Genomic DNA, 72,089 nt, shown 5'->3' on the forward strand with positions numbered 1-72,089 from the left:
TCACAATAAATCACATTTTCACGCTCGAGACAAGGCATCAGCAAACTGGTTGTCAGTCCCTTTCTTATGGGATATCTTTAGCTGTTACTCTTGTACTATGAGCGCCCACCTCATGAGTCGCTGGTTGCTGTTGTACATCCGAGCAAGGAATGTCAGCGGGTTATGATCTGTATACACCTGTATGGGCACCGGTGAGAACCCCACGTACGCGTCAAAGTGTTGTAGTGCCAACAGAAGGGACAGCGTCTCCTTTTCAATCGTGGAATAGTGCAGCTGGTGCCGGCCAAACTTCCGGGAGTAGTAGCAGACGGGGTGATCAGTTCCATCGTCGCCAGTGTAGAAGTACAGCGCCAACCCCTACCGCGCTGGCATCAACCTCCAATTTAAAAGGTTTAGCCATCTCTGGGCCAGCTAATACGGGTGAGTTTTTAAGAAGCGCTTTCGCACTATCGAATGCGTGTTGACAGGCCGTGGTCCACGAGAATTCCTTCTTGGGACTCATGAGCGAGGTTAACGGTTCTACCACGGTGGCGTAGTTTCTACAAAAGTTGCGGTAATAACCAGCCATACCTAGGAAGCGTCTTAGGGATTTTCTGTTGTCTGGAGCCGGGTATTCAGTGATGGCTGTCACCTTAGCTTCGATCGGGCGCACCACCCCTTGTCCTACCTGTCGACCTAGGTATGTGACCGTCGCACGACCAAATTCACATTTCGCTAGGTTCAGGGTTAGTGAAGCTTCAGCCAGTCGCGAAAATACCATCTCCAAGACAGAGGTGTGTTCCTCCCAGGTAGCCGTGTACACAACCACGTCGTCCAGATACGCTGTGCAGTGAGGCAGATCCGAAAACAGTTCATTCACCAAACGCTGAAAAGTAGCCAGGGCATTACACAGCCCAAATGGCATTACATTGTACTGCAAAAACCGGTCCGGTGCCACGAATGCAGATATAACCGAAGCGCAGTCAGTCAATGGAACCTGCCAGTAACCTTTCTTTTTTTTTTTTTTTTTTTTTTTTTTTTACCTGTCTTGTCCAGCATCGTTGCAAACAGAATGATTGTCTGGCTGCCGTCTGGTGCTGGGCAATTTTACTCTATCAAGCAGGGATTTATACTACATGTATAAAGTCCCTCTTGATGACATGAAAAACTTTATTAAATCAGACTCTTAATGCTGGACTCGACCGGAGGGGACAGAGAGAGAGAGAGAGACAAGAAAGTAGAGAGAAGAGGGAGGGGAGAGAGAGGGACAGAAAGGGTGTGGGGAGTGCGGGTGGGGACTTGAAACATCATACAGAAGACCATGTAATCCATACTACTTACAACATATATAGCTAAGATCATCCTAGCCAGTAGGTCATTACACAGCTAGTTGGTAATAGTAACAATAATAATAATAAGAGTAAGAGTAATAATAATAATAAGAACAGAAATAATTAAAAAAAGAAACAAAATATGATAATAGATATAAGTGAAACTGCTGTATTCAAGAACACGCGCAGAGAAACCTGTGTGGATGTGTTGGAGAACTCGGCCACACGGCGACGCAAAGACTGTGTGGAGACGTTCAGGAAGGAGTGACCATGCAGAGTGATCATGCAGATGCCACCTCACTTGAACAGAGGCCAGAGTCAGGCCAGCGGTCCCGAGACCCAGGCCACCAGCCCCCCCGCAGGCAACAGATCCCGACCGGTCCACAGAGACGACCACTCGCCCGCCCAGGAAGGCAGCAGCAGGAGACCCCAGCAGGAGCCGCCCCGCGGACACAGGGCACCGGCCCCGGCGGGCCGAGGCCAGCAGTCCCCGACCCCCCCGGGCACCGGCCGCCCGGGACAGACGGGGCAGAGGGCCCGGGCCCAGGAGCGCAGGGACACCCCCCCCCACAGGCCGAGTGCCAGCACGCCACCCGGGGGGACCCGGCCCGCCCAGACGGCCACCACCAGAGGCCAGCCCCACACCCCAGCGCCCAGCCGCACACCCCGAGAACCAGTCCTGCCCCCCCCCCAGACCAACACACACACACACAAACACACACACTCTCCTTCCACTCCTCCATTCATCCTCCCACGCATACACCATTCAACCCTCACATACTCTGTTCTCCCACACACACACACCATCCTTCCACCATCCATCCTTCCACACACACACCATCCTTCCTCCCACACACTCACCATCCTTCCACCATACACTCTCCCACACCTACCCCATCCTCCCACACACACATCATCCCTCCACCACTCATCCTCCCACACATACACCATCCTCCCTCTCATACACCATTCATCTACCTTCACACCTCCCACACACACACACACACACCATCCTTCCACTACCCATCCTCCCACACATGCATCATTCTCCTACACATACACCGTCCTCCCTCTCCTACACCAAACATCCACCTTCACGTACCCCATCCTCCCACACACACACACCACCCCTCCATCACCCACTCTCCCAAACATACACCACTCCCCCACACACACACCATCCTCCCTCCCATACACCATCCATCCTCCCGCACACACACCATCCTTCCACCATCCATCCTCCCACACACTCCCCCATCCCTGCACCATACATTCTCCCACACATACCCCATCCTCCCACACATACATCATCCCTCCACCATTCATCCTCCCACACCCACACCACCCCCCCTCCCACACACCACGCATCCACCTCCACACACCCCACCCTCCCACACACCATCCCTCCACCACCCATCCCCCCACACCCACACCACTCTCCCACCCACACACCATCCCCCCCCCAACACACACACACACAAACACCATCCCCCCACCACCATCCTCCCGCCACCCCACGCCGCGGGGGGACAGCCCCAGCCAGGAGGCGAGGAGACACGAGCCAGGCCCCCACCCCCCCACCCCGCCCCCGCCCCCCACTCCCCACCCCCAAAACAGCACCTTCCCCCCCAGGGCCAGCAGCCAAAACCCCCCGGGACAGCCCGCCTACGCCCCGGGCCAACGCGACAGGCCACCCGGCCCGTCCCGCCCCCGGGCCATCCATGGAGACAGGGGCGCTTGAAGACCCCCTCCCCCCTCCCTCCCTCACTAGTGATGGAATATATTATGTGCTGTTTGCAATTAAAAAAAGAGGGTTAAAATTGGGGGGCAGTAACTGCATTGAGGAGGGGGCGGGGCCACCTGAGCAGTCCCACCCACCTGACCTTGCATGTTCCACCCCCCAAAACGTGTTTGTATGTTGCAAATGTTATTTGTGCTCAGTGACTAAGTGGAATCAAAAGCTGGGAGGCATGCTGCCGCTCGGCGAAGCAACGGGGCCACTATGATGACCCCCCTGCCCCGCCCAGCGCAACAAGCACACCTCCCACAGCCCTACCTGTGTATGTAGTGAAGAGTGGGGAGGGGAGGGGTCAGGAGATGTAGGTCCAGAGGGGGGTAAGCCTCCCCCCTGGAAGACGACCCGCCAGTGGCTTAGGGCGCCCCCGTCCCCCGCCGGCCCCGAAGGGCGTCACAGGCCCAGAGCAGGCACCCCAACCCAGGCACGCCACGAACCCCCCCAGGGGCCAGCCACCAGCCCAAGGGGCCACTTTGCTCTTTCTGAGTGGGAGGGGGGCGAGGCAAAGGAAGGGAACCCCAGGCCCACGCCCCCAACACCCGGCCAGGGCGCCCCCCAGAGGACACGTCCTAACCCCCTGCAAACGCACACATACTCTTTTTTTTTTTTTTTTTTTTTTTTTTTTCCCCCCAGCCACTCACACACCCTCTCACACACCTCTATACACCAACACCTCAATACGTGCACATACCTCCACACACACACTTCACGCACATACCTATAAACACACACACCGGTGCCCACATACACACACACTCTCATACCCCTCCATACACATACACCACTACATACGCACTCACATTCATACCTGCATATACACACAAGCACCTCCATACATACTCACGCCTCCACCCACTCCTTCACTCCTCCACACACTCCTCGACCTCCACGTGCACACACTCATCTATACACACCTTCACACACACCCACACACACCTCCCACATAGGCCTCCACACACACACCCGCACACCACTCACACACACATACACGCACACACCTAGACCTTCATACACACCCACACACACATACAGCACACACATCCCTCTACACCCACCCACACACCAGCATACCTACAGACACACACACACACACACACACCCACCTATATACAAACACACCCCCACCCAGGTTTCGGGGCTGCGACCAAGCACCAGGGCACGGACCAACCCCCGGCACGGCACATCCGGACGGGCCCAGCCCCCCCCAGCAGCGGCAGACCCCCCACCCCCAGGAGCGGGGGGAGACCCGACACCCCAGAGCCCGGGGCCCCCACCCGGCCCACCCCGGGCCCGACCGGCCACCCGGCCAGGGGCCGACGGACACCGACCCAGGCACCCCGGCAGCCACCCCCCACCGCCACGAGGCAGCCCCACCCCGGGGCTCACCCAATGCCGCCCGCCCAGACCGGAACCCCCAGCCGACCCAGCAGCGGAGCGGCCGAGATCCCCACCCAGGAAACAACTGGAGACCCGAAGCCACCAGGGACCCCCCACCCATATCCACCCCCATCCCAGCGAAGCCGCAATCCTCCACCTACATTAGGTGATGTAGCCAGTCACAGGGGACCAGAGGGAATGAAAGTCATCTGATTGGTTCCTGGAGGAGGCAGACATTGTCTCAATGCTGATGTGATCTAACAGGAGATTTCTAAACTGCTGGATAGACAAATTATTCTTATCTTTCCAGTTCACAAGAATAGTTTTCTTTGCGATGCATAAGACTGCGAGGACCAAGTTTATGGAGTGTATTCCTATGTTAGTGTCACCCAGGTCGCCCAGTAGGCAAAGTGTGGGGTTTGCAGAAAAACTGGTTTTAAACCATTTTGAGAGATCTTCACACACTTTAATCCAGAACCTTTGGACAGGTGTGCAGGACCACAGCGCATGGATGTAGCTATCAGAGGTGTTCTCAGAGCAGTGTGGGCAGATATCTGATGGTGAAAGGCCCATCCTGAACATCCTGTGTCCTGTATAATGAGTTCTATGGAGAATTTTGAATTGTATTAGTTGTATATTTGAATTCTGAGTCATTTTAAACGTGTTTAAACATATTTGTGACCATCTTTTCTGATCAAAGTTATTAGATAAATCATCTTCCCATTTTGAAGTTGGGAGAGATATCCTGTCTTCTAGCTTTGCAAATAATCTATATATTTTTGATAATAATTTTGGAGTATTAAGATTCAAGAATTCTGCTATTCTGACAGGAAGCTGCAAGTCTAACTGTACAGGGGTATACTTCTTACATATAATTGATTTTAGTTGGTGGTACTCTAAGAATTTATTGCTGTTGATTCCATACTGTGAGACAATTGTGTTGAAAGATACAAAGTTTCCATTTTCTATTATCTGTCCTAACTGTTGTATTCCTTTAGTCTTCCATTGAGTGAAGTTTATCATCTTTTTGTTCTGCAGGATGTCAGGGTTGTTCCAGATGGGTGTAAGTCTACATGGAAAGAGGGAAGATCTGGTTATCTTACAGAATTCCCACCAAGCCATTAAGGAAAAACGGATGTTAAGGCTTTTAAAGCACTTATATGGTTTAATGGTTGAGCTGATGAACGGCAGGTCAGAGATGACTAAGTCCTCACACAAAGCCTGCTCCACATCTAGCCACGGCTCATCCAGATAACTGGGTTTGAGCCACTTTGAGATGTACTGCAGTCTGTTAGCTATAAAGTAGTGATTAAAGTTTGGTAGATCCAGTCCTCCTCTATCTTTAGTCTGCTGTAAGGTTTTAAGACTGATACGTGACGGCTTGTTTTTCCAAAGAAACTTGGATATGAAAGAGTCCAGAGATTTAAACCAACTGGTGGAGGGTTTAGTGGGTATCATTGAAAATAAATAATTAACTTTAGGTAGAATCATCATCTTAATGGTGGCAACTCTCCCCATTAGTGAGATGGGTAAGCGCCTCCACCGTAAGAGATCATCTTCTATTGTTTTTAGTAGCTGAACATAGTTTAATTTTGTTAAATCTGATAATCTGGGGGAAATATTTATACCTAAATATCTAATGTTTCCTGTCTGTATTTTGATATTAGGGATGTTTTGTAGGTCACAGTTGATGGACATGGCTGTAGTCTTAGACCAGTTAATAGAATAATCAGATATTGATGAGAGCTTATTAATAACTGTGATTGTCTCAGAGAGTGATGTTTGTGAGTTCTGAAGGAAGAGTAATACATCATCTGCATAAAGACTTATTTTATGTTCTATATTTTTGCCCTGGATTCCTTTAATTTCTATATTTTTTCTAATAGCAGCCGCTAACGGCTCTATGAATATGGCAAAAAGTGAGGGGGAGAGTGGACAGCCCTGTCTGGTGCCTCTCTGTAAGCGGAAGCTTGGAGAAGTTTGATCGTTGGTTTTCACACATGCATTTGGGTTATTATATAATATTTGAATCCACTCTATGAAAGCAGGTCCAAACCCAAATTTGTCTAGTGTTGCAAATAGAAACTTCCAGTTTACCCTGTCGAAGGCTTTTTCTGCATCTAGAGAGATGATTGTGGATTCTAGATTATGTAAAGTAATCTATGAGGTTAATTAGTCTACGCGTGTTAGTAGATGAATGTCGGCCTTTTATAAAACCTGTCTGGTCCGGATGTATTATAAGAGGGGTTATTTTTTCTATCCTTCTGGCAAGAGCTTTACTAATTATTTTCAGGTCTACATTTATTAAAGATATGGGACGGTAACTGGATGGAAGTGTGGGGTCTTTGCCTGGTTTTAGCAATAGTGTTATTTAGCTAAGTTCATATTTTGCGGTATTTTTTGTTTTTCCTGTATTTCTAACAACATATTATAAAATGTAGGAGCTAGCGTTGTCCAGAATTCCTTGTAAAATTCTGCTGAGTAACCATCTGGACCCGGGGCTTTATTGTTGGGCATATGTTGGAGAGCTTTGTGGAGTTCATCTACAGTAATAGGTGCATCTAAATTTATTTTATTTTCATTTTTTAGTTTTGGTAGATTAATGTTGTTTAAAAATTGTTCAATATGTTCATCTGCCAGTAACCTTTCAGTAAATCGAGTTTTGTCACGAATCGAGCCGATCCGATCATGTCCACACAGTCTTCTACTCGAGGTAGTGGAAAATCGTCTGGCACAGTAACGGAATTCACTTTTCTGTAATCGGTAACGAAACGTGGTGTCCCGTCTGGCTTGGTCTCTACCAGACAAGGCGAACTCCACGGGCTATTGCTAACTCTGGCAAAATTGTTCTCCAACAGGTAGTTAGTTTCACGTCTCATTACTTCTCTCTTCGTCGGATTACAGCGATACGGGTGTTGCTTAATAGGACGAGTGTTAATGAGTTCAATATCATGACTGACAACATGCGTGCGGGTTGGGACGTCATTGAACAGAACACGATACTTCTCGATCAACAAGATGAGTTCTATAAGCTGGGTGGCGGAGAGATAGTGTAGGGTAGACGGGAGCGCAGCTAGCATCTCACAGCTAGTTAAGCGTGGTGTGAGTCTGGACGCAACCGAGAGAGAGGTCCTTCTCCTCCATCGGTTGTTCATCCCTAACAATCCCCTTCTGCAGGACTATCACCCCCACCGGCGTAGGGTTTAATGAGGCAGGGGTCGCGGCCTCTTCCTGGTCTGTTTTAGTGTTAGGCGACACATAAGCCTTTAGCATGTTAACATGACATATGCGCGTCTTTCGCCGGTGGTCGGTAATAGCGATTACATAATTTGTTTCACTAACGCGCTGTGTAATCGTGTATGGTCCCGCAAACTTCGCATGTAAAGTTGTCCCGGAAATGGGGAGCAAAGCCACTACTTTTTCTCCTACCTTGAACTCTCGTCTTATCGCCTTTTTATCGTACCGTCTTTTCATTTTAGTCTGGGCTACTTTTAATGAGGCCGCCGCAAATTCTCGTGAGCATTTCAAACGGTCTCAGAACGAAGACACAGACCCAGAAACGTCAACACTGGGAGACAGTGGTGTCTCCAGTAACTTCTCTGTTAACACCATCAGCGGTCCCCTCCACTCATAACCGAAGATGAGTTCGTCCGGACTGAATCCCAGAGATTCCTGAGGAGCCTCCCTAGTAGCAAATAAAAGGAAGGGCACTCCTTCATCCCACGTATTTCCTTCTACTTGACACTATTTGCGCAACATCGCCTTCACGGTTTGATGCCACCTCTCCAACACACCCTGGCTTTCTGGATGGTACGCAGTCGACGTTACATGCTTGATGTCTAATTCGGCGAACACCTGCTTGAATATTTTAGACATGAAGTTACTCCCTTGGTCTGTCTGAATGATTTGAGGTAAGCCGTAGGTTGAAAAGAATGTCAGCAAAGCTGCCGTCACTGCGCGAGCGGTAATCCGGCGCAACGGAATTGCTTCCGGGTACCGAGTCGAGGAACACATCAGTGTCAGGAGGAACACGTTTCCTTTCTTAGAACGGGGAAGAGGGCCTACACAGTCTATTATTAACCGTTCAAAGGGTTCGGATATGGCAGGGACAGGATGTAGCGGAGCACGGGGCACTGTCTGATTCGGTTTGCCCACGATTTGGCAAAGGTGGCAGCCGTTGACATGTTTAACCGCATCAACTTTCAAACCCGGCCAGTAAAAGTGCTTTAGTATCCGCTGATATGTTTTATTTATCCCTAGATGGCCCGACCAATGATCGTCATGCGCTAATTTTAGAACCTGCTCACGGTAGGGTTTTGGCACTACTATTTGCTTTTCGACATTCCAATCTACTTCCGGGATCACGACCGAACACCAACGTCGCATCAATACCCCATCCTGCAAGAAAAACGCTCTTTCTCCAGTCTCCAATATGTCAGCACTCACCACTTCGTTAAAGTACTTGCGCAGTGTAGGGTCCCCCCTCTGCGCCTCACACAGTTGCTTGCGGGTCATCGACAGCCGGGAGGTAGCCGGGGACGAGGGGGCCGGTCAAGCTTTTATGTCTGCCTTCACCCCTCTCCCAGCCACTCTCCCGGGTGGCGATTCCCCATCTCCACCTGAAAAGGGTGTACACAGAAAGCTGTCAGATAAGTCAATCTCATCATCCAATGATCGTTTCTGACGAGCCTGAGCTCGAGTTACCCCACATGTTTCTCCCGTGACATCCCTCACCGGATGATCCAACACCTCCAATGCGGGAATTACTCAGCCCCCTGCAATGTCGTTCCCTAGGAGGACAGAAACATGATTAATGGGCAGCTCAGTACATACTGCCATTGGAAATATTCCCGTCACTAGATCCGTTTTTAAGTGTAACATGTGCACAGGCCGGGGCGCATACCCCATCTCCACTCCTCGCAGGATTACGCTGTAGCCAGCGTACGTTTCCTGCGAAAAGGGAAGGGTGCTCGCCAGAATAAGGGACTGGGAAGCTCCCGTGTCCCGAAGCACGTCGACCTGCTTACCTCCCGTGGTACAACCTGGGACTGACACGGCCCCTTTCATCAAAAATGGAGTAAAACATGGATCTATTGAGGAACCTTCAAGGGTACTGACAACTTTATCTGCCCCGCCTGCATCTCGAACAAAACCCACAGGCTTTTGTTTTGACGGGAAGGAAGGGCTGTCCTGTTGGTACTTCCTGCACTGAGCAATTAAATGACCCGTCTTGCGGCAGTAAAAGCATGCCCTTCCCTCCTTGGATCGGCCTTTTACTGATCTATTTTCAGATACAGGTTGTGCAGCAGATTCATACACCGTTTTATGTGTTAACACATATTCGTCAGCAACAACCGCAGCTGACGCCAACACCTTTACTCGCTGTTCATTTAAATGAACAACGAGGCGCTCAGGGAGCTGCTTCTTAAATTCCTCCATTAAGATTAGCTCCCTTAATGCCTCGAGAGAATGACCCCACATGATGAACACCACCGGTCAAAGGGGTTGCACTTCTCCCGAGCAAACTCCACATAGGTTTGGGAAACCTCTTTCTTATAGGCACGGAATCGCTGTCGGTAGGCTTCCGGTAGGCTTCCGGTACCAGCTCATATGCTTTCAACACCGTTGCCTTTACAATGTCATAGCGTTGACTCTCCAACAGAGGGAGTGCTGCCACCACCTCTTGAGCTTTCCCTGACAGCCTGCATTGCACCAGGAGGGACCAGCAATCCTGTGGCCACCTTAAAGCCAGCGCGATGCGTTCGAACGCTGGAAAATTACTGTCTATGTCTGACTCTCAAAACACCGGCACAAACGGAATAAACTTAGATACATCAAAGGGGCCAGAAGACACGGCTGTGCTGTGGGATCCCAGCGGGGTCTCAGCGCTTGGCCTGGCACTGGTCGCTGCCTGGGCTTCCAGCTCCAGGCGGCGCAGGTGGACAACCTTGTCAGCTTCTATTTCCATCCTCCGGGATGTCAAGCAGCATTTGCCTCTGGTGGGCCTTTTCCTGGGCTTCCAGCTGTAGCCTGGCCAACCTGACCTGTAGCCGGGCGTCCCCTCGAGAGGGACTCGAGCCATTCACAGAGAAGTGGGGGGGATCAAACCGGGGCAGGGTGACAGGGGTCACGGGCCTGTCATCCCCCTCAGCCGTCCCCTCTCCAGGACTCCAAGGATCACTCTGATCCTCACTCTCAGGTTTGCATGGCCCCGTCTCACCAGACGGACCTGCCACCTCAGGCACAGTCGGATCACCCTCAGCACCACCCCCTTCCAGGGTCAGCACCTGCCGCTCCACCAATCCAGCCATAACCAGTCCGGAAGCCGGGTCCGGAACGATGGTCGACCAATCCCGGTGGAGGCGAGGCGGCAGCTCCTGCCGGCGACTGATGAGGCACGGCTGTCCCCAATAATAAGGCCTCAGGCTGGCAAGCCAGGGCCGTAACATACCTTCACACCGCGGTTTGGATGATCTGTTGAGAGCTTCATTTGAGTCCAAAGGACTAATTTCAAGAATAAACAACCGCTTAACCTCTTTTAAAGACACAAACCTCGTAAAGATTAAGATAGACTGGGTGGCCGAGTTAGGGGGAGAACTGGAACTGGAGGATTTTTGGGACAATGTTCTATTAAGAGTAAACGGCAGCACCTCCTGTGCTAGGTTAAGCGCAATTCAATTTAAAATCCCGCATCGCATCCACTACTCAAAAGCAAGACTGGCTACAATTTAGTCTTACATAGACGCTGGCTGTGACAAGTGTCAAAACACCCCTGCCGACTTATCCCATATGTTTTGGATTTCCAGCCATGATAACTTACTGGTCTATGATCTTCAGAATGTTGTCAGAAGCTCTTAACATTGACCTCCAACCTAATGCAGCAATGGCCATATTCGGTACCACAGATAGAAGATACTCTACAATAAGGAAAAGTTATAAAAATATAATTGCTTTTACAACATTGATTGCGCGTCGAAGGATACTATTGCACTGGAAGTCAAAAAATCCGCCTAGTGTGTCACTGTGGTGTAGTGACCTAATGCACTTCTTATAGTTGGAGAAGATAAAATACACACTTAAGAAGTCACGGGACAAACTTTTCTCCATCTGGGGCCCTATACTATCACACCGTGGTAAACTTAAAACCGTGCCCATCTACCTAACAGCTCCTCTTGCATCAACATTTTATGATTCAGTCACACATGTAAAGTGAAGGTATCGCACAGGTCCCGTACACCAACTGTAATGAGCCTGGATTTTTTTTTAATGATTTTTACCCCCCTTTTTGTTTTTTTGTTTTTTTGTTTTTTTTTTTGTTTGTTTGCTTGTTTTTTTTCTTCTTGTTCATTATTGTCACTGCTGTTGTTGAATTATTATTAATGTCTTCATTTCTATTGCCCCTTTTTTCTTGCTCTCTCTGAGTGGATGTTCCAGGGTGGGGGGGTAGTTATTACTTGAAAATTCTGATATGAGCACTTACCTTCAGACTCTTGTCCTGTGCATTTGTTTCTATGTACATATCCTGTACCACCAGTGCTCAATAAAAAATGCATTAAAAAACAAACACAAAGAAAAAAATTTCATGTCAGAACACAAATATAGCTCTCCTTCATGCATATCCAGTCATTGACCACTACATTAGGTTCAATTCTGCAATCTATTTAAAACCAATGCTATAAATTCTATATTCTATATAAATTCTATATTTATAAAGTTTATACATTTTCCGTGTTTATTGATAGTCAGGTAGGTGATAACTTGCTTTATGTTTATTATTGTGGGTGATGATGTACATGACTTCATTATCTTGAAAAGTGCCTAATATGTTGTCCACTCCCTTAAAAAACTTGAGGACAAAATATTTTAACACTGATAAATATATCATCCTAATACACCCCCACTATTTAATGATCATTTTCCTGACAAAATCAACAAAAATGTCTACCTTTTTACAAAAGCAATATAAATGAAACGACTTTTTCATTGGATTTAATTAAATTGAATAGGTAAACCTACTGGAGTGGTGGGTGACTATATTTACTTATGACGAGCTTCAGTATTGAGAAGAATTTAAAATGATTGAATTGTACCTTACTGCCTGCATACTGCTTTTGAAGCTCTGGAGGGCGCGTTTGATGAAGACTTCATCAATGTACTTCTTCTGCAGCTGCTGGTACAGCATGTCCACATGAGGCATTATCTGATGAAACAGCTGCAGGAAAAACTGGAAGTCCTCATCCTGCAGTATTCTCAGGAAACCAGATGCCTCCCTCACTGTGGTGCTGTCAAATCAACCCGATGTCATGATGAATTTAAAACACTGCATCAGGTCATCTAGGTTCTCATAGACAGTGTTGACGATGTTGCTGTTGAAGTTCCATCTTGTGAGTGACAGTTTTGGAATTCTTTGTTCAACAAAGGCGGCAGTGGCTCAGGCGGTAGAGCAGGTCGTCCAATGATCGGAAGGTCGGCGGTTCGATTCCCGCTCCCGCAGTCATCTGTCGTTGTGTCCTTAGGCAAGACACTTAACCCTCCTTGCCTCCAGTGTTGGCATCGCTGGTGTATGAATGTGTGGATGAATGTTTGGTGATGGTCGGAGAGGCCGTAGGCGCGGACTGGCAGCCACGTTTCCGTCAGCTTGCCCCAGGGCAGCTGTGGCTACGCACGTAGCTTACCATCACCAGGTATGAGTGAGGAGTGGATGAATAATGGATTCACAATGTAAAGCGCTTTGGGTGCCTTGAAAAGCGCTATATAAATCTAATCCATCATTATTATTATTAACAATCTTGTCCATCTGGACAAGTATGCTGGTGCATTTGGGTGACCGGGTAAAAAAAACTGGCAATGCCTCCCAGACCAGAAAAGAAAACTCTCACTGCTGAGATGTGAGAAGTAGCCTGCTGCATAATCAGATTCAGCTAATGTGCACATCAATGCATGTAATGGGCATTTCTGAAATGCTCACGCACCTTTTGCTGCACACCAGCCCGCACTCCCCTCATCACTCTGGCACCATCGTATGTTTGTGCAACGAGTGTCTCTCTGCCATCGTCCAAAAAAAAACATCACTCAATCTGTCCAAAAACAGTGCAGCAATGGAATCGAACGTTGCATTCATAAGAGTGAGAAACCCAAAGAAACACTCCTTCACCTTATGATGAACATAAGTGTACCGCATTACAAGCACCAGCTGAGTCTGTGGTGACACGTCGGTCGTCTCATCTGCTTGGATGGTCACAAACAGCAGACTTGACCTCCTCTGTTATACGGGCTCTGATGACAGCTAGCATGCTCTCCGGGAGCTCGTTCTGCACGGTCTTTCATGTGGCCTTAAAAAGTGTGGTCGAATTGTTTCACTGCCAATTTTTCCTCAACATGACAGCAACTGAAAGGATTTTCTTTTAAGGAAATGATGGAGTTTCTCCGTACATTTGCCATGCTACCAAACTTCACGGTGACCCACTCGTAACACGATGCTAGATTTTTTTTACATTAGTATGACGAAAGCTTGTTAAGGATATCCCTCCTGGAACTCATAGAGATTGCATTGTAGTATCTGAAAAAAAAAAAAAAAAAAATCACTTTACATTAAAGTCTATGAGAGTAAGCTGGCTGATTTTCAATTGGACTGAAATCGCCCAAAGTGGGCGATACCTCCTGGAGCACGGCCTTACACTGATTGGACAATGCAATGTACAGGCAGATTAAAGTCTCAGAGAGTTACAAACTACATTAATGTTGTGTAAGAATGCGAATAAAAAAAAAAAAAGTCCCTCTTTTTTCCCCCTTTGGTGGTACGTCGCTCGATCGTCCTCATGAATAAACCATCCATGCAGCTCAGCAGAATTTCATAACAAAACCATCTCAAGGCACTTTACAAACGTAATCAATTCAAGCCAGTTCATTATGATCCCATGAAAACTAATCCACATTAGTCCATTAAGGTTCATAAAATTACCAAATATATCTGACTCAGTACTGTTTCAATAAAAGCATAATAAAATGTATATATATTATTATTGTATTATTATAGATGAATTAACATTATTGCATGCTCTCCCCATGTATGTGTGGCTTCTCTCTGGGTTCTCCGGCTTCTACACACAGTCCACAGACATGAATGTTAGGTTGATTGGTCACTCTAAATTTTCTCAGGCATGAGTGTGAGTGGTTGTTTACCTTTCTGTCTTGGACTGGTGACCTGTCCAGGTGTACCCTGCCTCTCACCTAGTAAATGCCTCCCCCGTGACCCAAACTGGTAAAACCGGTATAGAAAATGGATGGATGGATGGCTGGATAGAAATAAGACATATGTCTGTGCATATGAACTAGCAAAGTTACAAACACAATGTAAAATGAGATGAAGTTGATTTTTCTGTCCATGTCCTAACTGTTTCACACTATGTTGCATGTGCAATCATGCAAACATAGCACTGGTGGACACTGTGTAGAAAAACAACCGGTCCACACCGGTAATTCTAGGGGTTAAAAGTTTCAGAACATGTGTTCATTCATTAGCAGAAGGTCAGTGACACTGAGCTCTGTGAGGCTGTGGACTGCTCTCATATCATTTTACATAACTCAGCTTATTAAAATGTTTGATAATAGTTATGCATTAAATTAGACTCAGACCAATCCAAAAATGTCTCAGCAATAATATGTTCCGGTTCTCTGAATGTGATTTTACAGAAACATTAGTTGATCCAGTTAAATCTTGCTTGTTGCTCAGCTGGCTGTGTGATGTAGACTACGTGTTTATTTGCATACACAGCAGGTAACTCAAGTGGGCACTGATGACTCATTTGGGGGCATACTATCAGGCCGCGGGTAAACACACATACTGTAGTGCTGTAAATATGCAATTGAATTCCCCTGCAGGATGCATATTAACACCAGATGGGAACAGACCAAAATACATATAAGATTCCACCTCAGATTTGTATTGAGCTAACTTTTGCAGATTTTCTCAGTGATGTGCCCCAAATCGATGGCCAATCCAATGTCTATCCTACATACTGCCTGTTTGGTGAGAGCTTTCCAGCCAGTACAGTCTTGACTCTTGTCTTATCTCTTGTTCTGTCCTTTTCTCTCTTTCTTTCCCTCTCTTCTTCTGAAAATATCCTTTTGCATTTCTTTGCTGAATCAGCCTCGGTGCATGTTCAGAATGGTTAATGTGTTTATATCCGCTGGTTAGCATGTGACGTGGTGCGTCAGGTGAAACTCAGCTGCAGCATCCTGGAAGAAAAGTTATGAAGTTCAGTTTCTCAGCGTCGGGAAGCTGCTGGACAGCAAAGGCTACAAAAACATGCATAACAGATGTCACTGTGCCATCAAATTAGACAGGGACACAGAGTTTTATGCTTGTAAAGTTACAGTGTGTCTGCAAGGGTCGAAGGGTTTTCATTTTGTTCTCTATGCAGATGGTGTGGTTTTGTTGGCTTTATCGAGTTAAGGAGCAGCACCAGGCACTGGCACTGAATTAGCAACTGATGTAGTTTGTCACAGTGGGCCAAAAGGTGAAGTTGCCATACCATTTAATCTATGTTCCAACCATAACTTATAACACACTCTGTGTGTCTCTAAAGTTAAATCATCTGTATTTCACTTGATGTCCGTAATAACAACTGAGAAATTCGATTGTTTGGATCAAGTGTCGTATACGGATTCAGTTTGAACAGGTTCAAACTGAAGTCCCATAATAAATAACACATTTTCAAAAATAATTAAATATTCAGGCCCTTGATGTTTAATAATCTAATGTTGTCATCTGTTGTTATGAACATTAATTCAGATAGCAATACATAAAATGTTCTCCTTTTCATGTGATTTTGGGACGTGATAGGTGGCTGTGCCAACCTCCAATGCCTGCATTTTAATGGGTAAAAATATTATTCCAAGGATTTTATTTATTTTAAAATGTGTTTAATTATGCGTCTTTTATCTATTTCACATGAATGTAAAATATTAAAGTGATGTCTTTTTTTATTAATTCCAGAAATATATGTAAAAATATAAAAATGCAGTTCCTGTTACAAGTTTTTTCTGTTTTCAGCCACATATGCCAAATTTCCAACCGATTTCCAAACCAAACATAATAACAGACTTCCTTTTTCTAATGACCATGTCGTGAGAAGTACTGATGTTTTTAACTATTGCAAAATCTGAACATGTTTTTTAGGACCTTCACTACCAATACATCATTTCTACAACTAAATAAATGTTTTACTTTTATTGATAAATGTTACTGCTTACTTATTAGCCTATGTAATGGAAAATTTACACATAACCTAATATTGCTAAGTTTTGTTAAGAATTAGCTAAAACTATCTTTACTATAGTAATTACGGTTGTAACCTTATTGTTTCAGGTATGACTAAATAGATTAGAGTAAATTGTAATGGTGTCTCCCTGAGGACCCGGAAATTCAGCCACACACACAGTGATAGATTACAAGAAAGTAATTTATTCAGTCTGGGTAATGGAGGAGATGAGCAGGGTTTGGTCCAGGAAGCGGTGGCGCCTTCCTCAGGTAAAGCAGGGAATAATATCCTGAAAGGACTCCAGAAACAGTCAGGATGATCCACATTCCAAACAAGCAGAGATTTAAGAAGCCAAGAGTCATAAACTCGCGGTAGGAGGCAGACTACTTAGCTGGGGCAGGCGAATATCCGTGGTCGTTCCAAAACAGGTCAAAATCCAGGAGAGCACAAGGCAGGAGCAGTCCGACAGGGGATGAGGCAAGAGAAGTCCAAGGGCCGTAACTGGGTCAAACACAGGAATCAGGCAACAAGAGTAAACGCTGGACATCAACAAGGGAAAACAATGCTGACCATCTGGCAAGGAAGCAAGGACTGGAGTGAGCTTAAGTAGGGAGGAGAGCAGGTGAACAGAGTGAGTAATCAGGGCTGCACCAGGTGGAGCAGATGAGTGTGATGAGGAGCTGTAGGCTCAGCAGAGCAGCAACCATGACAGTAAATAATTTTAGACCAAATTATACGTTTTGCATTTCAAACATATACATAATTCTTTTTCTTTTATTTTGCCATGTATTATCCCAGGGAGCAATGATACATAAATAATTACTACCAAAAACAGATAAAAGCTGGGCAGAGCGATTGATGGAGTACAAGGAACAACTAGACTACCAAGACTATTTAAAAAAGAAGGAAATAGAATTTGTGAAAACACAGAAAGAAATTTTTAATTGGCTTCAATACCACTTAGCACCTCCAGCAAAGGGGACCATACATTAGGGCTGATACCTGACCTAAAACCACGGCCAACACCAAGACCTAGGACTCCAGGACAAAAATAGGGTGAGAATAAGAACTTCCAAGTTCTTGTTTTTTATTACACACTTATGCAGCATATTCAGAAAAAATACAAGAAAACTATTTGTTTTCTCAAGGTAAATTATCCCATTATCACAAAAAAAAAAGCTTGAAAAAAACATGCGAGCCTGGCCGCTCTCAGCTTCCATACCTATTAAATTTATTTTAGAAAAATAGTCTGTACAGGTAAGAATGAAAAGAAAGATGCAATATTATTGGTCAATATTGTGATTTTTACTCTGAATGTTTTGAAAGTGACTAATTTTTGGAAAGCAAAATTTATTAAGAGTTGGTTTGAAAATACAAAATGAGCACTGACGGACCTTAACTGTCCCATAGATATAGTGCAACAGAATGGGCCACACACTGACGTTCAGAACAACCAAAATATTTACACAAATAAAATTTCCTTAAAGTTTTTTTTAATGAAAATGCCACAAAAAAAGTAAAGAAATTGTAAATTTTACATTTATAATAAGCATTAAATATCAAAACTGCAGCAAATGTTTTTACTGTTGATTGATGGACAGAAATAAAAAAACAGGAGAATGTGTCCATTTCCCTGAGTAGGACTCAGTAGTTGGCCACCAGTTCTGTTCCTGCTGTTAGCAGAAAGGCTGAGCTGCTCTGCATCAACAAAAGCTTTCTAAGCTGTTGTCAAGACTAAATGGCTTTAAAAGGTTTTGGGAAACATTATACAGAAAATGGATGGTGGCATTTGGGTAGAAATATCACAGCCAAACCTCAAAGCTCTGCCTCCAGAAGACCTGGTCGAACTGACCCCACTGGGCAGGAATAAATGAATGCAATTCCAGTGCATTTCATTTGCTTTTTATTCAGGCAGGTGGTTTGTATGTGAAGAATGGATAGAAAAATAAATGCTTATATAAAAACATCTAAGGAAACATTGGAAATTAAATGTGTTGTCATTCAGAATAATAATAAAAACTAATGCTGCCAGCAAACTTAATAATACACTTCCCATAGCTTTCTGACTTTGAAGCACCATATGATAATACTGCAATTTAGAAACCGTAAAAAACTATTTCTCTCTATTTCTTTATCTTTCCCACTCCCTCTTTCATTTCCTCTCTCTGTCTTGCCATCAGACTGATGAGCAGCTGACACAACATGGACTACAAGGGGTTTGTGATCTGTCTATGTGATGAATGGCTTTTCACTTTTTAGGTTGAACACCTGTAATTGCACATACGACAAATTTTGCCCACTTATTTCCATAATACATATGTAGTTTATTTGTCTCAGTAACTTGGATATTGTCTGGAAGAGAGCAAGGATGGACTAGTCATCTGGCATATTGTTTTTTTTTTTTTTTTTTTGGTTGGTTGGTTGGTTGGTTGTTTTGTTTTGTTTGTTTTTGTTTGTTTCTTTGGTGAGCTTATGTGGTTTTGGGGTCAATATAGTTCATATTGGTCTTACTGGTCCATAAAACTCAGTAGATCAGTGGCATTACTAACACTGGGCCACCCCAAGTTTTTAAACACCTCCCCCTCTCACTTTGGTCTCAGTAAGTCCCAGTATCTTAGTAATTTCTTCATCCGGACAGGACAGAACTTTCTTTCCTTATCATGAAACATGTTGATCTGCAGCCCATGGGTTCTGTTCTTAACTGACACCAGGATGAACCAGTCAGATGCTTTAAACCCCATCTGGTTCTGTACTAGTGGATGCATCTAAGAAAAGAAAAGAAAAAAGACCCTGCCAAATGGTCTGTATTTATATAGCACATTTCTGTACCTGGAATGATACCCAAAACGCTTTACAACATACATCACATTCACCCATTCACACACTGATGGTGGAAGCTGCCATGCAAGGTGCTAACCACGACCCATCAGGAGCAAGGAGGGTTTGGTGTCTTGTTTAGGTACACCTTGACATGAGCTTGACAGGCCGAGGATTGAACCGGCAACCCTCAGATTACAAGATGACCACTCTACCCATTGAGCTATGCCACCCCACATGTCCCAATTGTCCAAAGATGATTGACATGTTCACCACGGCAGGATCTTTATGGTGGCTGGTTAGATCAGTTGAGACCAGGGTTCAAATCCCCCAGGATTAACACCTTCCAGTTGGGTTCAAGACCCTTAATGCTACTGCCTGTCAGTCACTTTGGATAAAAAAAAAAGTGTCAGCTAAATGACTGTAATGTGATGGATGATGATGGTAGAAGCTGCACTGCTTTCACATCAATGAGGTTCTGTAAAGAGATCCATTAAACCCAGTGAACATGCTAACAGTTACAATGAACACAATGGTTAGTGGCACGCACGCTAACAGTTAGCGCTGGACATGCTAGTAATTGCAATGAACACATTAATGGTTTGTGGTGAACATGGTAAACATGCTAGCTGTTTACAAGGTTATGATGAAGAGATGAAAACAACAAGCTAGCTGTTTTATCACCACCTTAGTTTGTCTCCTTACAAACATAATACTAGCTGATGAAGTCAGTTTCCACTAGAACAGCTGGTTCTTCACTGGTTAACAGGCTGTTCACTGGTTGACTGGTTAAAACAACAGTCCTGAAATATAGTTAGTTTTTATCTTCCTGTAGGAGCTAAACTGTGATATGGAAAGTTAAGATGTTGGCGTAGGTTAGTGTACTTTGGTTATTTTTCTTGTACTGTGGTATTCATTGTGTTACACTATTTTTTGATGTTCGCCTAGTTGTTAAATGTCTTACAGCACCTGAAGTAGGCATTACGTTTGCTCTATGTGAGATACGGAAGACCAACTGTTTGTGATATTGATGCGTGGACTGACAGGTGTGCGGAGGTACAGAGAAAAAGGTTTTTTGACCGTCACTAAGTTATGTTACCAACAAAACTGTTGCTACAGCAAGTGTTAACTAAGAACTGTTGTGAAACCCAGGAAAAGCTTGGATGTACCAACTGAAAGATATTTGGAGCAACATAAAAATAAAACCGCAACCACGACCAAAGTCTTCCGTGATTTGTGAGCAAGAAAAGGTAATATAATAACGAGTCAAGCCTATCCAACCTCACCTCCTGTCAAGTAAAAGAGTGGCTTTAAAGTGCTACCAGTTGTTGCCACTACATTAAGTCAAAAAACCTTTGTCTGACATCGACTTGAGTCACGTCGCGGGCAAGGGAATTCAGGAATTAGACGGAGCCCGTAAGGACTATTTTGCTACTGCAGATTGTACTGCGTAAAGTAAGGGCTCCGACTTGTCAGCGGTGTGAAGATAACCTGGATAAGCTTGGTGATCATCCCCCTGGTGAAGCTGACTGGTTACCTAAATGTTTCTTTCTTTGAACATCGTTACTACGGGAACAGTGTAATAAACGGACGGTAATGGCGGACCCGCAAAGTGGTGACGAGGAGGATTGTGCAGTTACCGAAGACGACCACAAGAGGGCGGTTGTATCTACAGAAAAGGGTGTCGAGGAGAAACTTCATCAGTGTATTAATGCAAGAAGAGCCAAATTAAGGCAGTTAACTGCAAAATCAAACCATATGGAACGCCTTATGGAAGATGATAATAATTTGATACACACCGATCAAAAGGAAATAAAGACTTACTGTAAGTTGTATGAGGAATTCATTGAACTGAACCAGTCAGTGAAACTTTATTTGAAAGAAGAAGAAAAGGAGGCTGACCAAACTGTCTGGTTTGAGCCTAAAGCATCCAACTGCCAAGCTTTCATTAAAAGAGTGGAGAACTGGATTGAGGAAGTAAAACTTCGTAAAGACTTATTAGAGACAAGTGGAAAAGACATAACGCCAACGGACAGTGTTTCAAACGTATCTGCAAAGAAAAGGTCTAGCAGGTCTTCTAAATGTAGCAGCCAAGTAAGTTCATCAGCATCGTCTGCTACTTCAATACGCCTAAAAGAGGAGGCCAATAGAGCAGCACTTGTTGCAAAAGCAGCAGCATTAAAGGAAAAGCAGGCACTTGCACTAAAAGAAGCTCAACTAAAGATGGACAAAGAACAGTTGGAGATCGAAACAGAGCTGGCAGCTTCTGCTGCACGACTCAAGGTATATGCAGAGTATGAATCACCTCAGCAACAGCATTGTGTCACTGCAGCATCGCAGGCAATTCAGCAGAATGACGATGACAGCCAACTCAGGTATGAGACACCTCCACCTGAACTGAAACACAGAGAAAGGCCAGTGCTTTTAACTGAATCACCAGCAACTAAAGCAAAGGTACATTTTGATCAAAGATCAAAGTCTGCACCCGCAGGCGAGCTACAGCAGCAAAATAATGTCACAAATGAGTTATACAGCGTGATGAAACGTCAAACTGATATTACAGAGTTGCTTGTGAAAAACCAGCGGTTGTCATTCTTGCCTCAAAGAGACATTCCTTTGTTCCATGGTGACCCACTTGAATTTCGATCTTTCATAAAGGCTTTTGATCATGCTATAGACTCCAGAACTGACAACGATGCGGACAAGCTGTACTATTTGGAGCAATATACACGGGGTGAACCAAGAGACTTGGTAAAGAGCTGTCAGCATATGCCAGCAAGTCGTGGATATGATCAAGCACTGAAACTGTTAAATGATCATTATGGTAATGAGGTCAAAATTGCTTCTGCTTTAATGGAAAAGGCGGTTAAATGGCCCAAAATCAAGACAGAGGACGGCAAAGCGCTCAGTGCTTTCTCATTGTTTCTCCTGAGCTGTCGTAACACTATGGAAGATGTTGAATTTATGGATGAGTTAGACAATCCAACCAACATGAGGGCCGTAGCATCGAAGTTGCCATACAAGCTCATGGAGAAGTGGCGGGCACACGCATATGAGATACAAGAGCAACGAGGGAGCAGGGCCAAATTTGCTGATCTCGCCAAGTTTGTGGACAAGCAAGCTAAAGTCACCACGGATCCACTGTTTGGCAACTTGCTGGATGGGACAGGAGACGAAAGAAAGGACAAAGGAAAGCTTGACGTCAAACGATGCACAAAACCAGAAGGAAAAAGGGGAAGCAGCTTTGTCACTAATGCTACTCCAGTCAAATTTGAAGAATTCAGTGTGCAAAAGGCAAAGGCTGAAGTGACAAAACCCAATAGTGCCTTCAGTAAATCATGCTTATTCTGTGAAAAGCACCACACTCTGGAGGAGTGTCAAAAGATGATAGGAAGTTCACATAAGGAAAAAATCGACTTCCTTAGGAAAGCCGGATTATGCTTTGGATGCTTAAATAAAGGACATGTAAGCAACAACTGTAAGAAAAGGATGACATGTAATGTTTGTGCTTTGAAACATCCTAGCATGTTACATTTTGAAAAACAAGCAAGCTCCAGCAAGATGAATGCAGCTGAAGCTATGGTACAAGATGATGCTGCCACACACCCAACAGCCACAAGCATGTCGGTGGCAGCCAATATTGAAACAAGTGCATATACTGGGGCCGGAGATGACTGCATTCTCTCGATCGTACCAGTGCAGGTGAAGTCAAAGAAAGGCAGCAAAGTGGTGGAGACCTATGCCTTTATGGACCCAGGTAGCTCTGCTACATTCTGCACCGAAACACTCGCTAAACAGTTAAACCTACAGGGCAGACGTACAGAACTGGAGTTGAAAACCATGAGCCCTAAGCATCAAGTGGAAAGCTATCTCCTTACAGACTTGGAAGTCAGCGGGATTGATAGTAACAACTTCATTGATTTGCCCAAAGTATACACACAGAAAAGCATCCCAGTGTCAACAGAAAACATCCCAACACAAGAAGATGTTGAAAAATGGCCTTATCTTAGTGAGGTAAGCATACCCTGTATTAATGCAGATGTTGGACTCCTCATTGGGAGCAATGTTCACAAAGCATTAGAGCCATGGCATGTGATCAATAGCAGAGGCAATGGGCCATATGCTGTTAAAACTGTTCTGGGATGGACAGTCAATGGTCCACTTAGAGATCATGCAAATGAAGAATCAGAGAGCTGTGGATGCTCACAAGCTACAGTAAACCGCATATCAGTGGAGAACGTAAAGCAGCTTTTGTTACAACAGTACAATCATGATTTTCCAGAACGTCTGTGTGACGACAAGGTGGAAATGTCACAGGAGGAACACCAGTTCATGAGTTGCGTGAGAGAGACTACGTACTATGCCAATGGTCATTATGTCATTGGTCTGCCAAAGAAGAAGTCTGTTGTCACAATGCCCAACAACCACAGTGTTGCAGTACAAAGAGCTCTGACACTAAAAAGAAAATTCAAAAGGAATCCTGTCTTTCATCAAGAGTACAGGGACTTTATGAAGGATACTATTGAAAAGGGTTATGCAGTCAAAGTCCCACAAGACCAGCTAAGCCGTCAGGATGGCAAAGTATGGTACGTCCCCCATCACGGCGTTTATCACCCTCAAAAGAGAAAGTTAAGAGTGGTTTTTGACTGTGGTGCCAGCTTCCAAGGCACCTCACTGAACAATGAGCTTCTGCAGGGCCCAGATTTAGCAAATTCACTAATTGGAGTGTTGACACGCTTCAGGAAGGAGGAAGTCGCTATAATGGCAGACATTGAAGCGATGTACTACCAGGTAAAGGTCCCTGAAAAAGATACAGATCTCATGCGCTTTCTATGGTGGCCAGAAGGAAATATTGAGCAGGATGTGGAGGAATATAAAATGACTGTGCACTTATTTGGTGCTACATCCTCCCCGACATGTGCCAATTATGCCTTAAGAAGGACAGCACAGGACAACAGCACCAAAGCGTCACCAGAAGCCGTGGATACAATCCTTAATAACTTCTATATTGATGACTGCTTAAAATCTGTCAAGCACACAGCTCAAGCCATTACCCTGTACAAGGACCTCAAATCTCTGTGCGCCTCAGGTGGATTCAACTTAACAAAGTGGATAAGTAACAGCAGAGAGTTTTTGGCATTTCTTCCAGAAAGCGAGAGAGCCAAGGAAGTACGAGCTGTTGACTTAAGTAAGGATGCACTGCCAGTTGAAAGAGCACTTGGAGTTCTGTGGTGCATAGAATCAGACTCATTCAGATTCAGAATCATAGCGCAGAATAAACCGGTGACGAGAAGAGGAATCTTATCTACAGTAAGTTCCATTTATGATCCTCTGGGATTCCTGTGTCCATTCACTCTCCCTGCAAAAACACTACTGCAACAGCTAATCAAAGAAAAACTCACCTGGGATGAGCCTGTTCCAGACAAACTTGCTCAAAAGGGGTTTGCATGGCTAAATGACTTGAAGCAGCTGTCTACATTCACGGTAAGCAGATGTGTGAAACCGGTAGGATTTGGAGACATTGCAACGGCCCAACTTCATCATTTTGCAGACGCAAGCGAAAGTGGATATGGGACCGTTTCATATCTCAGACTGACAAATGATGGCGGACGAGTGCACTGCGCATTCATGCTAGGAAAGTCAAGGGTTGCTCCTCTAAAGCAAATGACTATTCCACGTATGGAGTTAACAGCAGCAGTAGTAGCCGTGAACATTGACAAGATGCTGAAAAAAGAAATTCAAATGGACCTGCAGGACTCAGCATTCTGGACAGACAGCACAACTGTCTTGAAATACATTGAAAACAACAAAAGTAGATTCAAGACTTTTGTAGCCAACAGGGTTTCCACCATTCGGGAGTTGACCAAGCCAACACAATGGAGCTACGTCAATACAGCAACAAACCCAGCAGACTGTGCATCCAGAGGCCAAACAGCAGCCAAGCTCATGCACAACCTCAATTGGATTCGAGGTCCATCCTTTTTGCAACAGCAAAAGTGCCTGTGGCCAGAGAAACCGCAACAGCTGGAAATCAATGAGGATGACACAGAGGTAAAAAGGTCAAAACCAGTTACCACTAACCTCATCAATGCATCTGAAAGTGCAGACCCTGTACACAAACTCATCCACCACTATTCGAGCTGGTACAGACTAAAAAAGGCTGTGGCATACATCCTCAAGCTGAAGGAATTGCTAATGCAAATTAGGAAAAAGAAAATGGAGTTGCTTGAGAAAGACAGCCAGTTCCAAACCTACAAAGAGCGACAACATGCTATAGAGCAAATACAAGCCTACAAGACAACAGCAGGTAAAGGAGCTCTAACTGTGGAAGACCTTAAAAGAGCAGAACACGAGATTATCAGTTTTTGTCAAAACCAATGGTTTCAAGCTGAATTCTCAATGCTTAAAAAGGGAAACCATAACTTAAAGAAGAGAAGCCCTCTGTGTAAACTGGATCCAGTTCTTGAGGATGGATTGTTAAGAGTGGGAGGACGTCTCAGTAAGTCCTGCATGCCAGCAGAGGCCATGCATCCAGTTATCTTACCTAAAGATTCTCACATTACTACTCTAATACTGAGAGATATACATGAAAGAATTGGACACTGTGGAAGAAACTATATGTTGTCCCAGCTGCGTCAAAAGTTTTGGATCCCCTCTGCAAATTCCACTGTAAGGAGATTTCTGTCAAGATGCGTCATCTGCAGAAAGGTCAAAGCTAGAGGAAAAGAACAAAAAATGGCTGACCTGCCCAAAGACAGACTTCAGCCGGATAAGCCACCATTCACTCATGTTGGCACAGACTATTTTGGACCATTTTTGGTTAGAAGAGGACGTGCTACTGTGAAGAGGTACGGAGTATTATTCACATGTCTAACAACAAGGGCAGTACATATTGAGATTGCTCATACATTGGACACCGACTCATGCCTGAATGCAATCAGAAGATTTATCTGCAGGCTAGGTCAGGTATCTACAATACGTTCAGACAACGGCACTAATCTTGTGGCAGCAGAACGAGAACTCCGCAATGCCATACGACAATGGAATCAACACAAGATACAAGACACACTTCGTCAAAAGGAAGTAGAGTGGATATTTAATCCTCCTACAGGCTCTCACTTTGGAGGTGTTTGGGAAAGGCAAATCAGGTCAGTGAGAAAACTTCTAAGGTCCATAACCAAAGAGCAGACTGTTGATGATGAATCCTTACAGACACTAATGTGTGAAGTTGAAGCAGTAATAAATGACAGGCCAATCACAACATCATCTGATGATCCGAACGACTTAGAAGCTTTGACACCTAATCACCTCATATTGCTAAAAAGGCAGCCGCTGCTGCCTCCTGGACTGTTTGAAAAGGAGGATCTGTATTCACACAGAAGATGGAAGCAGGTACAGTACCTAGCCGACCTGTTCTGGAAACGGTGGGTGCGTGAATATCTTCCTCTCTTACAGGAGCGTCAAAAATGGACCCAAGTGAAACAGAATCTCACTCCTGGAGACATCGTAATGATTGTTGACGACTCTGCGCCAAGGAATTCTTGGGTCTTAGGTCAAGTCATCCAAACCTTTCCGGACGCAAAAGGACTAGTGCGCAGAGTGTTAGTTAAAACAAAATCAAACACTCTGGAAAGACCTGTTGAAAAACTCTGTCTCGTATGTGAGATGGACTTATAAAACTTTTATATGTCAAAAAATAGGGAAGATAAATCTTCATTTCCTGTATGTTTGCATATTTTGTATAGTTGGCTCCTTTGTGTTATTGTGTGAATAATTGGTAGTATTACTGCCTCCCAATTAGGGGCCGGAATATGTAGGAGCTAAACTGTGATATGGAAAGTTAAGATGTTGGCGTAGGTTAGTGTACTTTGGTTATTTTTCTTGTACTGTGGTATTCATTGTGTTACACTATTTTTTGATGTTCGCCTAGTTGTTAAATGTCTTACAGCACCTGAAGTAGGCATTACGTTTGCTCTATGTGAGATACGGAAGACCAACTGTTTGTGATATTGATGCGTGGACTGACAGGTGTGCGGAGGTACAGAGAAAAAGGTTTTTTGACCGTCACTAAGTTATGTTACCAACAAAACTGTTGCTACAGCAAGTGTTAACTAAGAACTGTTGTGAAACCCAGGAAAAGCTTGGATGTACCAACTGAAAGATATTTGGAGCAACATAAAAATAAAACCGCAACCACGACCAAAGTCTTCCGTGATTTGTGAGCAAGAAAAGGTAATATAATAACGAGTCAAGCCTATCCAACCTCACCTCCTGTCAAGTAAAAGAGTGGCTTTAAAGTGCTACCAGTTGTTGCCACTACACTTCCTGATCTAAATCATCTCAATAAAAGATTTTTAACCATCATTTATCAACATTAAGAGGGACTCAGCAAATTTCCGTTTTTCTTCATCATCTGTTACTGGTTGTGGGCTGATAGTTGGATACTTTTGGGTGTAAAAATGTAGCAAGCAGCTACTGTGGAGGTGTTTCTTTGTCCAGGAACAGTTTTCATCTGGTCCATCAGTTCTCATGTTGGTTTTATTTTTTCTCCATCAAACACAAAGTAGGATGAATGTTGCATCAATGTGCTGGATTATGATCATATAGTGTTACCTCAAACTACTCTAAATTTGATGTTTGAGTCATTTAACATAGTGAAAATGTTCCTCTTCTCATATTCCCTTAGATGTCAGATTGACTGTTACAAAACATAAGATATGAGCTGTGGCTTCACTGTTTTTTTTTTTTTTTTTTAAATAACCTTCATTTATACAGACAGTCCCATTAAGACACACAGTCTCATTACAAGAGAGACCTGTTTGGACAGACACAACATTTAGTCCTAGTTACAGGCAGCTCAACAATACACATAATAATTCAGAGTTCATTTAAAAGGCAAAGAAGCTACATCTAAAAATAAATTATAAATAAAACACACTTAACATAAGACCAGTTCAAAGGTGCTTTCTCCCATCTGCTGCAAATAACTTTAAGTTCCCACTTATAGGATCAAGGTGGGCAGCTTTAGATCCTGCTGGATCATGGTGCAGGTTGAAGGAGCAGAGAATAACCTGTTGCCAAGCTCAGTACGAACTAAGGGAATGCTAGAACTTATAAAATCCTGAGTGTGAAGGCTGTGTCTGCTTGTCCAAGGACCTGGTAGGAGAATGAGTATGATGGTGATAGCCCAAGGATGGACTTTGAAATGTAGAAATACCAGTACAAGAGTCTGCGGATAGATGGGGACCAGTTGACCAGAGTACAATATGCAATGATGAGTTAGGTGTTTAGCCCTGTTATGAGTCATGAAGTACAGCATCAAACATCTGTAGTGAGCTGGCAGAGACATTCATGCAGATGTGAGGTAAAAAGGTGGAAGCAACAAAAATCTTCCTGACATTGGAAGTAAAACACGATTTATTGTGGAAGAAAAATCCTACTTTTAATATTAGTTTTTAAAATATGTTCAATAAGGGATTTAAAAGAAAGATTCTCATCTATCACATTGCCCAGATATTTGGAAGAGGTCACAAATTAAATGGATGTTCTACACAGATGTTATAGTACCTTCTTTTTTTTTAAATTAAATTACAGTCACATTTTGGCCAGGTTTTTCACATAAACCTTTGTTATTTTAAAAGAAATAACAAGGCAGGAAAAATGAACTATTTCCCTTTCACTTAATGTAGGAACAAGTCTTAGTTAAACAGGGATTTAATTCTATTGCTGGTCTTCTGGACACCATTGGTACAGTAAATTGAAGCAGTGATTACCAACCTGTTTTGTGTGAGGACCCCCTTCATGCAACTTCTTAAAAGCTGTGGATCCCTTTTCCTGCCTGATCTTCTCACCATAATTGATGCATCCTGGCTGACTCATTTTCTTTGATAAAACCAAAGTAAAGGTAATTACAAACATATAGCCTAACCTTAAATAAATAAATCATCTGCTCTGTCTCATTAATGAAATGGTACAAAATGTTTTCAGAATCCCAAATCTCTGATTCCATGTGAATGAAATACTTAAAAGATAAAAACAACTTAAGCGAACACACATCAACTCATTTCTGTGTGGACATGGCCTTCATTTAAATCACTAGCTCTGAACAGTCAAAGCTTCGGGGACCCCCCTTTGGGGATCCATGAACCCCAGGTTGGGAACCAATGAACTAAGGCACTGTTGCCAGATCTGTTCTGTTACCATAATTGCAAGCAATATCATTCCATAAATATCCAAGTCCTCTTTCACTCCCACAACCGCCACAAGTAAATGTGGTGCTTTCCAGGAGGAGCATGCACCTCCCTCATCTTACAGAGCAGCTTCCCAGAAATGCACCTCAAACAAGAAGCAGCTGAGACACATGGCTCATTGGTACATATCTTTTGATAATCCTCCTGGATTAATGATACCACTGACCTGGTTAATTACACCACTGACCTTCTGGTTAATGACCTGGTTTAAACAGCTGAACTGAGCTGGTAATCTGCATTACAAAACTGTAAAGGTATGTAAAAAGAGAAGAAAATGCGCCGCTTCTCTGTCAGCCGTGACACCATGAGGATGTGCATCGTGATGCACTCATGGGACCATGACTGCGTTTCGGCTGTCACCCAATGATCTAATTATTCCCTAATCTTGTACACAAATGTTTGTCGCCTGGTTGGGATTGGTTTCACATCGCGCACATCTTCTCTACCTGCTCCATGGTTCGCTGTCTGCTGGTTTCATCTGGACCAGTCGCTGCTGAAGCTGCACCTCTCTGGGGATAAAAGGCGTGGCATCCCCTCGCTCAGTGGCAGCTGTGTTGCTTGTCTACTTTGTACGGACTCTGGTTGTTTCCTTGTTTACTCTGTGTCAGGCCGCTTGGTTTATGCTGAGGTCTAGTATTGGCCTCGATGGTGTTGTTTGGTGTTTGTATGGTGAGTGTTATATTCATAAAAGTCACAGTAGGTTTTGTTGGTTAAATTGTGTTGTGTTTGTATTTAGTTAGTCTCTTCTGTTTTATTACCTGCAGCCAGGCGGAGGTCATGTATTCAGTGACGTTGGTTTGTTTCTCTGTCAGCAACATAACTCTAAAGAGATGAATTTTGATTAAATTTACAGGCAATTTCCACAATGGAATAAGGAACAATCCATTAGATTTTTGGGGTGATCTGGATCACCATTTGGATCCGGGAATGTTTTAAGAATTCTTTATTATAGGGATATAGAAGCTCTAATGGCAAAATAATCTCGAACTAAAAAATAATGCCCACATTCACTGGGGGAAAAAAAAAACAAAAAAAACAAATGGCTTGGTGGAGGTCTGCACTCGGTGCTTCTAGTCTTGCCACTCAGGACAGGCATATAAAATCCTCTAATGTTGCAAAGCCTTCTGTTTTCAGGGAAGGAGATAAAGACATCTGATAGAGTTTTAATAGCCAGACACACATATTTACATCATTTCACTCACATCTGGATTAAATTTTACCTGTAATTTCACTGGATTCATAATCAGAAGACAACTGCAATTTTGGAGATATTAATCATGTGGATTGTAATTGTGTAGTAGTGAGCGTGTGTTTGTGCTCTACTTACACATTCAGGTGGTTAGCAGCATGTTGCCAGGCTTTCTTTCTTAGTTTTACAACCATGGCGTGTTCACCTTCGTTTTGTTTGGTTCTTGAGTTCATCATACATTTCAAGGACGATTTACTGCTCCGATGGTGAGAAGTACACCCAGCCTCATGGTCCAAGAAATTGTGTTTAGGCATAAATTCACAGTCACAAGAATTAATAGGAAAACCACCTGAAATGATCTTCTGAGGTCTTTAATTTAAGATATGCAATAGACTAACTAGATCTATTATCACGTGTCATGCTGGCTCTTGTGCTCAAACTCCAGTTTTCACATCCATTTTCCCAAAACACCTATTCACTCCATTCCTAAAGCACATGAAACAGGTTGGAGCTGGTTAGTTTTTCTCTCTGCTTAAAGTTGAAAGAACATATTGTTTCATTTAGTGCTGACTATGAGGAGTATATTTTCTTAATGAATACACCAATATCAAGCTGGTTTAAAAGGAGCAATTCCTTCAAAAACATCATGGACAATGTCTGAAGCTGAAATAAAACACTAGCTGATTCCACACACTAATAATTCAGTGATCCGCATGAATGTTCTTAGTTCTTAAAGTAAATAAAGTCCATCGGATCTCTGTAGTTTCAGATGCAAGGGAGAGCCTGCATGTAGGTTTTATTAAAAAAAAAGCAAACAGCAGTACTGTGTTCAGCATGGTTGCTTGCAACCTGTTCTACCCAACTTTAACACAAACAGCCCACTCTCTTACAGAATCATTCATTAAAAGTTCTGATCATTTCTGATAACTTGAGATGAATACTGGTTAAGGCAGTCATGTATAAATGGAGGACAAAGCAGAGTTACAGTTTACCCATCATCTAATATAAATCACAAAATTTATACTTCCTTAAAGATGTACCAAAATGATAGCATATTTCAAATTAATCAGCATAATTATAATTATAATAAAATATGTTCCTGCTTAGACCTGAAGTTTCACTAAAGAATGTGCCATCAGAAAAAGACCTAAATAAAGATCCAAATTGACCTGACAGTCAAAGACTTCTGCAGACTTGAAATTAGTTATTTTCTGCAGTGACTTAATATTTCTTTGGTCCAGTACATATTTCAAAGGCTGCAAGACAATGAAATGGATTTTGTATTTGCTGTTAACTTCCAAACACCAGGAAATGAGCTTTCATCTACTACTGCTTTTTTCAAAGACTTTTTTTTCACAGAGGTCACTAACTGGCAGATGTTTAAGTTACAGACTTGTAAAACAGATAAAAGTTATCTTGTGGTATTTTGTTAATTTTACCGAGAGTAATTAGCAGAGATAAAGGACCAATTTGATAATTTGACCTGAAGTGGTGTGTTTGAAAGTGCATCTCACACAAGAGAGATGCTTTCTAACTTTTAACTGAGGCTAATTTAACATTTTTTTTCTCAAATTTCATGATGTTTAGTGCAGAATCTGGATCAGCATTACTGTCTACAGCAGTGATTCCCAGCCTGTTGTCCATGGCACCCCAAGGGAATCCCCAAAGAGCACAGGGGGTCTGCAAGGATTTGACGATACAGAGCCTGTGTGATTGTTAAAATTAAGACAATGCCCAAGACGAGTTGAGGTGTATGCGTTTTAATATTTTTATCCATTGGATGTTTAAATCATGTGGACATGAAACGAAAACCTTTATTTTCTACCACTTATACGGTATCAGGTTACAGGGGCAGCTGCCTAAGCAGGGAGGCCCAGACTTCCCTCTCACATTCACTAGCTTGTCCAGGGGGATCCCAAGGTGTTCCCAAGCCAGCCGAGAGATGTAGCCCTCCAGCATGTCCTGGGTGTTCCCTCCTCCTGATTGGACGTGTCCTGAACATTTCACTAGAAAGGTGTCCAGGAGGCATCCTGAACAGATGCCTGAGCCACCTCATCTGGCTACTCTCAATGTGTAGGAGCAGCAACTCTGGTCCGAGCCCCTCCCGGATCACCGAGCTTCTCACCCTATCTCTAAAGGAGATCCCGGCCACCCTGCGGAGAAAACTAATTTTGGCTGCTTGTATTCGCGACCTTGTTCTTTCGGTCACTACCCACAGTTTGTGACCATAGGTGAGGGTAGGAACGTAGACTAACAGGTAAATCGAGAGCTTTGATTTTTGGTTCATCTCCTTCTTCACCACGACAGACCAATGTAGAGTCCGCATCACTGCAGATGCCGCACCGATCTGCCTGTTGATCCCCCTGCTCCAGCCTTCCCTCACTCGTGAACAAGACTCCAAGATATTTGAACTCCTCCACTTGGGGCCCGACCTCATTCCCAACATGGAGAAAGCACTCCACCCTTTTTCGGCTAAAGATCATGGTCTTGGTTTTGGAGGTGCTGATTATCATCCCAGCCGCTTCACATTCGACTGCAAATCGCTCCAGTGAGAGCTGAAGATCACAGCTCGATGAAACCAACAGAACCACATCATCCGCAAAGAGGAGAGACCCAATCCTGAGGCCAAAAGAAAAAAAAAGGGATTCGACACCTTGGTTGCGCCTAGAAATTCTGTCCATAAAAATTCTGAACAGAATCTGAGACAAAGGGCAGCCTTGGTGGAGTTTAACCCGCACTGGAAACAAATCTGATTTACTGTCGAGATGTGGACCAAGCTCTGGTACTGGTCGTACAGGGACCGGACAGCTCATACAAAGGGGGTCCAGCACGCCATACTCTCGGAGAACGCCCCACAGGAGTCCCCGGGGGACACAGTTGAACGCCTTCTTCAAGTCCACAAAGCACATGTAGACTGGTTGAGTGAACTCCCATGCCCCCTCCAAGGCTCTGACGAGGGTGAAGAGCTGGTCCACTGTTCCACGACTGGGAAAAAAACCACACTGGTCCTCCTCAATCTGAGGTTTGACTTCCCAACAGATCCTCCTCCCCAGGACCCCTTAAGACCTTACCAGGGAGGCTGAGGTGTGTGATCCCTTGTAGTTGGATGACACCCTCCGTTGCCTCTTTATTGAAAAGAGGGACCCCCACTCCAGTCTGCCAGTCCAGGGGAACTGTCCCCGATGTCCATGCGATGCTGCAGAGGCACATCATCAAAATCTGCTCAATATTTTATTTAAAATTTGTCTCCTTAGTCAAAAATCAAAAATCTACTTATTAGGCTACACCTTGTCTATCCAGTCAGTTTTGGTCCAATCTCTCATGATTTGAGGAGTAAGTGAACCCAAATGCAGAACGGAGAAGGAAAGAGGAAGATGGGTGCAGGAATAAAGGTTGGAATAACAAAACACTTATGAGGCCAAACAAAGGAGACACAACAGGGAAACACAACAGGTCATCTGACCAAAGACAACCCAGGGGTATAAATACACTGAGGGACTAATAAGGAACAGGTGAGGCAAATTTAGCAAATCAAACTAGGTGTTCAAACAAAAAGGAAGCAGAAAGCAAAACATAATACACAAGGGGAATTAACATGACAAGACTAAACGCTGATACACATAAGGATTTTCTAAATCTGAAGAGATTTTTTTTTATCTGTTAGAGACCTCACACATGAAGATAAAAAATCAGGCATTTAACAGTTTTGATCGTACTGTGTGTGATGTCCCCAGCACAGAAGCACACACACAACGATTTTGCTACATTCCGTTCAATGTCACAATCCACAGAGTCACAACTCAGGAGTTGTTGACTTTCCACACACACATGAAAAGCTTTGGTTGTGAATATTGAACATGTTCAATAAAACCCATTTCGGAGCCGAATGTCCGGACAAATTCGATTTCAAGACACCTCAGTCCAAGTGATAATCTTATAGGATAATCTCATAAGACTGAAGTCCTTGGTCGGGAAGGAGGAAAATTGGGACAAAAACAGCCCGATAATCTGTATGTGTGTACCTAGCTTAAAACCATTAAATCAAAACCCTAAGATCAAGAAACAATCAGTATGCTTTGGATTTAGGTTCAGTTTTGTTAAACACATGTCATGCCATTCAGAGCACACCATCCTGCACATTTATCCCATGTGTTTCATTAAATTCTTTTCTCTTAAGACTTCACCTCACCCCCAACTCACTTCATCTGCAAACGAATGAGGGCAAAAACACTGAGAAAAACAACATCTCCATTTTCTGGAATGTGTTGGGTAAGGATGTAAGTAACTTATAACGTTTATGCTGTTAATTACTGTCCAGGAGAAGAGCGAGCTCCGACTCAAACTGCAGCCTCTTTAGCTCTCGCAGAGCTCTCCACCTTGGAAATAAAAGGCCAGTGTTAATCCAGAGGATATCCCTTTTTTTTATCCAATAATGTATTCACCAACAACAGTTATTTTTTTCTTTAGAAGTAATGTCGGATCCTGGTGAACGTTTTGTGCCATTTCACTAGAAAATATACGCAATCGCTGGCTGTAGCCTTTTATAGGGAGGGAGGGCCGGGGGCATTAACATACACAAAGCAGACCGACTGGTAAACATGGGGCTAGAGAGACGGTGTGTGCCATCATGCTTTACTCCAGATGAAATTACACCTCTAGTTCTTCACATAGACATTTTTTAATTCATTCAATCTAGAAATGAATTTCCTAATTGCCCCTTTAACACTAGATTCTATAACTACTAAAATGACCACCAATAGTAATTTTGACCAGTACATTTAAATGTCCCTTAATTCCCTTTATATGTTTCTAGCTTAAATAATATTAATTATAATCAAATGATGTTTTAGAAAACAAAGTGGCTGCCCGATAAACAAAATCTAAACTTCAATTTGCACCGCCTGAATATTTGTAAAAAACAGAATAGGGGTGGATAAGCCTGAAGTGAGAGAGAATATGCGACGTAAAAATGTGACAAAAGTAAGAGTTAGGCTATATGAAGGCATGAATATTTATATTATGACATCTATACCATTTATTATGAGTCTAAAACAACTATTCCCAACAAGTCTCGGCCAGACACCACATCTCTGATCCTGCTGCAGAACCCACACACGGCTTTGCAGGATGAGCTGATGGTTTCTGAGTTGTTTTTTTTTCCAGTTTCTCGGTACCTGGCAACACCTCCTTTCAGAAGTCAGCTGCAACTTGTAGACTGTGCTACAGTCCACGTTGTTCCACCTGCTTTGCTGGCTATTTCTTTTATAAACTCAGCTAGATATTCCTCTGCCAGCTGTAGAAATCCATTTCAGCTGTTTGGGTTTCAGCCCACTTCTTGATAATGATGTGGATGTTTATTCCTTCAAGGTCCTGTTATACTGTAAAACACAGTAAGGATCCTTCTCTGCATACCACCTTTTTCAGAATCCTGTCACATTATCTGATCCAGAACATCAGGAAATTGAAACTAGAACAGCGATAAATCAGCTGTGGTCAAAATGACCACCTGTGGATGAGATGGGTAGAAATGATTAGATTTTCTCTTTTCGTCACATACTAAATATTAAAATTGGTTTTAAAAAATTCACTTTTTTCAGAAAAATTCAGCAACCAGCAGGGCTTCATATTTTATTTGAAAAAGTTATTGAACATGCAAATATTAAAACAGTCATAATGACCGTCTTGGCTATTATTGTGTTAAAGACATGATTTTGCTGACAGCTAATAACTGAGTCTTACTACTAGTAAGTTTTCCTGTATAAAGCAAATAATACTTACTTGAGCTAGTATGATACTCTTTGAGTCCAGGTCTAATATAAACACCATTACATGAAAAAAAGATTTAAAGGAAGAAGAAGAAGAAGAAGAAGAAGAAAGCAACTGAGGTATTTGCTTCTTAGCTTTAAGTATCAGAACATACTAGTCTCTCATGACTTATCTGATTGGCAATCAGCACGAGAGAAGACTCTGAAAGACACCTTCATTAGCTGCTGCAGAAAACACTGATTAGCTTACTGAAGCAGCATCAGGTAATTTAGGTTTATGCTAGCTGCCAAACAGTTCTGTGTGGTGTTCTTGCACATCGCCCTCTAATTACAATAACCTTCCACAACCTCAAGAAAAGAACTTTCTTCAGTTAGACGAGCTTGTCGGACTGATAGTGGTACATTCTGTAAAAGTCTGGTCTTCGCTGCAACGTGCAAGTCATGTGCACACACATGCATCAGAGGCTTGTAAACATGTGGTTTTATTTACTTGTGAATTCTGGTTACAATGTGGCTCAAAATGATCATCACTGTCTTCGCCACCAAATACAGTGTGTGACAATATCTAGCTCCCCATTGGGATGGTTTTATATTAAACTCCTTCTGATCTTTAAATTTGCTGTGATGATATAAGGTTTTGATGATATCATCTTTGTGAGACACAAATCCTGTCTAAAAGAGCTTTTCCCCAAAAGCCTTCCCTTTTTTGGAGGGCTGCATACCTCAGTCTGAATTCATGGTCCAAGAGAATGTGCACTTTGAGGTAAAAGGCATCACATCCTGTTCATCCTGAGGAGGGAAGGGAGGATGGAGATGGATATGGTTGTATTTGTAACAATCTCCTTCACACAGAGACTTCAAAAGCAAACTGCTATTAAACCATGATTTTATGAATAAATCTCCACTCAGAGTCCTGTACCTGCTCAATGTGGGCAAATTAATATGCTGATCAGTTCATTCTGCAGCATGAGACGCTGCTGCTGCACACTGATCAGCCGTCGCTGCTCTCCTGTTCTGAGTGACAGCTTCCATGCTGGTGAACTCGCAGCTATTTTTCTGTTCATTCTGTTTTCTCTTACAGACGTAATTACCGTCTTCTCTAGTAACATTTCAGAATTTGCACTTGGTGTAAAAAGGCAAACTTTAGGTAATTTTTAAATGATTTGTATGTTTGTGCAAAATATTATGGAATAAACACCTACAAAGTATACTATGTATCGTATTTTTACATTTTCTTTCTAAATTGAGAAAGATAAGAAAAGTAAAATCTTAAAATTGACCAGGTGATGAAAAAAAAAAAACGCACAAACTGGGTTTTGGCCTTTTATGTCCCACCTGAAATCTACAAAATGTAAATGAAAAAGCAGAGAGAACTTAACTGCAATGGACTGCACCCAGAAGCCTAAATGAACCACAGAACTACTGAAACAATGTTTGCTAGACAGATGAAACCAAACCAGAGATGATTGTCTGGAATAAATAATGTCAAATTCATGTGCTCCCCATGTGGAGCAAACATGTGCACACATATGTTCCACATGTGAATCACATGGTTTAGAAACATTTTCATGTGCTCCACATGAAAGTGTTCCTAAACCACATGTTTTTACATGTTCTTCATGTATGATTCACATGTTTTCCACATGGGAAGCATATGTTTACCTCAGGTAATCCATATTACAATGTTTCCACACTTTACTCACGTGTTTTTCACAGAAGCCAGGAACGGCTGGGCTCGACTTTATCTTTATCTCGAGATGAGTTATTTTTCTCATTATCTCGTGAAAAGTTTTTTTTTTCTCAAGTTGAGATGATTACTCAGGTTACACCTGAATTTAATTATGAAAATAGACCCCATAACATCTAGGGAGGCAAGTCGTGATGTAAATGTGTAATTCTGTGAATGATTTATGGTAAAACTTAATTAAAAGACATCACATTTTTCGCTTTTCTCAGACTCGATAGAAGTAAAATCAGAGGTATTGATAAGTGATGGATGTTCCTCCATCTGATGTCAGCTTGCATCCATTGCTGTACTGAGGCATCCCAGTACAGAGCTGTTCTGTACTGGAATCCATTTTGAAGTACAGTCCACCTCCCCACCGCCCCACCCCTCCAGAACACTGACAGCCTCATCGACAGCTGCACCCAAAATGTGAAAACCAGCATTGCTCCCAGTAGACCACAAACACACTCAATAAAAGCCAGTATAATTTATTAATGTCCAAAGTCATGTTTTTGCATGTAAAGCTGCTTTGAGTCTTCGCTAGGACTGCGTGAGTCTGACTGGATGTTTGTCTCTGTGTTGGTTTTGTGATGGACCAGGAGCAGGGCCAGCCCCCTCACGACCCTGCATTTAAATAATCTGTTATCTCGAGATAAATTGTGAATTATGAATTAACTTATGACCTTGTAAGGACCAAACAATTGCGTCATTACACCATAATACATTTACTGAAATTAGGTGTTTCCGTTGCAGTAGTCATGAGAGCTAAACACAGAAATACAACTTGAGGAAAAAATGCAAAAAAAAAACTCAGCTGGTGGTGGGTTGGCTCAGATGGAGGGGGAGGATGCCGGTCAGGCCTGGCAGACCCAAGCGTGTTGTGAGGGTCTGCTGGGAATGTCTGGCGGAGTCCCCTGTCAGAAAGAGTTTCAACTCCCGTCTCCGGCAGAGCTTCAACCATGTCCCGGGTGAGGTGGGGGACATTGAGTCCGAATGGGCTCTGTTCCATGCCTCTATTGTCGAGCCGCAGCTGTGGCCGTAAGGTTGTCGGTGCCTGTCGTGGCGGTAACCCCCGAACTCGTTGGTGGACACCGGCAGTAAGGGATGCCGTCAAGCTGAAGAAGGAGACCTTTCGGGCTTTGTTGGCCTGTGGGCAGCGAGTGTGAAGCGGCTGGGATGAGAATCAGCACCTCCAAGTCCGAGACCATGGTCCTCAGCCGGAAAAGGGTGGAGTGCTCTCTCCCGGTCTGCAACAGGGTCCTTCCCCAAGTGGAGGAGTTTACGTATCTAGGGGTTTTGTTCACGAATGAGGAAAGGATGGAGCGGGAGATCGACAGGTGGATCGGTGCGGTGTCTGCAGTGATGCGGACTCTGCATCGGTCTGTTGTGGTGAAGAAGGAGCTGAGCCAAAAGGCAAAGCTCTCGATTTACCGGTCGATCTACGTTCCTACCCTCACCTATGGCCATGAGCTGTGGGTAGGGACCGAAAGAACGAGATCACGAATACAAGCAGCCGAAATGAGTTTTCTGCCCCCGCGACCCGACTCCAGATAAGCGGAAGAAAATGGATGGATGGAAAAAATGCAAATAGAACATGAGCAAGGCTGGAAAACATTAACATCAATTTCTATATTTGCATCTCATTCCACTGTTAATAAGCCAGTTATTGGCATCCAGGTGAAGTTTAGTGTTTTATCTGTCAGCAACTGTTTCCTTCCTCGAGCTTTGAGCTTTACCGGTGAGAATATTTGTTAAAATGATGTTACTATGCACTTTTTTAAGTAGTAAAATTGCAACTTGAAGTGTAAGTTTTTCCCTCCTTTAGACTTAAGCCCACTTAAGAAGCTTTACTTTAATTGTGTATCATTCTCCATTCAGCCTGTACAGATAAAGCAATTTCCTGGGGCAGAATTACTCAGAATTGTCAATAAACCATTCTTTGTCATCATGTATGACAAGCTACAACATATCGATGCAGTAATCTCTCCCACAAAAGGTTAGCTTTGCATTATAATTGCAGCTGACATTTCTCATTTAAACTGCACACAATGGTGAGTCATGCAGGTTGGATCAACATGATGTAGGCAGGCAGAGTCTCTTCCTCAGTCCGCTCTCTTTTCACCCTGGTGTGCAGTTTCTACCTGATGTCATTTATTGTGGGAATTCTGTGTGTAACCCATACAAGTTTTATGTCTAATAATAGTTCAGTTAAATTTGGAAGATGCATCAAGGGAATAAAAAAAAATAGTTTTATTGTAAATACATTAAAAATAAATTACTCGTAATTTTAAGGCGAGTAGCTCCCCCCATCTATTTCCTGTTCCGGTTCGCGAAGCGCTCGTAGATTTTCAGCTGCGTATGAGAAACCATCACGTTGCAACAACGGTGAGAAAGAAAAAAGTTTACCATCGGATGGAAAAGTGCCCGAAAACTTTGTGCTTGAGCTCGGATAAAGTCCTCCAACCCTTCAGTGCTGCCGAGTGATCGCCGATTTCGAAAGTGGCGAAAAGTGAGTTTAATCAGCTTCATAGCTGTAAAGTTGTTAGCCCGCGTGCTACTGTTAGCTTTAGCATCACGTTGCTAACACGTAGCAGCTACGTCGCCGGGAAGCGCGGTGTTTGAGTCAGCTCTTACTTCGTCTGAAAGGTAAAGCCTGATCAAAATGCTCAAAGCACTGGATAATCAATAATAAATTGGTTTAACGTGGAAATGTGCTCATTATAATTTTAGAGTCTGGCGATTAGCTTGGGTGCAGCTGTGCTGAGTGTCTGAGCTCAAGTGATTTGGAGATTGGTGAGGATCATCATTTGTTATTAAGATGTTTTCTTGCAGTTGTTTGCACTTTCATTGTTTTTATGTGTAAATGCTCTTATGCATATTTGTTTTGCACACGGTTAGTGCTGTCAAAGTTTTAAAATGTTTCGATTCATTTAAATGAAGCAGTTAGATATATATATTTGCAGGTTGCACTGATAAAAATATTGTTTACAGATTTTCATCTTAAATTTGTTAGTGATATTATTACATGTTGTGATTCAAAATATTCTGAATACACTGTAAAACAATAGTGTTTCATTAGATATTCTCTGAACCTGTCTCATTGGCAGGTCAGGTTTTTTTTCCCCCTCCTTTTGTGTACCCCCCTCGACCTCATTGGTATATTCCGGAGCGGATATTCTGATAGTCATGATGGCGAGCCTCCCACCTGGATCAGATGGAAAGGACTACACCTCTTCTGTGATCACTGGATTTTGCTTTGTGTGACCTACAGTGCGGTAGGCCAGAACTAAGAACACTGTCACTCATCTGTGAGCACCAGCCCTAGCAGCTATTTATTTTATTGTGAAAGTTTTTGACCGACTTAGACTGACTTGGACTAGTTTTTTCTTTGACCTATTTTATTTAATTTGCTACTCTTGGGTTGGTGTGGGACAGAAAGGAAACCCTCCTTTAAGACATCTGATAGTGAACTGAACTGCGAATCCTACTCATCAGCCTGAGTTGTTTGTGAACACTGAGAACAGGCAGTGAAAGAGATTTTTTTGTGAACAGTTGGCCAAAGAACAAACAAAGAACAAAAACCCGAGTCATTAAGTGTCCACATATATTGTATTGTCTTAATTATTTGTGTTACTGTCTTTTATTGTCTTTTATATATAAAACCGGTATATGTTCAAGCATCATATTGGTACGGTGTGTTGTTTAGATAATTCCCTGCTGCTTCCCGAGAGTCGAACCGAGAATTGAAATTACTCCTTAATCTTTGTTGTGAGCTCCATTGTCTCACAAGTGCTACATGTGTATCAACTTGTTTGCATCAGCTTCATTTTCAAACAAATTTTTATCAGAGCAAAACAAATTATTTGAGGATGCTAGTAGTCCTTTGATTAGATTTGTCCTCGTGCTTCATTTACACCCACAAACACACACATCTCCTCCAACCTGGTCTGTTGTCGACCTTATCGAATCTTACAATGACACATAACTCAGTAGCACACCTGCGATCCGTGACAGCTGAGCCTCTGGCCTGGTGCAGCGCTGTCACTCAGCTAGCTAACTGCCATTAAACAGCATGACCCTGCCGCCCCATTAGGCTCGAGTCAGATGGGAGTGTCAAGCCTTTCCCGCATGCACCTCACGGTTTGGTCCTTCTGTGTGGATACGGTCATGGTCACAGTGAGCAGGAAACCCTGAGAGGCCTGAAATTTTCAGTAACATTTCAGAGGCTATGACACCTTTCTTTTAAGACATGAGAAGTTTGTTTCTGTTGCTCCTTATCTTTTTAAAATAAAGATTAAATGGAATAAACACTGAGTCAGTTTTTAAATTTTTTTTTCCCTCTTCAGTTTTTTCCTTTCATGAGGTTTTTATATAAAATGTTTTAAGCAGGAGGCTACCAATGGAGAGTGGAAGGAGAGAGAGAAGCGAAGAGAAGCTGCTGTTTCTTTATTTCTTTAGTTGTAATAACAAGTTTATTATTTCCTAAATTTTAAACCTTTTTTTAAATAGTCTTATTCACAAGTGAAAATTTTTCTAGACATGCCACTGCTCTTTTTCACATTGGTGGTTTTATAACTGCACTTTCTTGAAAATCTTCAGTTTGACATGACTTAGTAAAGTAGAACAACAGACTATTGACTAGAACCAGTAATCTCTTTGGTCCTACTTCACTACTACAGGTGAAATGCATTTAGAGCAAAACAAACAAGTGACAAATGACTTCCTGGTTTGTTTTTACCGACAGGTTGGGGAAGTCAGAACTGCTTATAGAGGGAGTTTTCACCCAATGATTACAGAGAGCTTTTTTAGAGTGTAATAATTCATAATAATCCATATTTATCCATCATTTCTGTTATATATTTATGACTAAATAATGATTTATTTAGGGGGGGTAGGGTTGGCTCAGGTTGGGGGGTTTGCGTCAGGTTGCTCCGTTATCACCAAATCTTCTGTTTGGTCCTTCAGACACAAACATGTTCATTTTGTTTTTTGTTGGGTTCATAGCAGGTTCATAGCATTAGTCAAGTCAAAACATGAAAATGTATTTACAGATAGGTTTTATGATAGTACTGCAACATCAAATTTACATCTATCAATCGTTATCAAATGTATTTTTTATAACATGTCAAAATCAGCCTTTTTGTTGAAACATTGAGTCATAGTGTGCTGCTGTTGCTGGTAAATATCTTATATTTGTTGTTTGGATCTTTTATTCATATAAAGCAGAGAACACAAGAGACAGAGCATAAGAGTATGAGCAACTTTTAAAAAAAATATATCTGAACAATTTCCACATTATATGACTTTTATTAATGCTCTGAATAATTGTTTTTAATATCTGAAACATTAGACTGTAAATGGCTGTATGCTAGTTAACCACAGAGGCTGATTAGTGCATATTTATTTATTTAAAGTTGTATTTATTGAAACATTTGTTCTAAATGTGCAACTTAAGTGTTTCACATTTATTGCTAATTATTCTCTCACTGCAGGGAAATTTGTATTGTTGATGAGATGTTACCATGTGCACTAACCTTGCATAGCTGGAGACAGATATGATTGAAATTACTCAAGGCCAACAGTAGTTTTACCTCCTGTTTTAGTGTACATGCATTTTGAAAAATAATAAGAACACTTGTTTAAGTCTATTAATTAAGCCAGCCAATCACATGAAAAACAAGTTTACACAACAATGTAACTACATGGGAAACTGATTAAAACTAACGGCTTTGCAATGAGCCTAAATTAGAACATGAACAATTATTTTTAGAGTTATACCTTCAGTGTCTGTCATTGGACTGGATTAAGCTGAAACCTAAGGAGCGTGGAACATGTTTTTTATTTTTAAAAACTCATGTTCTTGTTTTGCAGAACAGTGCAGGGCCATCACATGGACATCCAATGTCTTTGTATGCACACAGATACCATCTATCCCATTACCTGTTAACACTGTTAATACTAGGTTAAAGTTCAAAGTACTTGACTTGATACCAAATAATGCAGCATCCAGGGTCCACATCACAAACATACACCAGTAATACATAAACAACAGTGATGCTTTAAAGTCTGCAAATTCTTTTGAATGTTCTATGATTTCAATAAATATGGCTTGAAACATAATTTAGTTTCTAAGCTATTAAAATAAATTAAGTCACTTGACCCACAAATAAGACAAGCCCTCTTTGGGACACATGTTTACATTCAGTTATTCTCTCACTGGGTGTTTATTTAGGTTTAAGCATAATGGCTACTTTGTGAGATTTTGGCAATGTGATATTCTGGCTGATTTATGCAGTTAGGTTTGAGCTGTTTAGGTTTGTAAACAAGCTACTTGGTCAAGAATACACTGTTTTCATTGTTAAGTATGTGCTTCTTTTATCCAGTGTGTCAGATGATTGTATCGCTCAAGCCTACACAGAAGATTACGTTTTTTTTTAACTTCTTCTGTCCAGCATAGCAAACAGAATGATGGTCCTGGCTGCTGTGTTATGTGGAACACATTTGCTTTGTCAAGAGGAGCTTTATGGGTATAGGGCCCCTGTTGATAATTTCATTTTTTTATTAATTTGTTTAAATATATTGTTTTATCATATTTATTTGGTTTTATGGAATTGTGTAATCTTGCTGGACTTGACCAGAGGGGACAGAAGAAAGAAAAAGGGATAGTAATGGAGAGAAGTAAAAATGAAAGTGGAAAATAAGGAAGTACAGACAAAGATACAGTGGACAGAAGCAATCCAACTTAACAACAGATGAGCAACTGCTACAGAAGACTACTTACTAAATTATGAAGAAATGCTGGAGGTTCTTTAATAACAGGAATACATTGTGATGAGAAATTCAGAAAAATACTTACACAAGAAATGCGTATGACAACTTAAAGTATGTTTATATAAAACTCTTCCCTCACCCACCCTCCCATCTTCCCTGGGAAGGCTGGGTGGCTGATCATCTCCAGCTCGGTTCATCTACCAGAGTCCTGGGAGCTTGAGGGTCCTACACAGTATCTTAGCTGTTCCTAGAACTGCACTCTTCTGGATGGAGATGTCTGATGGTTCTCCAGGTATCTGTTGGAGCCACTTCTCCAGTGTGGGGGACACGGCCCCCAGTGTGCTGATGACCACTGGTACTACTGTTGCCTTCACCTTCCAGGCTTTCTTCAGCTCTTCCTTGAGTACTTGGTACTTGCCTGACATTTCCATCATTGGTGATGGCTACATCTATCATTATGGCTTTCCTTTGCTGGTTATCCATGATCACTATGTCTGACTGGTTGGCCACCATCTTTTTATTAGTTTGTATCTGGAAGCCCCACGGGACCTTAGCCCTCCTATTCTCAATACCTAGGAATGGAGAATAAAAAATATTTTTAAAAATCTATAAATAATTATGTAAATACAGAGATGTACATCTGCTTGAACTTTCCCTGTGACTAAGTGTCTCTAGGTATAGTGTCGGTGGAAGCTTCAGCCATATTGTCTTCTGGAGAACAATAAATTCTCCTTTAGAGGCAGTGTCCCTCCAAATATCCGAGCTGTCTTTTATGAGTCTGAGAGGAAAAATGGTCACTCAGCTGGTAAACTGGTCACTCCGCTGGTAAACTGGTCACTGCGCTGGTAAACTGGTCACTCAGCTGGTAAACTGGTCGCTCAGCTGGTAAACTGGTCACTCAGCTGGGTAAACTGGTCCATGGGGAAAACTGAAGTTGCTGAAGATGTAGATGTGGCATCAACCTCAGTGACCACTGAAGACAGATTTTTAGGGAAATTAAAACAACATTTTTGGACTAAATTATTAATCTCAGAATTTTTTGTAGTGAAATGTGTGATTACAAAGTCAATTGGTGCGTTTCCATTACCCCTAAAATTGCACAAAAGCTATATATCGTAATAAAAAGCGGTAATGGAAATACCTCGAAAACCTCTCAAATACCCCTAAAATGTTTTACACTCTCATTAAGTGGTTTTTCAAACGTGTCGATATAGAAGTATATTGCAAAAGTGTAATGGAAACACTTTTCTCGCATTTACGCTTCGCCGGACTTGACGTAGCGGGTCACGTGACCAGTTCCTTTGAAATAGAGATGGTGCAGTCTGAGTAGACGCAGGAAGGGACAGAAATCTTTTTACAAATAATTAAAGAAAAAATATAATCGTCATCCCTGATAGCAAACAATGGCAAAATGCAAAAGTTTTACAAAGACTTAGACATCTCTATTCCCCTCAAAGTGGAGTCTCGCGGGACGAGATTTTATGTGAAAAACGGCTAATGCGCTGAACACCATTCAGTGGAAACACCTGCAAATCACAATTGCACTTTATCGAAATGATAAAAATATCGCTTTTATTTTGCGAAATACTGTAATGGAAAAGCAACTAGTGTTATTTTTAACTCAGCAGGCATACTGGAGGATGGCAGACTACTCTGCAGAGGATAAAGATAAACCTAAGATGAAAAAACAAAAAAACAGCAACAAAAGCATCCATATTAAAAGTCATACTAGAATAAAATAAAACTCTTTTCACTTATAAGAAAAAGAAATCCGCCAGTGGAACAACTCAAAATTGTTGGAGAACTTTTCAAATGATCTGCATTTTTCTAAATACAAGTCCTCTGTCACATGGTTGCATCTCTTTTAGGGATAATTTGACTAAACATCGAATGTATACAGTGACAGTTTTTTCCTCAACTGATGCTGTAGTCTCTGCTAAGCCTGAGAAGGTGGATTGTCCCTGGACTAATTACAGTGGTCCTGGGGAGATTTCATCTAACTTATGAGCATATTAATGTAAAAAGACTGTTCATTTTATTCACATAATGACTAACTTGTGCAGCAAACAACATATCTTTGTCTATAATACGTTAACACAGTTCTGTGCGTTGATGACGTTGCTATCTTCTAGCAAACAAATGCAGCGTCTTTAATTTGCTAAATGTTTGTTAAAGCTGTCTTTGAAAGAATTTTTTTTTTTAAAGAACACGGCCTAGAGCAGAGAAAACTAAATTGATCAAAGTTAAGGCTCAATATTCTACAAACACAAAAACCTTAGCTAACTAACCTACCAGGTAAAACCAATCCTCCAGTTATTAACTTGTTTGCTAATTAGCTTTTATAGGCTATACTCCACCGGTTGAATCAAATTCTTGGTTCATTCTCTGCTCTAGGAGGCCCTCTAATGGTGACAAGACCCTAAGCAAGCGCTTAGTTCGTTTATGCCTCGGGCCGGCTCTGGATGTGGGAATGGAATGACAATGTTCTGTTGAGGATGACCTCCAGACTCGTAACCTGAGGGGAGAAGAGACTGAGGGGCTGTCGATGGTAAGAGAGAAGCTGTCGACTTTGGATAAGGAGGATTTTGTGCCAATGAGGAGGAGCTCAATTGTTATACTGTTCAATTTCAGGAAGTTTGAGGTGACGAAAGATTTCATTTTGGATAAGCAAGAGGTGAGGGAAGATGGTAGGAGTGTGGAGTTTCGTTTGCTGGAAAGGTAGAGTTGGGTGTCATCTGTGAAGCAGTTTAAGTGGATAATGAATTTGCATAAAATATATCAGAGGGGGAGGAGATAGGTGATGAAGAGAAGAAGCCCCAAGATAGAGCCCTGGGGCACACCTGTAGTGAGTGGAAAGGGACTGGATCTGAAAGATTTAAGCTGTATGAACTGAGTTCACCCTGTGACAATAAAACATAAATAGAAAAGATTAAATAAAACATAACAGTATTAAATAGAAACAGAATAATCTAGAATAGATAGAAAAAAACATATGTGGCTACAGCAAAAGAATAAATAGCAACCATTATTGCCACTAGTAGGACCAGCAATGACCTTCCCCCTGTAGAGCACTGTCTAGAAGGTTTTTCCTTTTAGTCTGATCTAGTGTAAATACTGAATTAATAAGTAAATGAGTAAATAAACAGTGATAGCAGTAGAAATCTAGGTCTGTGATGGCTCAAACACTGTAAACTATACTACATAACATTATCCTCTGTGCATGGGTTCCATGAAAAATCCTATTCTGTAAAGATGACACACTGAACCCTGTTAATAAAAACAAAATAGTGGCTGTCAAGAAGATTCTCACTCACCAGAGACCCGACTAAAGAACAATATTTGGGCATGACAGTGATCTTCTAGACTGAAAGAAGGAAAAATGAAAACCTATGACTGGTCATTCTTCTTGCTTTATTTAAATGCTAAAGAAGACCCATATAATAGTTTAAAGAAGACGTTTAGCAGCATCTGACCTCCAGCAAAAGCACCATTTCTCCAGAAGTGTAACCTCCAATTTTGTGTCCCCCAAGCTAAGCTGGATGACAGAATGTGCAAACAATGAAAATACAAAATACTTTCATCTTGCTAATGACAGGTCTGCTGATTGCTGTCATATTCAGCTCTTATTAGTGAAATGATAGGTTAAAAGAAACAAAACTATATATATATATATATATATATATATATATATATATATTATAACTATATATTAACTAAATATGACTATTTAGAAGTTATGGTACCAATAAATATACTGGCAGCAGAAAGGACAAATTAGCACTGCATGTTGATTTTTTAGAAAATAACTCAGACCAGCAACCATGCAGTCTGTCTCCTAGCACTGGGTTTCACAACTGACTCAAACTAATCAGTCCTTGTGCACAACTTCATTGACTGTTGGAGCAGGGACACAACGAAAACCTACAGGACTGCAGCCCTCGTGGGACCGAATTTAGCCGCAATGCTCTCGGAAAATCACAATTGGTCCTAGTCTGAATAATTGCTCCAATCAATCAGAACCCACACTGAATGATTGACACATATCTTAGAATGCTGTCTGAAAATCATATTTGGATAAAAAAAAAGTCATAATCAGCCAGTTAAATACATACGTATACTAAATAATAGTTGTGGTAAGATGTTTTGAGAGATTAAAAGCCTCAGAGAGGATTTTTCTGGTGAGACATAGTGCGGGACAAGCGTCTATTCCCTCTAGAAACCAGCACACTAAGAGATAATCAATAGCTGTGGCATTAACACCGATGGGGGCTTATTAAACCCAAACACTAAAGCAGGGATGTCAAACTCTAGTCCTCCAAGGCCACTGTTCTCCAGGTTTTAAAGGTTCCAACACACCGGACATTAAATGATTAGGTCAATATGCAGACCTTACCAACAAGCTGGATCTACTGCAGTTGAATCAGGTGTGTTAAAGACATCCCTGCATGCAAGCATTAGTAGATTACATCAGTCCTTTTATGTTACAGCCAATTTCCCCCGAGTGCATGTGTATCTGCGCTGTAGCCTTGTCGAGGCTCTCCACTAAACATACGCACCAAGTCTTTTTTGACGAAACATGGATCCAGAACGTGTCGAGTTCAGCAGTTCAGACAGAGCCAGACAGGAAATCAGATACAGGAGCAGTGTACAAGCTTCTGGTAATTTTCAAAAGAAAAGACTCCAGTGCAGATTTGTGCTTGCTATGTCATTAATGGTCAGGGGGTCTGTTTTTTTTTTTTTGTTTTTTTTTTTGTTTGTTTTTATCATGGACGATGAAGTGGAAGAGAGTCAATATTCCTGGAAGTGGAGAATCACAAGATTCTCAACTTCATTGATTTTGTGATCTCATGGAATCCAATGATTTCATGGATGCTGCATTATAACCTCTTTATGTCATGAAAAACATAATCTGGTTTTACCCTATAGAAGATGTTATGAGCCACTTTTTACCCACAAAATCCCATTATTTGAATAAATTTAAAAAATTATAAATTTTGTCAACAGCATAGATGGTTTTCATCATGATTAAGTAATTCTGTGTTGTTTACAGCTCAAAAACACATTTTTTGGTGCATTACCCCTTTGATGTGCTCCTCTCTCTAATACACTCACATCCACTGCTGTGATATGTGTGGCCACATTAGAGAGACATGAAAACTAAAACATCTTGACATTAATAATCTGGATCATCAGATGGCAATATTTGGAAAAAGTTGAAAACGGTCCATAGAATGTAAGTTGGCTGTTTTAGGTGCAGTGTGTGGGGCTTGATGTGGTAGTAGGGGGGTCAGTCTGGTCTTCTCTCTGGTGGTGGTGGTAGACTCAATCCTGGTGTGATAGTATGGGGATCGTTCTGGTCTACTGTCTGAAAGTACGTTCCCTATATTTATGAAGGTAGGATGATCCGACTGTAAATTACTCCATAAAAATGTGCTACCTTTTACTGTAGCCTATATAGAATAGATAGAATAGAAATACTTTATTAATCCCTTTGGAGAAAGAGAAAATAGAAAAATAAAGAGAAATAAAGCATATTTGTGCAGGGGGATTCCTCAACAGTGTAAATTAATGAAAGTTTCTATTTTTAGGCTTTTATAATAATGAAAAACTACTTTAAATATAGGCCTATAATTCATAGAAAAATGCATAAAATACTTATATGAAATTAAGTTATTAGTTTATTTCATGAGGTGCAGCTGATAAACCCTGTTGAGAGATGTGTTTGTGGGTAGCGTGGATTTCTTGGTGTGTCCTTACTACACACTGAAACGATGTTTTCATGTTGAGTGCATGTGCAGAAGGCATAGGTAGCACGCCTCGATGGGTAGGGTGAAAAGTCAGAACACCAGTCTGGAAAGATGTTTCTGTCCTTCTCTACTGACCTGTCAATCATGAGGTAACACCCGATGTGTCAGATTTCAGAGGTGGCCACTGCCACCCCGTCCCCTGCCCCTGAATAGCTGCTGTTATTAGCTGAGCAATTGTTGATAAAAAAAAACAAAAAAACTAATGTAAAAAATGTGTTGATCATTACTGTAGATACATCCAGGTGTTTAATCCTTTTCTGAGCCCAGCGAAAGCCATCCCCACTGGCCTGCCAGTGTTGATTCTTTGCTCCTCTAAATATCTGACAAACACATGCTTTTTGTCTTCCCCTCTTCCAGTCCATGCTATTCTCCATCCTGTCCAGGCAGTTCTGTCACTTTCCTTTCTTTTTACTCTAGTCCTTCATGCACATCTTTTCCTAACTGAACCATATAAATCTCACGAGGATCTTTTTCACTCACTTTTCCATTTGTTAGCTGTGTCACTGTTACTGAAATCCTGTGATGCCACCTCTTTTCCATTTAAGGCTAACAAGATAACTTAGTAGCTGGGCGAAAGGTAATCAAAATCCAGGCTGTCTGTGGCACTTTAGTCAGACTAAAAAAAGATTATGACTGATAGAAAACAGAAATTCTGTAGGGAGTTATTGTTAGAACTGCTTAACTGAGATATGTTAGTGGACAGTATTTTTCTTTCTTTCCCCAGTGCACCAGTCGCTTGCATCACTTCTTTTTATAGTACAAGAAACTGCATATTTTACCAACTGAAAATGCACAGAAGCATGGAGGCTGTTTTCTGATTTTGTTTTGTTTTGTCTTCCATAATCCAGTCATTTAAAAATAAAAATGCAATGGATTTGGCATGCCCTGTGATAGCAGATCCACTAGTGAGATGTCATCTGGCTGGTTTATCTCATCTTTATTCTGTCTTACTAAGATTATGAAAACATGGAGTACAGGCATTTTTCTGTCCCATTAGATGGAAGTTAGACAGATAAGCAATACATGAATGAATGGCTTTGTAGGGTATTAGTGTGGTGGTAACGTTGTCAATGCAATGATGCAGAACACGACATTACTTGAGGTAGGCTGGCAGGAGTGGAGCTTAGGATGGATTCATAGATGCAGAGACTGATTGTGTTGCTTCACAGTGACTGTACCTGATTAGCATCTTGTTCCCTGCAGCATCTACAGATATTTTACAGAATAGATGTTAGATAATATTTACAAACACTTAAATTGTATAAGGGCAAGCATTGTTAAAAACATGGCAGTAAAATAGAATTCATTACTGGTTTCGAAACCTTGCCAAACCTCAGAGGCCCTTCAGGAGTTTTTGGCTCATCCATCCTTTTCAACCACAAACAATCTGAATTTGATTGATAAAGACCTTTTTTTAATTTAATGGAAGATCAGTTCTAATAATTTAGTTTTAGGGGACAGCACTTCAAATCCCATTATCACGAAGTGGTTGTATTTATCCTGACGTGAAATAGCAGATACTCTATCATCTCTTACGTTTTTATGATGGGGCTCCCTTTCACAATCTCAGCTCTGCTCTAATGTGTTGCCCTAATCAGCCTTAAATTGTCATCTTGGTTTGATTTAACTTGGCTATAATGAGAAATCTGCTTTTAGAATGACAGTAGCCATCCATTTATCCTTTCCATCTCTCTTTACGTGACCTCTCAACACCTCCCCCAGCCCATCCAAATTGAAGTTGGGAGAGTCAGCGGGGGCTGGATTGTCTGATGACAAAAAACATATATTTTCCTGGACAGAACATTGGGTTTTTCATCATTCATTTTGTAGGATTATAAAAGAGAGGGGAGATTATTTGAAAAGTTAATTCAAAGGGTTCTTTGCCATAGATCACTAATGGGGATTGGTAAAATATATTTATGAGTTTTGTGACCGTGTTGACTTGATGAAAGTACAGAGTGAGGGCAAAGTCTAAATGGATCATTTGCACAAGGAAAAGGGCCTTTGTGCTCACCAAGCATCACTCATTCTCAATTTCCCTCATGTCTGCAAGCGATTACCAAAGAAAGAAAGTAAAATGAAAGCAGACCTATTTCCATTTAGGCTTTGTTTGGCTGGTGACATGCTTTTTGGGCTTTTGTTGTCTTTAATGGGAATATACCAGAAAGCCTTGTTACAGAATTATGCCTCAGAGTTTCACTGTATTCCTCACATTAAATTACATTATTTTGACATTTTTGCTGTTCTGACCATTGTTATAGACTTCTTTAATGTCAGTGTACTCATTTTTTTCTGCATGTATGCATGTTAGATCTATGTCTAAAAAAATCTATTAAATGAGCTCAAAACAAGGAAAAGGAGATACAAAAGTGTTTCCTTCAGATACAAAACCACTGGTTAGTACTGTTTCATCAATATCAATACTAATACTTCATGCCACTTAAAGGAAATAATTTAATAACTGCTTAATATTTTTATTAGCTAATATTTCATAGATGTAGCCAAACTACATCTGACAAAACTGAAAACTTCTGACTCTTCACAAAGTCATTTATTTTTTATAGTGAATACAGCAGTGGAAACAACTTTTTACATGTGCGTATATGATGATGTATATCACTTTGGCTTTTCCTGCCATCCTGTCCAGTACACCCAGAGACCCTCCATCACAGACCTCTGCTGGCTTCAGCTCTGTCCGTACAGCCGCTGGCTCTGTTCCTGTTCCTGAAAGACCTGCATGTTGAAGTGTGCATCACTTTGCTTCAGCTGTTCAGCATCTAACAGCTTGTCCTGCACAGTAGCCAGAAGAGTGTAAGCCCTTTTTCTATTTCATGGAAAAACAGGGAGGGTGGAGACAGATACTTAACACACAGCAGCTATAATAAAATACTTTGAATTGTAATATAGTGACACTCAACAAGATGTATATACAATGTGATGGCTTTTTTTTTTACCAGGTTAGGGTGGCAGAGGGTGCTGGCAGCTGGCTGGTGCTGGCCGATGGTGGTTGATGGTGGTTCTGGTAGTTGCCTAATGGACATTTTAGAATAAAAAGTTATGAACATGAAGGATGGCTAATAAAGCCAACCTTTCATTATAATTTAAAGTGAAAAATTCTCAATTGTCCAGGAGTGCAACAGTTGTAAGGATGCTGTTCGGCTCCATCTCTGATGAAGTAAACATGGATCAGAACCATATTATGAACAAAAAAGATGAAAATGAGGTGAAGTAGATCAGTTCAGCTATTTGGGTGGTATCTGAGACCAACTCTTAGTTCTATACAAAAGCTTTAACGCTTCTTGTCCTGTTTACTAACCTTCAAACTCTTCTTAGTGTGCAGCGTTTTCATTGCGGATGATCGCCTCCAGAGGCCTCACACAGGGGTCCTTTGCTGCGGTGTAGCCTGAGTAGGCAGGTTGGTGATCCAAGGTGTGAGATTTTCTGGTTTTTCGGATCGTCCCACTCTGGTTGTCGTGGTCTTTAATTTATTTGTAGTCTTGTGTGAATTTTCTACGTGCGCTGCTTTGCGTTATGATGAATCCCCACGTTCTCTAACTGAGAACTGATCGTTGCGAATATTTTTATATTCCGCTGAAAACCTTTAAAACCTCTCTGAATATCGTCTGTGGTGTAGACGGTCAGAAGAGCTTTGACCTCCCCGTCGGTCCATTTATCGCATGCTCTGTTGTTGTTGTCATCGTAGCTGCAACTGTGGTTTTTTTAAATATGGCGGGGACTCAAGATGTGGAATTCTAGCAAGGGGTGTCGCTACCAGTCACCAAACACCTACGTCATGAGGGTTCCTATAGAACCCCAAAAAGACTCGGAGTAGGAGCTAAAATAGTTATAGGACCTGATGACCTTTACCCCTAGTTCCTATTTGTCCAAATGCACCAAAAAACCGCCTGGTTCCTTAAAAGGTTATAGGAACTACAAAAGGTTCTTACAGTTGGAAAGGGGCAGACTTAAATCTGAAATGACAATAGGACTGCTGTGAACAGTGCAGTCAGAGCTCTGGAAGTGGTGCAATGGTGGAAGTTCACCATGAGCTGATAGGAGATTCCAGCACTCCTCTGTTTCCTTAGATAGAAGATCTGCTGTTGGTCTTTTGCAACAGCTGAGTCACACCCAGTTTCTGACCCTTTACACTACCTCACTCGCAATGGTTAGTGGAGCAATGATGGATTGTGCTGTTTTACAGAATTTCACAACCATTTCTTTCGTCCTTTTAATCTTAAGAGCCAAGTTGGTGTTTATACCAAGATGCCAGATGTTTTACTTCACTCCTGTAAACTGACTCATAGTTGTTGTTGATGAGTCAGGTCACTCATTTTTAAGCAGTTCATTGCCTAAAACTCTCAGAAGTGAACAGCAGTTGCATGTTTTGCATTACCACATTGGCGTCTTTATATTCGTAAACGTATCAAATTCGATATTTTGAGATGTCCAAGTTTTTACTCCAGAGTATCCATACACCCGTCTCTGCTCCAAACTGGTTGAAAGCATGGATAGAGTTGGCATGTAATTTTAGGTATGCTGCTACCTGCATTTTCTGTTAGTATTTTTTAGCACAGGAAAATATATCAGCCAATGCAGCCTTCCAGCTAGATGAATCAACATACACCAATAATCATCTTTTAATAATCACACTGCAGCCCCCCAACAGTCCCATCCATAATATTAACACTGTTTACAATATGGGGCAGAGACTCTGCTTCTTTAGGAAGCTAGGTCATTCAGTGATGCTGCATATTTTTTATTAGGCAGCAGTGAAGACTGTGGTCTGCTTTGCTTCCAGCTGTTTGGACAGCAGCTTTAGGGCAAGAGACTAAAAATTCAAATTATAATGTTATACTAATAATAAAAGAAAAGACAAAGGCCTACTCTGGAGCTTTTGTAGCTGATCATCCATCCATCCATCCATCCATCCATCCATCCATCCATCCATCCATCCATCCATCCATCCATGCATGTGAGACTACAAAATGAAATGGCAGCATGTTATGTGTAGGGCAGCGTCCATCTGATGTGCTGAGAAAGCCAGACATTAATGGTTAAGTATTAACCTTGAATAGTTTTCTTACTGTACTTAGGGACATATAAAACTAGACTACATTTTTTTCTCACCCTGACCAAGTCTCTTCTATCCTTACCCTAACCATTTGCCAGCCAATGTGACGTAGAGAACAGTAGATGCTCTGTACCTGCATCTTTGCTCAGTTAACACAGAAAAAATGAACTACTTCATAAAAATAATATATATTAAAATGAAATGGTGTATGTTCATAATTTGCTTTTTCAAATTCTGAACTAAGTTAATGGCCTCAAAATGAGTCTCCCTTTTCTTGATGAGTTCCTCTGAATTACACTCATATACTGTGGATATATATACTAAACTGTTCTGAAACATTTGAAGATGGGTACCATGGCCATCTGAAAAGATGCATGATCGTTTCTGCTTACATCCATTTTATTACTAACAGTTAAAACTCAAACTATAATAAAACAAAAATATCTTGTGTTTTTAGTCCATGACTGGTATAAGTGGCGTTCATAATGCCCCTTCTTTAACAGAAACTCTGTTTTTGTCACACTAAATAAAACATAAATGGCTCTAACTGATCATAGGCTGTGGAAGTCAAATCAATTAGCATTTATCAGACATCAAATAGAATAATATATTTTTAAAACCGCTTTCTGGTGTCAAAACGGTAACAAGTTCAAAGTGGATCCTGCTCATTGCAATGCATCGATACATACGTTTCCTCATCAGTGTGCAGCCTCCCTTACCCTTGCCTTTACTTCTAACAAAAACTCCACATTTTAATGCACAGATTTAAGCAAATTAATCACAACAACACACATGTTTTAGTCTCAAATTAACACTAACTTACATTGGGTAACAAGACAGACAGACAGACAGACAGATAGACAGATAGATAGATAGATAGATAGATAGATAGATAGATAGATAGATAGATAGATAGGAAAACAACCAGCAACAGCAACATGCTCCACACTATGTAAGCTTACAAATGAAACAGACCAGCACATGTGCCTGACAGAACCTGCTGTGGGGAGGTTTCTGCACAGTTTAACACATCTGTTAGTCATGCGGTCGTAATAGTCTCATTTTATAACTTAAAATCATTAATTCATCTTCTTGCAACTGAATTTACAATTACAACAAATGTGTGTTTGGTGAGGTCATGACAGAAACTGGGTCGAGGGATCACTTTTTATTCTTCAATCAGTATATTAACCCTTCCAGGCCCCACCCATGAAAAAATGGTAAGAAAAGTCTAATCTTTTTAATATGAGGCCTTTATTATAGTGTGGTTTTCTGCTTCCTGGTACCTGTTAGGTGACAGAAGACAAGTATCAGAGTCAAAAACTGTCTGTTTTAAACATGAGGCTAGAGGCAGACCTAGTTGATCACACTCATTTCTGATCACTCCTCTTTCCTCATCGTCTGCATGCTGACACAGTCACTGAGTTGTCCAGTTTTTTGTGTGTTTCTGGTGATGTGAACTACTTGAAGAAGGTGATGTGGCAAAAATAGTTGGGAGGTAAAAAGAGCTCTGGACGCCAGCTTGATGAATAATAATTCCAAAAAATAGGTTTATTACAAAAGGTAACATCTTAAACAGATCTGCAGAATCTTCGAGGTCTCTCAGCCAAATCCCAGTAGAAATCTGTCCAGTAGACTGTCCATACCAGTAGCCTTTTATAGGTACTATAGGTTCTGGAACAAGTAATGAGACTTGCATATGGAAACATATGACACTATATCCTAAATGGTTCATTGAGTTTACCAAGTTCCTGTGGTACTGTCTACTCTGAAGGTCGTTGAATTTGTTGGGTCCATGTCATACAGAAACAGACCCGTATGCCTAAATTTACTTAGGACATCTAAGTGTGATTATACTGCCTACATGATGCTGATAATTAGACACACTGGTACTTTGGTTGTTGTTGTGATACATGTTTTTTTTTTTGGTTATTTTATAGGAACTCCTGATGATTGTTAGCTTTGTTTTCCTGGAAAAGCCGTGGTAAAGTCCCTGGTGTATTTCTGTACAGGTGTAGCAGCTGGTTGTCTAGTGCTAGTTTGGATTGAAGGGTTGTTGCTTCTAGCTGTTGCATCTTTGTCTCTTTGCTTTTTCTGCTTTCGTTTTTACTTCTGTTCACATTCTCCTTTTTATCTGTCCCCTCCAGTCAGGTTCAGCAAGATAAATAAATTCCACAATTTAAAATAAAAAAATAAATAAGATTAAAAGAAAAAATCTGATTATCAAGAGGAGCCTTATACCCATGAAGCTCCTCTTAACAAAGCAACTTTTTTTCAGCACAGCACAGCAGCCAGACCATCATTCTGCTGCCACCATGCTCTCAATTGCACAATGGTCTGGTTGCCTCCACTGAAGGGGTGTGTATTCACAAATCTGTACAACACCGTTGAAAAGATTGTCATCCAGCATTGTGAGCGTGAGAGATGCTCACGTGTTCAGTAGTTTTAAACACCCTTGTTCTGTGCACAGCTCTGTCCAGACAGCATGCAGCTATTTTTCTCTACAATCACATAACAGTGAACATATTGGGGGCAATTTAAGGTTCACTGTCTTGTCGAAGGACACTTTGACACATAGATTCACAGAATATCATGCTACTGACCTTCCATTCGGAGGACGCCTACTCTAGCCACTGAGCAACAGCTGCCCCCAAGACCATGATGAGCTGCCAGTGAGAGAAAAGTAGAGTGAAAGCACTGTGGGAAGTATTGTGTGGGCTGTATGTCAAACATCTGGGCTCTTGCCTGGATGTCTATGGCCTAACACTTCCCACCACCTACTTCTTTCTTATAAGCGTTTGTGTGTTGAGCCTTTATTTTAAAACAGCAATGTTTAATGTTGTGGACAAATGTAGCTCTTCCATGTTCTGTTGGGAAAATGGTTGCATGATGCATCATTTAATTTTACAGGTTTGGGTGTTTTATTTTTCTTTTCCATTGAAAAAAGAGAAACTAAAGTAGCATGTTGATTTTTTTCTTTTTCACCTCTCTGTGAGTTGTATGTGTTGTTCTATAAATCATTTCAAACAGATAAAAAGAAAGTTTTTCATATTGTGTCAGTTTTTCTGACCAAAGAAAATAGAAAATGAATGAATAAAAAAATAAAAACTGGAAAGCCAGTTGTTTTATTTTCTTATATTGATTGTCCCTTTATCATAACAGCAGCATCGCTAAAATGATTTGGGGGTGAAAAGCAAAGAGCATTCCTCATGGTGCAATAAAGTCAGAAGTTTGTTTATCGCTCATATCAGAGCAGGAACAAGAAAACAGTTTATCACCGTTAATTTGTTTTACTCAAATACTTTGAGTACAACTGTGTACGTGAGCGCTATAGAAACCTGTTTATGTGAGAGAGAAGCCACCTGAAAATGGTCTTAGTGGTTGAGACACATGATCACAGCCTCCCCCCCACCCCATCACCTTCACCATTACCCCCACCCCTCCCCAGTGATCTGTCTCCTGCCTCTTCTGCTAATTACTGGGATAGTCAGATTGAGCAGGTATAGAACATGGATGGATAAATATATTAGAGCTTGCATAATATATTTTTCTTAATTTGCACTTTTTTGGAGAAAGTAAAAAGTGCAACGGACACAGAAGACAGCGACTCCTTTAGCTCAGTGCCATCTTTCTTTTTCATCCGTGTTTCGTTTCGTCCTTCTTGTTCAACAGATCCCAGTTTTGCTGCCTTTGAAGTAAAACATGGGCACTGTAGCTGTTCCACTCAGGCTTTGCCCACAAGCAGCCACACATCTTTTTATGTTCCCAGCCTTTGCTTTGAAGCCTCATTCCTGATTATTCTCTTTTCAGCATAGCACATTTCCCTTCCTTTTAAATGCATTTACCTTACCTTAATACATTTATTTTCCCTGGGCTGGCTAAGGCATGGGCTGTTTGAGCTCCACATATTGATTGTTGTGGGGAATTTGATGCCAAGAGACTTGCTGTTCTCCTCTCTCTTCTTTCCTCTTTCCTCCACCCCAGGGGAATTTTAAATGGAAACACATTACTATGAATCACACAGCAGGGAGCTCCATGATTGATAGCATTGCTTACCATTTACTAGTCACTGTCTGGAGATAAGCCCTGAATTTATAGAGTATTGGAAATCCTTGCCACTGCTACATGTGGATTAGAGTGAGGAACAGCTCCTCCTGTCCTGCAATCTTTTGTCTTCCCACTAACAGCTTAAGTGGATAGCAAGCAGAGGATTTTATTGTTTATTAAAATTAATATCTAGTGATTTTATTTCTTCTTAAAAAATAGTGTGGGTAAGAGCCAGGAGGGTTGTGTGCCTGTGTGTGTTTATAGTGTGTAGTCATTTGCTTTTACTTTTCCTTCCCATCCAACCAGACCTATCTCAGTAAAACATGTGCTCACGAGCCTCCATAACTTGCAGCTTCAAAAAGTCATGAATGAAAATCCCTTGAGGTAACGCACTAAAGCCCCACTGCCACAATGTGTACTTAAATGTAACGTGGCGATAGTGGGTTATCAAAGTTTGGTTTCAATCTCTAAAAATATTGACATCAAGTCATTTATTAACGGTATTAGATTGAAAGTATGACTATTAAACGTTGAGGCCCAGCTGGTTCTGTCTCTTATAACTGCTTTCAGACCTAAGTTGTTTCACCTTTTGACAGAATAATTAACTTTTATTTGCAGGCCTCGCAATGTCTTCAAACAGATGTTCAGCTGTAACTAAAAACTGTTGGGTTAAAAATAATACAATTTAGGTTGTTTTATGACCCAACCGCTGGGTCATTATAGCACCGGCCCAGTATTAGTTACTTTGACCCAGCAAGATGGGTTGGTCCATTTAACGGATGGGTTAAACAGTCCACCCAAATGCTGGGTCAAATTAATTACAATTCTGGGTTATTTCAACTACATATATTTGTTATTTATTCCACCTAAATGCTGGATCAAATTAATAACACACCTGGGTACATTCTACCATATGAATTGGTTAAATATTGTGCAAATTAGACTTTATATTCCACCCAAATGGTGAGTCATATAAACTGCAATTGGATAATTTTACCGCAAAAATAATAATAATTCGTGATATGTTTCACTGTACGAGAATACCCATGTTACATTACATTACATTACATTACAGTTACATTAAAGGACAAGAAACGCTTTTAAACAATGTTAGAATCTTGGAAAATTTTATTCTGCTTTTAGCAACGAGGATTAATGTGGAAAACAATATTCTACTGACAGCAGTGCAAAATGTTCAATATCTTGTGTTAAGGATTTTTAAAAGCGTAACAAAAACAAAATTACTACGTCCAAAGAAACAAGTATGACAATTGTTAAATATGACCAAATTAAACTATATTTATTGCACTTCTACAAATTGCATGTGCTTGTCAGGATGGAGGGTCCAGTGTTTAAATATTGGGGATGAGGTGGTGGAAACCATTGCTGTAAACAAATATGAATGCATCTTTAAAAAAAAGGGAGACAAAAAAGTTTGACAGCCCAATAAAGATTATCAACTTAACGTAGGGCTGGGCGATTAATCGATAAAATCGATAAATCGAATTTTCCATTTCTGGCGATTTATTTTTATGAAAATCTGGATTTTTTTCCGTAGTTAGTTAGCAGCCAACTTAGCCTTCCCTCCTCACCAGAACAGTGTTTGTCTGACAGATTTTCAGTGAAGTGACTCTTCACTCATGCCTGGGATTTAGCTGTGCGTATAACTGCAGTGAGAAATGCTGCTCTCTATGAGATGCAGAAATCAACTTAACCCACAAACACTAGTTAAGAGACAACCTTCATCAGGGGAATTATTTCTACAGTGGATCCTGTATGATAAGGATCCAAATGAAAAGCGATCACGGATGCAGTTGTGTTGCATATTTCTATGCAAGATATGAAGTTATTTATATGGTGGAGAAGTTATGACACTATATGCTTCTATTTTTGCTGGCATTCATTTATATAAATAAATAATTTTTTATAATAAGTTTTTTTTATGTTTTATGTTTATGTTATGTTTATGTTTTATGTTATGTAAAAGAAAAGAAAAAAATCAATTAAAATAGGAAATCAGATTTGGTTATAAAAAATCTGAGATTTTATTTTTAGGCCATATCGCCCAGCCCTAACTTAACATTTTAAGAACATGCTTCAAATATCCATTTGAGTTCTTCGCCTCAATAAGCACACAACTTGCAATTAAATTACTCCTTCTGAGCAGGTAACTATAAACATTTCATGTAACATTATATTTTGAACAATAACACACTTGACACTCCAATCAATTCAAGAGCCATGAGTTAACATGGTAGATCTCAACTCTCAGCAGGAGAAAAAAGAAAAAAAAAAGTCGCATCCACAGTCTCCTTGCAAACAAGTACTGCTGCAAGCAAAAACTTAGCATTCTATGACTCATCTCCTACCATGCCGTACGCTCCATTTTGGAGGAACTGGTTCACACTGTTTTGGATACTCAATGTTGAATAATAAAATACCTTAAAACAGACATCGACTGCTTGACGAATTGTCTTTTGCTCCAAAGCCTCCCCAGCAATAATGATGAAGGCCTGAGACGAGTGCCATATGTTATTCCCCAGCGGCAGGCCATACGGGTATGGTCGTAATGTCTTTCATCCAGATATTCCACCAAGTTTGTTGCAACCTGGGAAAGAAATAAAGAACAAAAGCTGCCAAACTAACACTACGTACCCATTCTCCAAGTGGATTCCATGTCCAGTGATTTATTTAAGGGGATCTAAATTAACCCATGCAAGTCTATGATTCTAACAGTGTACAAATGGACCATTTGTTTACCATCAGAGTTAAGGGGAGACCTGAAACATTAAAAGTTTGGGAAACACTGGGAGTAAAATCTTGTCGAAAAGCAAAGAGTAAGAAAGATAATGGTGTTTACAATGGTTGATAAAGCACATGTTCAGAAATACATTTCTCAATTATTCCAGGTAGTCAGGCACATTCTTAACCAATTAAACTGGACCTGGGTTGGCTCTGTACTTGGTTCACTGTTTTCCATCTAAACAAAATGTCTTTCCCAAAAATCACCATTCTGCCAGCTCACGTGTCAAACTGCAAAGCGTTATGAGTCTGCTGATCTGCCATGTTGGCTAACACTCCAACAAGAATGAGGCTGCTGTGTTCAAGTGGTTAAAATTAATAACATTTCCCATCAGATATGCAGTGGGACTTACAGGCTTATGGTCAATAACCGCCAATTTGGACGATGGTGTGCCAGAATACCTTTTGGACAACTTTGTACACCGTTGGTGGAAGGCGCAGCTCTAGTCTTCAGTGTATTCCTAGTGGCCTGTAGACTGCTGTATCCAGCATGTATTGCTCCACCTTGCTGACGGGCTGTGAATTATGTCTCAGCCATACTTTTAACTGTATGGCTTTTTCTTCTGATATGGTACAGTCTATAAAAAAGTACACATAAGCAACAGTAACAGATAAATAACTTTATTAAAAGACAAAATGTGGCTTAAAAATAACTTATAATTCATTTTTAACAAACATGGTTATATAATATTGATAGTAGAATATACAGTATTTGCTCAAATTAGCTTCAGGGTGAAAAAAAAGGCTAGAGTAGGCTATTATGAGGAATGTTAAGTTATCCAATGTTTGCAATTAAGTTTGAACAAAATGTTGGTCTGAATTGGACGAACATAAAACTATGAACCAGAGATCCAAATAAGCTAAGCCGTCATTTAGGATTGATTAGCTCAAGTTCCAATGACATTTTGTTCTTAATAAGAACATTGCTAGCTTAAAATTAACGTGACACAGTGCATTATGGCAACATTAATTTTGTTATTATATACTCTTATACTATTTAAATATGCTCAACAACTTTTGCCATGGGCAGTGATACTTTCAAAATCTGGCTCAAGCCGGACATTTCTCATTCTGTGCAGTGCACGTTTTTAATAGCCGTCTAGCAAAGCAGCCACCAGTGAACTAGCCTGTTAGTTAGCTCACGTGCACCATCAAACTGGCAAAATACCGGGCTGGCAAGAAAATCATCAGCATAGTTAGCCCGCTAGCGGCCAGGCTAGCAAACAGCAAGCTAGGTGGATACCTCAGTAAAAAAAATTACCAAAAGCCTGCGGCCATTGTGGGTGTTTCATTATTTATGTTGCATGGCATGCATGGCAACTGCATCTGTGTGCGCTTTCATGAAAACGACAATATAAAGATACAATTTTAACTCAAGATGTACAGTGTGAATTAGATATGTAATATGCACAAAACTTTGCACTTCATTCGTCAAAGATGATCCGTCAGATTGCTGCCCAGAGCTTCGTGACAGTTGAGGGGAGAATTCAACATGATGATGTCTGATGTGTTGACATTCAAAGCATAAACAACCCAGGTGCTGCATTAACTGATGTTTGTTGGGTTGATGGATTTTAACCATAGACTTTATATAACCCAACCCCATAAAATAACCCAGATAATAACCCAAAACCTATGTAATAAGCCAAAATGGGTTATACATTTCATAACCCAGCAGTTGGGTTGATGAAATAACTTAACATTTTTTAGGGTGTAGAAAAGCCGCCAGCATAATCAGTAAAACTGGCTAAAAGTCATAAAGACATTTAAATGCCTATGCTGAAATGTTTGAGATATTTCAGAGAATTTTTTTTTTTTTATATTTGTATTTGCACATTTTCGAGTTAAACATGTGTTTTGGTGTTGGACCGAAGTAACCTTACTGAAAGCCTTTCTTTTGAAGACGGTGGAGTTTTATAGGTCTGGGCCCTTTGTTCACAACAGAACCGCCAACAAGGTAAACTCTCGCAAACGTGTGATTTTAATTTGCTCCTCGGATTTCGTCATCACAGGAGGCTATTTGAATAAGCCAGCCCCTCTTCCACGCCTAAAATCACCTGCTCAGCCTACCGCAGTCGTCATTAGCAACAAGTTGTGTGAAAATGTTGAAACGGCGCTCCCTTATCAACCACTCAGTTGTCAGGTGCCAAAAGCAACATCAAAAAGATTTTAGTTTTCCTGTTGCAGCGGACCAAACTAGCAGGGACAAATAGATAAGTGTACCTGCATTTCTGCCTGCTGTGCTCTATTTGCAGCTGAATGTTTCAGTAATTTGGGACAATTTCAGTCGAAGATGGCGTCAAACCTGCAGTTGGAAAGAATTCCGATTCTAACTTTGAGCGGCTCAGCATCAATGCAGTGGGTAAGTGTCGCTATTAATATAAAGTTGTGCTTTACTGTGTCTGAGACATGAGTTAAGCTAATGCTAATGCTAACGCTAATACTAAAGGAGGAGCCTAAAAGTTTAACGCCCTGCAATGTACACGTGAGCTCCATGTTTTCTTTTTTACAAGTGGGTGAAGTGCTCTGCCACGTAAATTTTCGTAAATGACTTATCTATTTCTTATTTTTCATGTCTGCTGCCACACAGCACTACAGTATTCATGATTGATGGTTTGTCATGATGGATGTGTGGTCACAGTTGTAGCTTTGCTAGTCTTCCTACCACAACACGGCAGTTGTGATCATGTGATCATTTAATCTAGCAAGGTGACCATCATGTAATCGGATTTTATCAGCGAACCAGAACGCAAATGTTTTATTTCTCTGACATTTTCAAGTCAGATATGTAAAACGGGAATCGTGAAGGATGTAATCTCTATGGCTAGATTTTACTGGTAACTGGGCAGAAATGAGCCTCCTGGAAGAGGCTAAAACTGGTTAACTGTCAGTATTACAGAGGCTGTAGTACATCTGTAGTACATCTGAATCACTCTGACTCAATTTAGTGGATCTTTTTAATCAGCTTAAAAGGTTCAAGCTATGCAACGACCACAAAGGCTCATGGGAAATTCATGTTCAACAGGAATTTAAACTATTGTGATTATAAGCCTATAAATTTGAGTTAGGGTTGCTTTACTGCCTGTATTATGATCACATTTAGACCATGTTGTAATCTTTCCTTCAGTTTGAATGTTAACGTTGGCACCATGAGTGTGAAGGATGGTGCGGTGAGAGAATGCCACCGCCAGCACTAACTGTCGTAGAACAAGTGGGTGAATGACATGTACCTTCCTTCAGCGCTGCATGCTACAGCATCATACTGCTGCTTTGGAAAAATTTTTATTTAAGAAAAGCTTGAATCAAGTTGACTTTCCACTAAACCGAGTCAAAGTGAGTCAGATTCTGTCATGATCAATGGTTTTTGATTTAGGTTTTTATAGTCTTGTTTTGTTTATTTCAGTTTTCTTGTCTTAATTTGTAGGTTTTCCCTTGAGTATTCTCTTTTGCTTTCTGCTTCCTGTTCATTTGCACGCCTGGTTTGATTTGCTCATTCACCTAACCTGTTCCTCAGTAGTCCTTCAGTGCATTATGCCCATTGTTTTCAGTTCCTCCTTGTCAGTTCATCATAGTCTTTACGTCATGTTTTATGTCTTCACATCATGTACATGTTGTGTCTCCCGGTTCCTTCATTCCTGCACCGGTCTGCCTCCTGCGGCCTAAGCCAGCTCTTGGGTCCTCTGCTCCACCCTGACAGATTCTTTATTTTAAAGAAATTAAATGATTTGAAATGAACTTAAAGATTTCCTACACAAAACCATAAAAATATTAGGTGTGATAGATTACTTTTATTATTTAAAAGTTAAATTTCTTTTAATGTATTGGATCATGTAGTTTTTGTTAGTGACGCATACACGACTGCAGAATGACTTAGCTTGTTGGTTAAAAAAAATTATGTGGGTCGGTGGAGGAATTAAACATTAAATCTCATACGTAATTTAATCAAGCAGCCGGCTGGGATTTGAATCTTTTGTAGGAATGCTTGGATCATTTTTATTGGAATTTTTTCCCGTTGTTCTGAATTTAACTTGTCCTGAAACAAACTTTTAAGATCAGAAAAAGAAAATAGTTTGGGCTATACTACATCCACATGCTTCCTGTATAGAATAAAAGCAGTTTTTTTACAGTGTTAACACTCCAACACCCTCCCTGTCCTATGATCAGGTAAAGTAACGTGGTATTATGGGATAGGTAGGTTTTTTTACCCACTTTGCTGTGGTACCTCGCTGTCACACTGCATGCACATATTATGAAAAGAAATCTGTGTAGGCTTTTTGTAGGCTGTGGTATAAAAACTGCTGTTTAAGAAACAAAAAGCCATCAATGGGTCACTTTTCCTACACATGTTTATAGGTTAGTTTTTTTTTTTTTTTTTTTTTTTTGATTGTCTTTATTACAGCTAAAGGTCCTATGCTATTTGATCATTTTAAATAACTTAGCATCAGTGAAAGAGATCAATTATATCCCCTTCATACACCATGTGTTCCCTGCAGGAATTTCAATTCACAGCCACTATCAAGTGCAAAAATATATGCTTTTTGTAAACAATGGCCAAATCAGAAGTAAATTCCCAACTATATTTCCTAGTAAATCAGACTGCATGACTGCAAATACTTTCCCCTAAATATAAAAATATAAATATGTTTGAGCAGGGCCAGGACCAACAATCACTGAGTCCAGGCCTTTAGCAAACTCTCTTTTGTAAAAATTCTAAGTAAAAAAAAAAAAAAAAAAAAAAAAATATATATAGCCTATATATATATATATATATATATATATATATAAGACTTAAATGTTCAACATCCAGATGGAGGTTGAATTGATTTTTCAACAAAAACTTCTGTAAATTTGTAAACGTTTCAAAATGTACATCCACACAAAACCACTGCAATCGCTGGAGTACATATGCTGTACATATGCTAGGCCTGTAAGTTGCGCTGTAACGTACATGCATAAAAAAACATGGAGCGTGCACATAACTCATGAACATAAGGATGGCAGAGAATCAAGCTAAAAATGTGACGTTTGTGTAGATTTGTTTTTACAGATTTTGCTGTGTAATCCATATAATTAAATCTGATAAACTGAAACAACACCAGATCACAGCTCTATAATGAACCGCTTTGACAGCATCTCATAGACTTGCCCTGATTCCCATGCTCCCGTCTGCTGTGTTGCATTAACATACCAGAAACCATTTAGGGCTTGGCCCATCAAAATTTGACCAGGACCAGGGTGGATGCTGAGTTCAGGTACTGTTCTAATAACTTATTTTTTCACTGTCACTTCATTGCAGTCCTTCTAGGCCTGCTGAAAACAAACTGAGCCTTTAACTCTGCAGTCTTCATCCTAAACCAGTTGCTGACAAAAAAGGGGAAACATATGCTCACATTAAAAAGCTATTTTACTCCCTGTAATATATCCATGGGCTGTGTGCTCATGCAACATGCAACACTCGCTCTGATGCTTCACTTTAAATTCTACCATGCTGCATTAAAAGACCTAAGGGGTGAACAGAAATAACACAACATGGCTTCTGAGACAGCAGTAGCCCCTGTTGTTTCCAGGCTCAGACTTTTCCTGTGTGCATGATCACTTAAAAAAAAAAAAAAAGATAATTTTTATGCTTACTGCACAAAATACACAGATTATCCAAAACTTACTTAATAAGAACAGGTCAAGTTGTTTGAATGGAGGTGTGAAACACATTTTGGCAAAAGTAACAATGTGAGTGCAATTAAGAGGACTATAGCAGTGTTAATTGTTCCAGTAAACATTGAGATGTAAATATGATTAAAAAAAACTGTTTTATGACGAAATTTAGTGAATAAAATTGTCACATTTTAATTTTGTCTAAATGTTGTAAATTGGGTGACCAAGGTGATAATTAGATAATTGCTCAACTGTAATTTAATTAACAATCCAATGTTGATTCTCTACCAAATAAGCATTTTAATTTTGGATTTAATGTAAGTCATCATTTTATAGTCTTCTGTGTGCAATTTAACCTGATTTTGCTCTTAGTAATACTGTATGTTCAAGAAAAGGATTGATGGGATTGCATCACTCAGTTTGGATGAGCTGACGTTTGTGCAGCTTTGCTTATAACCCTTCAAAATGAGTCATCTTTTAAAGATAAGCCTGTTAAATGGTGACTCGGGTGTATAAGAGAACAGAGCCTGAGTTTACAGCTGAATTATTGACTGTCATTGCTGAAATTATTTCACATGCTGTTATTTTTGGATACTACTTTTACAGGATGTAAAAAGAAAATAATAGAAAGAAAGAAAGAAAATAATAATGAAATGAAAATTACTTTATTAATCCCTGAAAGTATTAAATGAAATGGAAGTAGTAGAAGTAAAAGACACCTTCATCGTTATCGATAAATAAGTTAACTGTGGCCATTTACAGTTTAGCCAGAGCTCTCAGATCATTCAATATGTTCTGCATGGTTTCTGAGTTCTAGTTTCAAGATTCATTCATGGTTTACATCCCATCCAAAAATAACCATATATGAGTTTTCTGACCTTAAATGGCAGCTATATGGTAAACTTGGAAGACTCATGTTCAGCTGTTTGTGACACCTCCGTACGTCACAGATTCGTAGATTTTAGTCTTTAAAAACACCTCAGACTACGGAAGCATGGGGCTGTCACCCAAATAAAAAATTGGACCTTATCACGTTATAACGTGATAGTTTTATCCTAAAAACATGAAACGTATCACGCCATAATGTGATAAATGTTAATGTAAGAACATGAATCAAAGTAGCCTGTACAGTATGCAGATGTTGTTGCGACCTATATTGGAGCAAAATACATTTTATAGAAAATATTTTCATCAAGTAGAAACCTTTCAGTTATTTTTGTCAAGGATTAATTGTTCTACTCTGATTTATTGTTGAACACACAGAAATGTCGGACAGTTATGAGCAACACGGTGCGTCACCTGCCTGCACAGCGAGACGGTGTGTGCGTGTGTCTGAGTTGCCATCAAGTGTGTGCGCTGCTTTTAGTTAATAACATGAACCAGTGATTACGCCTATAGCTGTCTTCTGAAATAAAAATGAAAATTATAAAGGCTATATGCACCGCTGGGACTAGAAGATGCTTTAAAGATGCAACGTCAACAATATCACAGCGTCCTCCAAGCTTCTCCAATAAAGTACAACTTAATCCCATCTGGGAAATTAGCCATTTCTCTGACCATAACATGTACAGTTTCCCCATACAAGCCCAAGGGTTGCCGGTTCAGTCCCGGCCCTTTCGAGCTCATGTGGAGGTGTCCCTGAGCAAGACACCGAACCCCTAATTGCTTTCTAATGGGTCGTGGTTAGAGCCTTGCATGGCAGCTTCCGCCATCAGTGTGTGAATGTGTGTGTGAAAGTGTGTGTGACGTACATGTAAAGCGGTACAGACCATTTTCCATTTAAATAGTCACAAATTTTCACCACAAAACTATCAAGTTATAACATGATAAGGTGCCTTTTTTTTTTGGATGACAGCTCAAGGCTTCCGTATCGGAGGTAGATTTTTCTCAGTTTAAGGCACCTTACAGATCTCAGATTTCAGTTTGCAGCTGTGGGGGTAGAAGTTACTGTCCCAAAGTTCTGGTAAATTTCTGGCGGGATAATGAAGTGCTCTGGAAAGATTCCAGCTGTTTTACACAGGTTGTTGGTTTACCAAGCTTCTCTGCATGGTGTGCTGTATTGCTTTGCAAAGCCATGCTGGGCACTGAGCCAGGAGAATGACTGATCAGAGTTTTGCTGCTGCTGCACCACGAGCACATCTATAATGCTTCATCATATCAATATCTAGCCACTTTATGACCGAACGTTTGATCTGCTCACACTGATATTCAACAAGTCATTTTACATCCACATTTTGTCAGTGCGTGACACGCAGGGGCTGTAACTGTGGTGCGGATCCCATTATGGAACATGACTTAATTCTCCTTGACACAAAGCCAATTGAGGGAGTGATTGTTTCTCAGGTTCATCCTCTCTCTCCATGCAGAATGAGAGCAGCAGGGTGGTGGTGAGGAGGTGGGTTTTATTAAGCATTGAAAGATCACAGCTGAGGGAGGGGGTAGCTGTCAGGGTGTGTGAAAGGAGGGACAGGACACAGTATAGTCCATCACTATCACTGTGATCCCTGAGAGACTTATTACAGAAACAGGCCACGGAGAGAGCTGGTAATTAATTTGGAGAGAGCTGATATTGGTTGTGATGCACAGGGACTGACAACGCTTGCTGCACCTATGGCGCTATGTGTGTATATCTTTATAAAAGCAGGAAACATTTGAAGAGAAAAAGCAGGAAGATAAACCAGATGAAGGCAAACACAAAGGAGGGAGATGACAGAAATGCCTTATAGCTCCAGCTTGCAGCTAACGTCAAAGATCCTCTACAAAGATGGCCCATAGCAATGCATATTTATGCCTCTTCTCTTCCCCAGGCTCCCTGCTCCTCTGCAACTCATATACTCCTCACTAGCTCTTCTTTTTCACACTTGTCCATCTATACAGTCATCGCTTTCCCTCTGCTATCATCTCTCTGGTTCCTTTCTTCCTCTGTCATGATTGTGTCATAGGCAGCTTTTTACTTTTTAAAATAATGAAACTATTCTTGGCATGGCAAATTATTAATGTCACAGAATTGAAATGGCTTGTTTCCCATTAGTTCATCATTTCAGAAAGCTCTAAGACAGCTCTGCAGTGGCACAATTACTGTGCTAAGCAACTGCTGAGATTGAAAGGGGAACCAAGTTTGTGCTCTTACTCATGCAAATCCACCATTAGATAATGGCTAAGGACAAAATCTAAATTGTTTTGGAATGATTCAAGGTTAATGAGAAAATGAACAAGAAAAAAAAATCAAAAAGCCAAAAAGATTTACAGTACTTATTCTGTAACTTATTTTCCAATGCTCTGAAAGGAAAGATGATTTTTTTGCTCACATTTTTCACCTTATCTCATAATCTTTCCCAAGAAGACATCAATAACCTTGAATTTAGCTCCTCATATTTTTGTGAATGTTCAGGACATAGTGGACTTAATCACTCCAAGAGGAAAATTACTGGCATGATAATCCCACAA

The 72,089-nt window shown here is 41.2% G+C and overlaps 3 long non-coding RNA genes across 3 annotated transcripts in view; 2 read left to right on the forward strand and 1 right to left on the reverse strand.

The window, feature by feature from the left end:
* The first annotated feature begins 37,019 nt into the window (after nucleotides 1-37,019).
* On the forward strand, nucleotides 37,020-54,760 carry LOC121653587. The gene is made up of 3 exons (XR_006012821.1): nucleotides 37,020-37,030; nucleotides 43,265-43,267; nucleotides 54,507-54,760. It is a non-coding gene; the product is annotated as an uncharacterized LOC121653587 (long non-coding RNA).
* LOC121653586 lies at nucleotides 40,737-42,743 on the forward strand. The gene is made up of 3 exons (XR_006012820.1): nucleotides 40,737-41,138; nucleotides 41,223-41,285; nucleotides 41,600-42,743. It is a non-coding gene; the product is annotated as an uncharacterized LOC121653586 (long non-coding RNA).
* A 13,113-nt stretch (nucleotides 54,761-67,873) lies between the features above and the next one.
* LOC121653310 overlaps nucleotides 67,874-72,089 on the reverse strand; it is a 16,264-nt gene continuing 12,048 nt past the window's right edge. Inside the window, exon 4 of the long non-coding RNA XR_006012778.1 lies at nucleotides 67,874-67,884. This is a non-coding gene — a long non-coding RNA (uncharacterized LOC121653310). The remainder of the gene's footprint in view (nucleotides 67,885-72,089) is intronic.

Source organism: Melanotaenia boesemani, chromosome 14, assembly GCF_017639745.1.
Source record: "Melanotaenia boesemani isolate fMelBoe1 chromosome 14, fMelBoe1.pri, whole genome shotgun sequence".
NCBI lineage: Eukaryota > Metazoa > Chordata > Actinopteri > Atheriniformes > Melanotaeniidae > Melanotaenia > Melanotaenia boesemani.